Below are 62,584 nucleotides of genomic sequence, written 5' to 3' on the forward strand. Positions count from 1 at the left end.
TTGCACTTCTGAGCAGCCAGTTAGTAATGTACGGTGGAGAGATCCTCTCTTTCAAATCCCAGGGCTCCAGGCCATGCAATGCTAGTATTGCATTTTCAATTAGCTTCTGAGTGAATGCTTGGCATATGCAGAAGTGAACTGGTACACAATTAGCTTATTGTTCCTTTCAGCTTTGTGCTGAGAGGATCTGAAAGACTGAAGAAGAGAGAGGAGAAAAAATAGCCAAGCCAGCGGCATCTCTGTGGATGTGGAATAAGGGCACTGCTCGGCTCACACAGATCCACTTGCTAAGTCAGGAATTACAGCTGTTACTGAGGAGCACGCGGCGCGGCTCTCGGGAGGGTGCCGAGGGAGCCGCAAACCAGGCTCTGCTCTCAGGCACTCCAAGCTCTGCTCTCACCCACCTCACGCCAGCACTGCCATGGAGCCCAACAGCCCCAAAAAGATCCAGTTTGCTGTGCCGCTGTTTCAGAGCCAAATAGATCCCGAAGCAGCTGAGCAGGTAAGGACGATGAGTTTCTTTGGTTTATTTTTGAGGGAATGGGGTGGATGGAGGCAAGAGAGGGTGTTAACAGGTAATATGACCTAAAATCTTTCCTAACTTATGTTAGTATGACTACAGACTAAATGCTCTGGAGGTCATTGCGATGTCTGGATAGATGCAAAGAGAGGTGGATATGTGCTCCGAGCAGAATAAGCTTTCTTTGCCTCAGGGAGGTTTGCCCAGTGTACATTTGGTGTACATTTTCTGTAACTGGACTTGTTCTCTAATGCATACCTTCCACCTGAATATGCATTCTCAGTCATCTAAAGAACATTGTTTTTACGTAAACCAAAACATGAAGTTGATAATAGGTACCTAATAGGTATATTGCACAGTCCGGTTAGAAGACAGCTTGCCATTCATTTTACCATGAGAAAATGAGTTACATTTTGCATACAGACATGCCTTCAGTTATCTCCTGTATTTCACATGATTATTGCGGTCTTCTTTATGTCATTGTTAATGTGTTTTAAACACATGTGTTTATTTGAAATATGTACGTGTAAGTGTAGGAATGTGCCTGGATGTAGAATCATGTATGCATGAAACTAATATGTGTACTATTTACGTTTTGAATCACATATACAGATAGATGTAAAATATATATAGCAATACAGCAGTCTGTGTAGGAAAAGATGCCTGGTATTCTGAACAGCTATGCACAGATGTACATAAAGAAGGACACACACAGGCTTAGAAGAAATACTGGATAAGTCATAATTAGGTCACCCAGTATATTTCTCTCAGTGCAAGTCCTTCCTGACACTCACTTCTATTTTGGTAAGTCTCTTTTTAGTTGATACCAGGGGAATATTATAACCTTGACAGTTCTGTGTTAGTAGCCATAAAATCATTTGCACTTCTAGGACAGGTATCTTGTTTCTTGAATGTTTGGATGTTGTGTCTCTTAAAAGGCAGCTGTTTGCTGGAAAATGATGTGTGAGAGACCACTGAATGAAGAAGTGCTAGAAGGGTGCAGGAGAGAACTGCTGCAGGTCTTCATTTTGTCCATAGGTGTTTCTGAGCTATAAAATGTCTGTGCTTATGGTAAAGTCCTGCAGTTAATTCAAATAAGATGTGATCTGACATATTTCTGAACCCTGTGAAAATCTTAGGATTTGGATTTTGCTGCATTCCCATGGCTTTTGAAATGCTACGCCCCAAATTTTGACCAGTGTTTAAAGGCAAGCTTTTTTTTTTTTTTTTTTGGTGTTGAGAGATTAATTCCAAGAGCCAGGGGCATGTGAGGAAATTAAACTAGCAAATGCTGCTGCCAGCTACATTTGCTCTAATCTGGAAAAACCCTATTAAGCCCAGTGATGTAATTTTCCATTTACCCCTTTGAAAGCAAAATTTGAACCCAGCTCACTACAGATGTTGGCTCAGCAACTGAAAAAGAACAAACATACTGACATTGTGCATTTGTGTGAGGTTCGTTTCTAGCTTAAATACTCCTGATCACTCTCCTAAATTCAATAGAATGTCGATATAGCCTGAAGGTTTTAATGTAGCAACTTTCAATGTAAGAATGTCCATTACAGGAGAGTAGTCCAACATCATGTTGTTCAGCCAGTGTTAATGGAACAAAAAAAACAAATGAACTTTGAATAAGAAGAATTGCGTACAATCCTTATTCGGGATCATATATTCGTAGGTAAATATCTGTGGTACAGTGCTCTTTGGAAACATTATTTTGAAAGTCTTTTCTTCAGTTGAAGAATGATAATACCGACTCTGGCCACGATTTAGAAATCTGGATTCATCAGAAGACTTATGTCCAATATCAACTCTTGTTTATGCTTACAAAACACTTATTTTAATAATTACTTATAAAAGTTACACCACAAGTAGGTATTTGAATATATAAGCTCACCAGCTACTGCGGTTATTTTCATGCAGTGAAGTTAAATGTCAGTATTTTGAGAAACACATCAGTAATACACATCCAAAAACTTATTCAAGGTGTCTGCAAATCACAGAGGTATTTTGGAGGGCTCTCTGCCGTGCTTTGGCTTTCCATGCACAAGCAGCACGACCCCAATTGCTGTCAGTCCAGAAGAGCAGTGAGAAAGACAGTGAGGTTTTTTGAATGTTTGTAGTTGTTGTTATTGCTGTTTTTAACTTGATCTGATTCAGTCTCAGAAGGACATGGTGTTTGCTTTGCTCTGAGTGTGGGGTGGTTGGTGGTCCCTGATGGCTGCTCTTGTTTTCTGCATGTTACAGATCAGGAAGAGAAGGCCTACGCCAGCATCGCTGGTCATCATGAATGAGCACGTGCCCCCAGGTAAGTGCCAGCATACCATCTAAACTATTGAATTTGTATACTCAGTTCTCTGCAAATTGGTTTTTTTTAACTACATGATTTTAAAAATTCATCGTTATTTTCATAGCACTAAATATCACACAGTGGATCCTAGAATTATTTGGAGTGAAACCCATGAATCTTTGTGAATGTTGGCTTCTATATGGTGTCAGTATTTTAAGGATTTTAAACTTTGTAATTTTCTGCAGTATGCATAATGGTAAACAGGACTTTTCTTTCCCTTGGTGGATGCCATGGAGGTCCATGCAGTTGATTTTTCAGTCTCTAGAGATGCTAGCATGGCTCCAAGGCTAATTCAACAAAGGAAATTGCTTTGTAGAGCAGGTTGTTCTCCAGTTTTCTGATGAAGCATGTGATGTCTGTTCTCGCTATTCTTTTTCAAATATGAAAAATAATGTCTTCATCTGAGACTCTTCCCAGAAGTTTCTCTGTGAGGTGGGGCAATATGAGGTTGCAACGTCCTTTCTCAGATAAATGTGATTTTAAAAAAATTAGTCAGTGATAAGCTGGTCAGTAAGCATTATAAATAACGAAACTGCAAAAATGAATTTCAAGAAAAAAATCTTCAAGACGTAGTCCATTTAAAACACATTACTTCATATCCAGCTTTTCTTTCATGTAGCTCTCTGAAACATTATTTTCCTGCCTTATCACTTCATATCCTGATTTTTTTTAAAAAAAGATAGCTTGGGCTTTTTCTCACTGATATATGTCATAGATCCTTACTGTATGCACTAGCATCTCAGTGAAATTAAACCATCTTAGCTCTATTGGGATCTCCACTTACTGCTTCATGCTGATGGTCTCCTATTCTGATTGAGAGATAATACGGGTAGCTGAATTCCTGAGAACTGTGCAGAAGGAAGCATTTAGAGCACCCTGCTCTTCTGGTTGTGATCACTGCAGCATAGCCCAGGTTGGGGATGTTCAAATGTGTCATATGGCTAACACTGTTTTTTGAAACTGCAAGTGACCTGTATGTTTTTAAAGACTATTGCTTATCCTAGTTCAGAGAGTAGCAAGTTTCAGTGCCCAAGTCTCAGGCATTTCAGCTCTCAATTATGAAAGATCTGTCTCGGATCAACTTTCCTTACAATTAATGGGATCTATGATGCCTGTGTTGCTAGGACTTCATTTAAAGCAAACTCACCTTGGCTGTTAATCTCTTTTGCAACTTACTTTGTACGCTTTGTACTGTCATATTTCCTTTTATAAACAGATACTTGATACCGTACCAAATCAAAATCAGACAGAGAATAAGAACTCTTTTTAATTTGCAGGAAATATTAGTGTAAACAAAGTGGTGCATATCTGTTATCTCCTTTCCTTCAATGTTCATAATAAACCTTTAAATAAATCATTTTTATTATCAGTTAGGATTGCTGCAAGTGTCAGTCAACTTCCATGAAAACACAAGAGTTCATGTTCACCCTCTTCACTTGCATATATTTATTCATTTATATATTATCCTCTTACAAGGCATTGGGCACTAATATCAATGAAGGTATTATATGGTTAAATCTTGTTTTATTGCTTTTTAAATTTTTTCTACATAGTCAGAAAAAAATAGAAGCTTTGTAAGTACTTCATTTTCCTATACCACACCATGTGGTTTGTGCATGAGCACGTGTGTACATGTTTCCAAATGGTATGCTTGATGTGGGCAAGAGTTTTGAAAGGAAGGTGCACATGCAGCTATGTAAACTCATGGAATACGAGATCTGCACTGCTAATTTAGAGAGACAGACAATAGCTCTACAATGAAAGTATGAATAGTAAGTAAACTCATTAGGGGCATGGTCTTGAAAGATGTGGGGCAACTTCCAAAATAACTGTATACCTTCATCTTTCAGAGGAGTCAGCAAGTCCTTGCTGACCTTGCCACCTTGCTGATTAAACCCCAACCGCTAGCCTGCTACTGGGTTTTGAATCAAGTTCAATGGTCTAATGAATAATGATTCATCCTCAAAAATGGTTAATTCCTCTCTGCATATTTTTATAGTCAATAAAATAATAACAATAGTAAGACCACTACCTTGACACTGCCATAAGTTTCCTTAGAAGCACGACTCCCTGAATCAATAAGGAAACTGAGCAGCAGAAAATGTAAGTGATATTGTCAAAGCCAACAATTAAATTAGAGCTGGGCTAAACTAAAATCCAGTCTCCTGAATTTTACGCACTGAAGTACTTCAATTCCCTCATTAGAACAAACAGTGAAAGATATACTTCCAAGGGCTTCAAATGTGTGTTCCAGTGCAATTCTGAATGTTTAGATACACTCACAAAGTTTACTCAAATTATCTAAACTTCTTTTATTTTATAAAACAGAGAGAGACATTTTCTAAGAAACAGACTTTTCTATATTCTTGTTTTGCATCTGCTCTTGATTGCAGCATGAAAAAAGCAGCATTTTTGTGGTATTCTGGTGTTCTGGATCCAGAGCCATCTGGAAACCAGAAGAGAGTAAAACGTATTTGGAACTATAATAAATGCAGTTTGAGCCATATAGAGATCTCAGAGTTATTTTCTTGTAAGACTTCTCATCCATCCCTAGTGTCTACAACAGATTTGACAGGAATCTGTCTTCATGGATGTAGATAAGGGCCATTTTGCCATAAAGTGAAGATGGAGTGGCTACTGAGGACAAGTCATTTTAAGCAGATGGCAGCTACTCCCAAAACTGTAAGAGTCTGCTTGGCTTTCTTGCTTCCTAGGAATCTGGAAGGGCCAGACCACACTGGAAAGACAGGTGGTAAATGTGACTGCAGAGGCTAATAGTCAGCCCAGAGTATTGTTGCATTGATTGGTGTATCTTTTCCTGCTCACTCTGGTTGAAATCATATATGACAATTGCAAAGTTAGCAGAAGAGAAATCTGAATAGCAGCAGCATTGATAATTATTGCCGTGGACATAGTGGGTTTGTGAAGCAACAAAACGATGGAAAAAAGCTTTTTCTCAGAGATCTTTTCCAGTCTTAATGATGATCCTATGATCGTATGACCTGAGCAGAAAAGCTAGCACTAGAAGAATTAAGACTCAAATTATGAAGTTACTTACCCCTATTGTGATTCAGTTGCCACATAATGAGCTGTATTTTCTGAGAACCTGATGTTTGATCTCATAATATCTAGTTGATTTTAATTTTATTTGAAATTGCAAGACCTGTTTACTATCTGTGAGAGCAAAGATGAATGTTAGTGGGCAGAACTAGAGAAATGTTCTGCATCTCTTTCTATGCAGGGTATCTGTATGGGCTACTGGGGTAACCCAGTGATATCCTGCTATAGCCACAGTTGCTTATCCCCATGCTTTAAAAAAGCGACACAAGCATGTGCATAGTTTTAAAAGCACATTTACCTGCAGAAGAGCTTACATTACCCTGCAGAAGAGCTTACTCCAAAAATTGCTAAAGCTTCCTGCTTCCTTTCTCTTGGAATACCATTGGAGCCAAGAGAAAATAAAATTTTCTACCTTGAAAGCAATCATTTCTGCGCTGCTGTAGTATATTCACAACCTCCTGTATCCCTACCAAGTGTAGGAGAATAGATATGAAAATCAATTCTTGTTATCTGAAATACAAGTCTAGCCATGCTTTAAACCAGCAGTGTCACACTGCAGCCACTCAAGGGAAAGCTGGTAATGTTGTGGAGCAGTGGCAGCTGAGGAAGGAAAACATGTCAGACCATGGGTCAGGTTTAATGCCATTAGTGCTTACTTTGCTAGGAAAACACTGTCAACATTCTTGCATGGGCTGGCTTTGTCACAGAGCCAAGGCAACATCAAATAGTTCTGGCTGTCAGGACCTGCTCTAGTTGTGTCAGAGTGCTTGGTCTTCTTGAAGGATTGGAATATAGGTAAACATCAAGATAAACTTCTGCAATTTTGAATTTTCTTTGTGTTTGCTATTTCTATCTCTTTTCTACTCAGTTGCATGTTTTGGCATCCTTCCCCATAATGTAAACATTATGTGGTGTTTGGAAATAAAAAAACAGAGCAGTGTATATTGTAATTCTCCAGAGATGCCTTTTCATACTGTGTGAATTGAATTTCAAGGAAGAAAAGGTAACTCAATGCATCTGAGTTTTCTGAAGTCTGGAAATTCTAATCTGTAGGTAAGAAAGCTGTATTCATCCCCACTAAGGCTTGCAGCCTGTGTTTGGGTTTCAGCAGCCTTCTGTGGCTGCATCTCTGGAGCTCTGATGGGATGCCCCAGGGGTGGCATCAGTGTTTAGTTCAGCAGCAAACCATAGTCGGATGGCTGGTAGGATGAAAATTGGTTCTTATATCTGCTGCAATTCCATGACCACCCAAAACAGTTTTTTTTTTAATGTTAAATTTGTTGTCTACCATTTGTTAGCTTTTGCTTCTAAGTAGATTAATGTGTTTTTTTTCGTGTCTAATGGTTATGTTTTCTTCTAAGACGAAAGACACTTGCTGAGTAGGAGAAGATTTTCTGGGCAATAGCAAACCAACCCTGCAGCCCTTTCTCAGGCAAAACTCTCTCTGAAACTTGAGTCTGCAGAGAATTCTTGGTCTCACAGTTCATGAAAATTGATATGTTTTTCAAAAGCATGAGATCCTGGTAGGACACATTGCTTACTTTGGTTCAGGAAGTAGAAAGTGAGCAAGCCAAAGAACAGCTGTTTTCAATTGCAAATTTGGGCTTCAAATGTGGTAATAAAAAAAACTGTCATTAACTTTTTTTGGTCTAACTACTCATCCTTTCTATATGCTAAATTTGAATACCATTTATGCATACTGTTTTTATTGCAGTCTAGGACTTCATGGAGGTATGGCAATAAGCAACGACCTCAGGATTGGAACAGCTCTATGCACATTATTACTGGCACAGAGATGCTCAGAGATCAGGCTCTTTTGGTCAGGGTCATGCATACCTTTGTGTTCTTCAAGCCAGCGCTGTGAAGGGCCAGCTGACACAGTGAGACAATGAAATACTGAGAGTAAACACTGAATGAGAGCTTCTAGGTGACAGAGGGATTCCTGAGCTGGAAAGGAAATGTCAGTGCTTGAAAAAGCCTGCTGTTTGCAGGCTGATGTGAGACTGCAGATGTTCAGTGGCAAACTGCATCCTGTTGTCTTGCCCACTGTACCCAGATGCTCCTTTGTTTGGGTTGGTTTGCATTTACTCCATAGTTCAGGATCACAGAGTCCCAGAGGCAAGTCACAGCATTAGTTCCTCACACATACGCTGCATGAGTAAGGACTCTGTGATGTGACCTGAGAAAATAAAAGTTCACAGAGTTAAAATAAGTAAATACATAAATAAATAAGAACAGGAAACTGTGCTTGAGTTGTTTTTAATGCCACACAGAAAAAACATCTCATGGGTTCCAAACAGAAGCAATGAAGCTTCTTTTTTTTTTTTTTATTTTATGGGGAAAAAAAAAAAAGCTTAGCTGAAAAATCTTTCAAAGGCAGACACTCCCACACTGGCATGGGCAGGAGGCATGCTCTGCTTTCATGAGAAGGTGAGGATTTTATATCAGCCAAAGGAGCTGTCGTGCTGCCTGCAGTATGGTGCAGATTGCATGCTGAGGAGCAGATTCTGATTTGGCTGGGAGGAACTGTGAGATGCTCTGTCTGAACTGGAGGTTATCACAGAGGTACACAGATGCATTTTTGCTGGTTTGTTTTGAGGTTGTGACCATATTGGTTCACAAATATAAACATTTCTGGGGAACAATTTACTTGTTGTGTAAAACATATAGTCAGGAACAGTGTGAAATCAGTGCTGTTCTAAACGATGCAAGTTTAGACAAGTAAGCTACATGTTTTGAGGATGGAAAAGAGCTCATAGTTTTAGGCCTTCTGTTGTTCCAAACTGGTTGACTTCAGGTGACCACCAGGCCAATTTAGCTAACACAGTGAGGACCTCAGGTCAGTCTTCACTCTTCCTTTGGCTCTTGGAGTCATTCCTCCTAATAACATATTGTGCCTGTAAGGGTTATGGCAAGTAAAGCAGCCTTTGGATTGCTTTAATTTACATGGAGTAACTACTATGGTAGAGATATACAATGACTACAAAGTGTTACAATGCTTCCTCTTTAGGTATACCATGCAGTCCTCAGCTGTGCAGCACAGGATGAGTCTCTGCCACTGGCAGCTAAAAGCTTAAATCCCAGCCCACAATGCTGGATTCATTCTGCTGGGCTGAAGTGAGGGAGTTTGCAGTCAAACTGAGACAAGTTCCTGCCTTTCCTCCCCAAAAAGGTGAAGCACAGGATAAAAGCAAGGTTTGAAAACAATCTGGGTTGTGGAAAGGATGGAGTCTGACTGCAGAGAGGTGGTGAAAGTTGAACATTTACAGCCAGAACTTGGATTTCAGACCTAGATGGGAGTATGGGGCAGCTGAGGTGACAGAAGGCTCAGTCTTAATTTGGGCAGAATTCCATTTATCCATTTCTCTTGTTCCATCCTCAAATAGCCAGCAGGTGAATTTACTTTCTTTGTTATTTATCTGTGCAGCTGTGCTGCTTATGCACACTATGATGCTGCTTGTTTCTCCTGCTCTCCACCTCCTGTTGGTTTTGCATTTGAGGGGTCAATGTCCATGTAGATATCTGAAAGAGGAGGAGATATTTTTAGACCTGAACCTTGTACTATTCATCTGTTTTCCTTGTTACTTATATAACCATAGAAACAGCCTTCTTCCATCTCAGGAGATTATTTGCAAATAATTTTTAACATATATGGTTTCATGTTATATTGCCAGCTCCTTAATCATTCAGTGTCATTACTGATATGCTGTAGGACAGTTTAGGACAGTTTGCCTCTGTTGTCATCTGCACTGTGTATTGACATGACAACAAGATGTGCCACTGGTTGGGAATAGCAGTGTGGGGAATGATGGTGTTGTGAGAAAGTCACTTTGAGAGCTTCCAGCTTTTTAATATTTGTAATGCTTAGGAACCCTAACAGCCTTGTTCTGCATCAAATACTTTTATACTTCATTCAGCATATTTTGATGAGAAATGACAATAGAATGCTGTGTTTCCTATTTACAAAATGAAATATCTAAGTATATTTAATGACTTCTTATAGTCAAAGTGCTTAAGCTATCTCTAGGACAGCTATGTGGCTCTACAATTATTATTAAATGTTGGTGGCATTCAGATAACTTTTTTTTTAAACAAAACGGATTCAGTTTAGTCTGTTGCAAAACATACTGTTAGTATTTTGAGGGTGCCTTTTTAATAGTAAAAAAAAAATAGCGATAAATTGAAGTGAAATATGTTCAAAAAATGAGACAAAATTGCTTGAATGAGAATATAAAATGTTATGCTTTAAGACAGCCTAAATTATAATTCAACCATTTGATAATACTAATACTTTCTCTTTAAACATAGGGTAGAAACTAAAATCCATTAATACATGTTTCAGCCCTGCTGAGGAGATAAAGCACCACACAGTTTGCCTGACCTCTACTATTTATTACTTAATGCAGCACTCATTTACCATGGTGACGTATGCAGAATAAATAGATAATGCAGACAGATGAGAGAGAATCCAGCTTTTAGCACTAACCTCATTATGTTCGGAATACTGGGGAGGGAGTTGCACTTAAAGTATCAATCGCCTCATTTAGTGAGCTTCCAGAGGGGAAAAAAGAAAGCTAACTATTTATGTGAAGTAACCAAAGGTAAAGGCTCACGTCAAAACTCACCAAAAGTAGGAATCTGGACTGAAAGCTAGTAAAGAGTGTAAGGAAAAAGCTGCTACCAGTCAGGGAGCTTCTCATCAACTGCACAAGGCTGGACTGCTGAAAACTAGAGTGTATGGGAAGTGCAGAGCTTGGCTTCCCTTTCCTTAGGCAGGAGCTGGCTGTGTCACCAGCGATTAGGAGCAGCCTAATCTTTTACAGCCATCAAAGCAGCTGTAGAGTAGAATTATATTCTATGTTTACTGTTTTTCTCTACTCCTCCTCAAAACCCTAGTCCTATGTCTGTATTTAAAATCATCACTTGTAATATTTTTCTTAATATCTTTGCTGGAGGATCAGGATAATATGATAGCAGAGTAAAGTGCAGTTACATGCTGTCTATCTTTGCCTTTTCCCTGGGATACCTGGACACATGTACTGCAGAGTGTGAATGCCTTGGCCTTTTTTTTTTTTTATCTTGAAGATCAAACCATGCTTATAGAAGTCCATTAGCAGCACTGAGTGCACAAGAGTGCATTTTGAAGGCAGTATTTTCCACATTTCCGTATCCTTCATTCTGACAGCACATCAGAAGAGTCGCACCAAGCAGTGCAAGAGCTTTGTTGGGCCAGATGGAAAGTTCAGGAAAGCAGTAAGCTCTGCTGCATCCTCCAGTGCTGTTTATCCACGTACAGAGATGCCCAACAGACTAAACATTTCAGCAGGGTCTCAGCTCAGAGAAGACAAGCTTGTGGTGATAGTGTTCTTTGAAGTCTTTGAAGCCCTCTGCCTTAGCAGTTCTCTGGCAGTGGCAAAAGCCAAAGACGTACCTGAACATTTTCCCGCTCTTTTTCTGACCACCGCCAAGCAGCCCCCACACACCTGCAGTTCGTGCTCTGCCTTCTCCCTGTCGTGCTGGGATCCACAAGAGCTGGCTGAGACAGGCAAAGGACAGGAGAGCAAGCAGGACCAGCTGATCTCACATTCTTCAGTGCTGTTTTATAGCCTTTTCTTTTGAGTGGAATTATATTGAAGAACTAAAAAGTGACAGAGTGGAGGAAGGTGGAGAGAAAAGGCAAGAATGTTCTTTTTAAAGAATTGGGATCCAGATGTTTTGGTGCAGATCGACATGAATTTTTTACTTTCTGCTTTTGAAATAAGGTAAGTAGACAGAAGAGCTGCAGTTGTTCAGAAATGTGCTTTCATGCTTCCCAAAATGCTGATATTAGTGGATTACTTGGGCCTTAATGTGTATAGCATATCCTGTCGGAGGGTGTGGAACAATTAGTTCCACATGAATCACAGTGCTGTTCTGCTGATTGTGACAGTTCAAAGACGTAGAACACAAGAGACAGGGTACTTTTGCTCTGGTATTCCGTGAGGTTAGTAGAAATTCTGCTAAATGTCTTTGAAAATTACAGGCTAACTTACTCCAAGTTAACAAATAATCACCCTGTCATTTCCATCCTGTCTAGCCATGTTCATAGTGAGAATGAGATTCTGGAACCTCATTTTGTTGACTCTTTGAAAACTTCCAGATAGGAAAACAAAAAATGAATCTACAAAACTGACTTTTGCATATTCTTCTTGTAAAATGATGATAAACCCCAAGCAGCACTATTAATAGTAGTTAACTTGGTTTGAACATAAACTGACACATGTATTGTGAAGGGCTTTATGCATGTGCAGTCTCATCATAGGAAAGCAGAGCACTTGGCAAGGAGTAGTTTAAGACACGTTTTTACTGAAATCCTTGAGATACTATTCCAAAAAGGAAGGAAACTGCAAAGGCAGCAATAATAATTGGTGGCTAAGGAAGAGTTTTCTTTTGTGTTTGTTTTCTTCTCCCCTGACAAATGTCACTTTCCACAGTGTACAATACACAACTGTTCAGCTAGGAATTTTTTTTCTTTTATGGTTTTACAAGTTATCACAGCAAAGAAATGTTTGAATCTTTTAGTTTTGGCTGTTGGTGATGGCTTTTATCTTAGAGCTTAGAATGCTCTTACAGCTCACAGTGGAGTACTTGGCAGCTGCTCACAGATGAAGGTCCAGCTGCTGCCACTTCTACAAAAAGGTTGCCATCAGTGGATCAGTTCTGAGACATTTTCCATTGCAATTGATTCCTCTATATGAAGCTACTAGGAAATAGTTTACATGCATACCAGGGGATCCACTACTATTGAATTTCTGTTAGTTATGGACTTTTCTTTATGAGCTTTGCCTCAGATGAATTTAGATCTTCAACCTCTTTTCTGTCTCATTTGAACACAGACTGAACATAAAACAAGCAAGCAGCCAGGAAGTAACATGTTATTGATATTATTAGTTTTTGCTAGTGAATTCATAACTCATTACCTCAAGGTACTTAACCATTTGTATTTGAAAATGTTTGATGAACATGCTAAATCATTTCACAGATTGATACTTTGGCTTGAGCATTTGAATCAATGGGCAAACTACTTGGAGTGTGAATGTGCTTTGGTAACATCTGGTAAAACATAAGCCACCATTTGCAAATATTTAACATTTTGACAGTATGTTTTGCTTGGATATAGTAGTTTCAGAGGGAAGTTTCTGCTCTTTGACCCTGTTTCTCTGAGTATTTGCCAGCAGTCACTGAACAGCTCTGGCCTTCCTCAGGCCTCTCAAAGCAGTCTTCGTCTTCACTTCTCACTTAGTGCCTTCATGTAAATCTTTTCTTTCACTGTTATGCTCCAGGCTAGGTATGGTTATTCTTTGCATTTGGAAATTGTCCTTACCCCATACAGAAAAGATGCAATCTCTCTTGACATCCGCTTTTGTGTCAGAATAGTCCTGGTGTCAATATAACCTTAGCATTAGGTAAGTTCTCCATCTCATTCAGAAAATTATGAGACTATGTCAATTTTCCAGTCCTTGTCCCTTGCCTTGTTCCATCTCTCTGTTTTTCCAAGGCCATCTTGTACTTCACTTTGACCTTCCAGCATCTCCCAGCACCCAGAAATGCTAGCTGTCAGATTCTCCTCCCACTGCAATGACGCTGTTTCCTGGAGTCACCAGAGCTCATGCCAGAAAATCAGCATCACCCTGATTTGCATATATTTGTTCCACAAAGAAAGGAGATTTTCTTACCTACGTTTTTCAATCTACAAGAGTGTTAAATTGTCCTAAAAGAATGCCCATAAAAGAGAGGTGTGTATAGGTCATCACGTGTCTTCTTAGTATCACTTTTTACACGTTTGAGACTTGAGTTTACAACCAGCCTCTAGGTCCATAGGCCAAGTATTTTAAATTCTGCATTGCAAGCACACCAGTTTGCTTCAGTTTGACTGTTATTTTTCTTTAGTTAAATGAATTAATCTGAGTCTTCAAAGATGTGACTATCAACTTGACTGTCATTATTTAGTTTGGATATTGAATAACAGTTCAACAGGAAGCCAGTAGGCTGAAGTTCTTTCCATGTGGTAGTAACTTGGAAATGGTTAATTAAATAATAGAGTGGTTTGTTTGTTTGTTTTTTGTTTTGTTTGTTTTTTTCCAAACTCATGCTATAAATCTTGGATAAAATCTTGACTTCGAAGTCAATGGTAGAACTTCCTGTCGCTTATGACTTACTGAAGTCAGCAGTAAAATCTTTTTTTTTGTGTTTCATATCTCGTAAATTCTCTTTTGTTTTGCTGATACAGACCTCAGATTTGACCTAGTATCTGCACTGTGCAGCCTTCAACATGGTTTGAAGTTCAGAGCTGGAATTGTTATATCTGGAGCACTGCTCACTTCCCATCAAGCCTAGTTAAAGTAGGCATTGAAGGTACTCCCCTTTTTGAAGAGGGCCGGTGTGTAATAGGTGCAGATGACAAATAACAAAGATTTGGGATTAAACTTACCTCTGTTTTGCTATAAATGGGAAAAAATATTTTGTACTTAACTAGATGATATTGTCTCGGAAGCAATTAATTTATGGAGCTCTGACGCCAGGTATGGGCTGCCCCTGACTTGGTACTTCTGGACACAGTGATACCTCGAGGTTCTGCTGGGGAGGTCTGCCAGCCTTAAAGCCACAGAGTCCACACCGGTCAGCTACAAATTATATGGAAAACTTATTTCAGAATAATTCCCTCAAAAACAGTGAGATATTTATCTTGGGATGAGAAAATGTATTATTTAAGAGACCAAAAGGAAAAAAAAAAATAAGTTTTTGACTTTCTTCCTTTTGATTCCATTTATTTAGCCAGTTGTTCTTTGAGAGCCCTCTCAATTGACTTCACCCAAGAGAAGACTGTAGTGCTTAGAAAGCAACTCCAGGAAAGTAGCTCCAAGCCTAGCACTGATGGGAAGCTAACTCAGTTATTCCATCAGTCATTAGTTATTCAAAGAGAACCTCTCTCTCTGGAAAGAACTGCCAAGCCTAGAAGTGTCCCCAAATGTGCTTGATGAGGAGCTTCTGGCCAGGAAGCTCTCCTCCAGCATTCCTTACTCACTGGGCTCATCACAGAGCAGGGCCAGAGAAGATGCCTCATGAGCACAGAAGTGCAAGCCTTGTGCTATAAGGAACTTCTGCATGGAGAGACTTTCTCAAGCCAGATTTTTCCACAAAGCCTGCTTTGTCTTCTAGTAAAATCACAACAGAACTAGTCAGTAAAGTAATCAAAAGTATAAAACAAATACAAACAGCAAAACATACTCACATATTACAAGGTGCACAGCACAAGGAATGTGGCTGTGCTTTGCTTAGTGTATGATCACAAGCATTCAAGAAGGCAGAAAGGCCAATTCAGTTGCTCTTTATTCATCACTATTCATTATTATTAATTATTAATTATAAAGGAGAAGGCAAATAATGAATTTTGTATTATTTTCCAATGTATATACATATTTTTTGAATTTATATTTAAGAGGTTTGGGCCATCGTAGGGAGGGGAGAACAGAAGGCTGACAGCATAATGCTTAAGAGGAATGATTTTTTGCTGCTTGTTATTAACAGTTGACAGCCGCTCTCTGTAAGGCTTGGAACAGATTCATCACTGTTATATTCTAGTTTAATGCCAGTGAAACTAGACTGATTTCCATGTGTCTGGCATGAAACTGGAACAAGAAGCTGGTAAGCAGGCAGTATAATTCCCTTCTGAGATCTGTGTGATGTGAACAATACATTTAGTTTCACGTTTGAGGTTTGTAATGTCTCCATTTACTTCCAAATGAGATTACAATATCAGAATGTACATTTTAAAGCAATTTTTATCTGTGTGATTTATGGAAGAGTTTTATTCCATGCTCTTATGGCTGTGCAGTTGTAGGTAGGTCCTTGGATGCTGTCTCTGTGGTGCACAGTGATGCAGACACTGGGCCAGATGCTGTTGTACTGGTAGAAATATGATCATTCTCTTCATTTAAGAGTTGGCTGCAAGCAACATTAGGAAGCATTTGGACTAAGTAAGTAGATTTCTGTCTGTGCTCAGTACTAGCAATGTCATCTTGAATATTGACAGTGGGAAATACAAGTTATTCAAACGTTAATTATACCAATTTATCTGGAAAGAAAATACAGCGTGTTGAAACAGCTGATTTGTCTGGCCCGTGGTATTCTAGTGAACTCTGGAAGTCCGGTTACAGTCTGGGGCTCTAGATAAACTTGGGCAATGCTGAGCCAGCTTAGTGTAGGAGTCAGTGTGAGCAAATACACTTGAGCTGAATGAAATAGCTAACTGAGCCCTGGCAAACTCCTGCCAGGGCTCTCTGTGAGCTCAAAACCAACCACAGCTGCCTTCTTACTCTATTTCACATGCATATTTTTGACCAGCTTGTTCTCTCTAGTTCCATCAGTTCAATCATTCTCTGTCCCCTCCGCCAGGACAACATTTCTGTACTGTGTCAGTACGTGGCACGTGGAAGCCATCCACCACAGTGTTCTCAGAGGCAGGTAGCAGTACCCCTAGGTGCTGTCAGGGTAGCTCAGGATCTTCCACAGGATGCGTGCCTGTGCTGCGGGCACCTTACAGAACAACCTTGCAAAAGCTTGTGTTTGCAGCAAACTCCTCTTTCCCCTGTTCTTATTAATATTTCCTCTACAAATCTCTCTATTTGTGTTCCCTAAAGGTAATTTAAATGGTGATTACTGTGTGAAATGCAGCAGAACTATAACGAACACACTCTCCTGTCAGCACTTGACTGAGGAGGGGGAAGACCCTCTAGCTATGTTTATCGCAGTAGCTGCTATACTGGATTTTAATGAGATGTTTTTGCAATGAGAAGATTTTCAGAAACACATACTCATGCCAGGAGGGCTTACCAGGATATTTTTTTTGTAATTAAATGTAATTATGTTCATACTCATAGTCAATTTTTCATTGATAGATATAGACAAATAGAAACCAACAAGTAAAAGTCAATTAGCTACGCAAGCATTTTTTTATTGCCTTACTGGACTTTTTTCTATCTCCTACCTCAGTGGTTAAAAAGCTATGAAATTCTAGCTTATCCAGCAATGTGCGGTTAGTGTTCTGCCAGAAGCAGAGCATGAAATATTTTTTGATTTTATTTTGTCTTCTGTAGGAAAGGAAAAGTAGTTTTGATAGTAGGAAAAAAAAAAAAAAAAAAGACCACAAAATAACATTACGACAAACGGTTTCTAAGTCTGATTTCAATGAAGTTGTTTTACAAATACCAGTGGCAAATACAAGCTGTGTTTTTTATTTGAAGCTCCTCGGCTCTGTTTTTCTAGTGAAAATTCCAAACTCTCTACATGGAACTTTCTCCAACAATTATACTACCCTTTTGCTGAGTTTCTCTTGTGTAAAAGCCAGTTTCTGACCTGCTTTTTTCCTCCAGGGCCTGACTGAAACCCTATAGAAGAGGCTTTTATTTGCTCTTGCCATTGGGAAAGAGAGAGGTGTACTTAGCTGGATGAGTGTTTGCTGGATGACTCCACTGCAGATTCCATGGGTGATGTCAGTGGCGAAGTCTTTCAATATACGTCACCTCTTGCCCTGCATGGCTGCTGCAAGTGCATTAACATTGTCCAGTGGGAAACAAGAGGCAGATTTTGATCTGTGAAACAACCATTACGTTTCCCCCAGCATGACCTCGCCATTTAAATCATAATGGAGACTTAGGGGAAAAGTGATAAGCCGCTTCTGGTGGGCATTATTCTGCAGGTAGCCAGCATTCATAGGCTCAAATCCTGTCTGACCTCAGAGAACAGCGTCTTATTTCTGGCTTTGTATAAAGATACCCTTGGAGTAGTTCAGCTTATTCTTCCAGCTTGGTTGGATGACTGTGCTAATTAATGTTAAAATGAGCTAAACTAACATGAGTGTGTGGGAGACAAATCCCCACTTTGCAGCCATTTGGGTACGTACAAATGAGTTCTCAGCTCTTCTCATATGATTTAAAATACCACTTGAATAACAAAAACATTTAAAAAAAATCAAATCAGAAATGATTTGAGTATTAGATTCCTGTTAGCTAATTAGGCCAAGAGTCAAACTGGAAAAATGCCATGTGTTCAGATTTGTAGTATAATAGGGCAGCACTGCATGCTGTAAGCACTGTTATGATCTGTGAGAAGAAAATGGAGAAGCGTTAAATGGTCGTCTTCCTTCTCTGGCCCCAAAAATGAGAACTTGGAGAGAGAAGTTATCTACCAAGAATTTAACATAAGGCAGAAATACCTCTCCAATTGAACATATATTCTCTGTAATTGCCTGGTTATAAACATGACAAGAATGTTTTTCATTCTTTATAAATAGGAGTTTTTTATGAGTAGAATCCTGACCATACAACGGTCAGGTCACTGAGAACTGAAGGAAAGTGAGAATTCAGGAGTTTCATTCCCTTTTGTGAATCAATTCTGCTTCAGATCATTTCCTCACTCTTCTCAAGGGGACTTCAGGATCTAAGAATTTAGTAAAGAAATTCAGTTTTTCTAATTGCCACTGGATTTGGCAGGGGTCTAAAGCTGGGAATTATCTGTCTTGTTGGGTTTCAGTTTGGTGGATGCATTGCAGCAGCTGACCCATTGTGTTCCTTCTTACCTTGTACCATCCATTCCCATCATAAATTTTGTTGTCTCAGAGATATCTCCTTATGCCAGAACTGATCTTTTTTGGTGAGAACATCAATTTGGACATGAAATGACTCTCTTATGGACACTATTATTAAGAACACACTTTCACAACATTATTTGAACCGCTTTCAAGGCAAAAAGGATTACAATGGAAAAACATTGTTTATATCCAAGCAAGACTAATCACTCAAATATAAATGCAGTCCTCCGGTTAAGTCAGTATGGCTCAAGGTATTTCCTTGGGCAGAGATCTTTTAATCAAGCTCCAGTGCACACTGCACTACTGCTCTGTTCTCACTAAATATCTCCTCTAACTTCTGCTACAGCCCACTACCTGTCTTTCATCACTACCACAGCTACACAAAAAAGCAGCACTTGCTTGCTTGCTTTCTTTTCCTTTCTCCCTTTCTTTTCATCTTTCCACTTTCCTCTACAGAGAGAATTTTTATTTTCTTTTCCCTGTGTTGATCTATGGCAAGCAGTGATCTCAGCTTCACCTCTCTTTGAAGATCTATATACTTTGTTGAGTTTTTCTATCAAAATGCCTTTCAAAAATAAGCATGCAATGTTCTTTCTGTGCTCAAACATCTACCAAAATGTACTGTTGACCAAAAGATATCTCCAGCTGTCTCTGCCTTTCTTTTGATCTCAAAATACATACAAAACACCTCACACCTGCTGCTTCAGGTTTGTCTCCTTTGGTCATTCCAGCTTTTTTCTGGATTTGAAAAACTGTTGGTGTATTTTTGTAAGTCATTCTTGAATTTCTGCATTGTTTGTTGCTATTTATTGGCTCTCATTGCCCTGTGGATATCAATGATTTCTGTAACTTGACAGGACAGGTTTTGATCAAAAAGCCGACATTATTTAAGGGCTGCTGGATGAAAGGAAAGGATGGAAATTTTCTGGTTCTCATAAATTCAGTGTTGCTTCACTAAGAGGAATAGTTAAAGTGCAAGCCCAAAGGGTTAGAGAAATGCAAATCCTTGGGGAGAAGACCTGAAACCCAACAAAGCTGCTGTCTGCAGCGAGACTGACTCCTTATGCAAGTCTCAAGCTGGGTTTTCCACAAATTCTTTGAATCCGAACAAGCCTAGTGTTTCAAGAAGGAATGGGACATAATTTATTCTTAATTGTTCTCTGTTTGAAGTTTTCAATTTATTTCATTTTCAGCCTCTAAACTAAGTCCAGGAACTTGAGGTAAAAATTCTGGTGTTGAGTATTTGAAGCCTGTGTCTCTCTGTCATGCTTCTAATAAGAAACATTGCAAGGACTTAAATAATCAGCCATTTAGCCAGGATATCTTCATGATCCAAAGTGCTTTAAAAGGCTACAAGGTTCTGCTATACTTATTTACAGGTAGGGAATTCAAGGAAGAGATTAGTCAGCTTCAAGGTCATGCAAATGTCAATGGCAGGAACTGGCCTCCTGATTGTCTTGTCTAATTCCGTAGCTGTGGGACCACACTGAAGTAATCAGTGCTGTTTTGAACCACATTTTTCAACCTTGAGTATAAATCAAATGAAGGTCTCTTGTATAAAGCCTATGTGAAATCCATACTTCAAGAAAGATCAGTAAATCAATTAATGTTTGCAAGATACATGTGCTTGAGGGTAAGGAACGCAGTAGGAAATGCAATTAGTCTGCCTGGACTGGTTCTTCCCCTGACAAAAAATCACATTACAGGCAGCTGATACCTAGATACAAAGTTGGATGAAGCGATGGTACACAGAACTGATTCATCCTCCGAATCTGTCACACATCAGTAGAAATTGGACAATTATATCTGCAAGTAGTGGTGCAGTTAGATTGTTGTCTATGTTTTTAATGGCTCTTTATTTTAGAGCTTGTAACTACAGTGCATCAAAGATCCTGAATGATCTTTGTGGAATGGTTGGAAAGTTTTCATTGGAAGAGACTCTGATCATTAACCGCATCAATACAACGCTAGAAAAATAATTTTGTCTCGTGGACAAGCTGATTTTAGAGCAATGGTTAGGAAAATTTGCAGCTTCTCCGCTTCACGTTATTTGACTTAATTGTTCAGATAAGTTTCCAGAATGTTTATTCTTAATTGTTCAGATAAGTTTCCAGAATGTTTATTTTCATCAGGAATCTCTATTATTGACTGTTTCTGTCACACCTATTCTCCAAAACAAATTAAGGCAAAAAAGTAAGTGATATCAGGAAATATTTCACAGCCTTTTCTAAGACTACAGTAGTGGTGTCCTTAAACTTTTCAGATGAAAGATGAGACTTCATTGCACTTCGGTTTGCTGATTTTGAATGTTACTGTTACTCTTGAGTGTCATTACTAGCGTATTAACAGTCGAGTGAAGGGGAAGGTCTTGTTGGTGCTTACTGGAGCCCAGCAGAGCCCTGAGTGAGGCTGCTGCATGCCATTCTGCAGCCATAGCGCAATACTCGGGCACCACAAATCGCTTGGGCGTGGAGCCCTGCTGCCAGCCCAGCCAGACAAAAAATGGGAGTGAAGGGCTCCAGACACAATACAGTATTGTAAGGCCTCAGGTTTTCTGAGTGACGCAAAGGAGAAGCTGCAGATCAACGGAGTGTTTTCTTATTTACAGGAATGTTCTAGGGTGCTGGGCAGAGCTGCAAGACTTTGCACCAGGAAACGCTTTTGTACTAACTTTTCTATTTTGTATCTTTTCATTTTCTAGAAAAAGATGAGAAAAGAACAAACATCTCACAGGCAGAAGTAAGTGAAGTATTTTTTTCTTAAAATTCATTTACTGTTAGGATAGAACTACTGTTCAAACCCCTCCAAAATGTCCTGGTCCGTCACTGTAGTTGCCTACACTTACACGCTCACATGCCTCCAGCAGCACAGCCAACCCAAACCCAACTACTGTGTCCACCAGCTCTGCTTCCTCACCCTCCTGCCTCAAGCAGAGGGCTGCAGGCAGTTGTGGGGCTGCAGGCAGCTGTGGGGCTGCAAAAATCCCTTCTTGCTGTCCTTTGCCTAGCCCACAGTAGGCACAGGACTGAAGCTGTCTGCAGGAGAGCTGAGAACCGGCTCCTCCCCTCTCATCTTCCCTCCCACAGCTCCCGCAGTTCCTTCTCACTTTAGCCTCCACCAATTGCCCAGAGAATCCAGCAGAGCTCTAAAATAGCTGCAGGAGGTATTGATTGTTTCAGACTTGGATTCAAATGCAGACTTATCAGTGATTCACTGGGGTGAGGATCAGCAACCTATCACAGAGTGATTATAAATAGCCTTCTCTTTCCAAAAGACAATCTTTTATTTATAAATGTTATCACTCCATCCATTGTGATAAGGTAATAGGATTGGTGGCATTTGTGTGGCAGTGTTTTTCTTAAGAGCTGTCTCCAATAATCTTTGAAGAGATTAAAATTCACTGGTGATACACCAGAGGAAAAGTAGGAGGCAGCATCATTATAAGCAAATAAAACTAAAATTGATGAGAGCAAGTAAAGCTTGCTCAGGCACAGCTTTTTTTTTACATTTTTCTTGGGAATGTGGTATGTCTTCCAAACCTAGCCATGTGTGAGATATTATGTGATTTTATTATCCTCTGTATATGGAGATATTCCATGTTGGTACATACGCCAGTTGAACTTTTGCAGAAATTGCACTGCCTTAGCACTGGAGTATGTTTCAGTTAGGTCTTGTTAGATATGCACTGATGTAATCATTTCACGTGTAATTTTAATGCTGTCATTTTGGAATAATTCATCTTTTGTGCATAGGTGTGACTTTGGGGTCAAAAAGTTATATTATCTCTAAAGATATCCCTTAAAACAGGACTAGCTGAGGGCTGAGTGGTTGGTGGAATTGTTTGAGGAGTATTATAATACATTGAAAAATTGCAGGGGGAGGGTTTTTTCGTTTGTTAGAATGCGTGTAGTAATAATTTCATTATTACCTTACATATGGAGTCATTCTTTATGCATATACTTTATACTGATTAGTTGGAATATTCGTTAAAGTAAATCTTGCGTTATTTTAATATATGTATGTATTTGCCTTCTTAGAGTCAGTTACATAGACTATTAAAAACACAGACTGCCCTAACTTTGTGCATAACAGCATCTTTTACAGTTAAGGGTAATTTTCAGTGGTGCCTGGGAGCTATTAAAGTTGTTCATTAAGCATATTTTGTCCATTTAAATTTTCCCTGTGTTCACAAAAGCACAGGAGCTGGCATCAGACTTCACACGATATCATTTCCACAGATGCTTCTCATTGCTCCTGAACTGGGAGCAACGCAGAGCGCTGCAGTCTATCCCAAACCTGCCTATCATTGCTGCCTGTATGTATGGCTTTCAATCCAGCCCTACTGGGGCCATAAGGAACTACCACTTAGTCTGAAAAGCACCCAGGGTAATTCTGAGTGTGAAATAAGTTTTTGCATTGGGCAAGCAACCTCAGAGAGTTTTCAGGTAGAGAGGGAAGAGCTGTGCAGCGCGACCCCGAGCTGCTAAGCACAAGAAAGTTCTCTGCCCGTGTTTTACCATCTGTCTCTATTTTCAATCCCCAGTGCCAGAGTTCATCGCCAAAGCAGCGGAAGCAGAGCGTGTACACCCCACCTGCTCTCAAAGGTACTGTCCAGGTACTGTCCCTGCCCTGGGAGCACCCTGGTCCCATGCAGCTCTGTGCCCCTGTGCACAGGGAACACCCAGCACAAGCCATAGTTCCGTGTTCTCCCAAGCAGAGCGTGGGGCTGTGAGAAGTTGTTGCTTATGTGTCTCTGGTCTCTCACATGGGAATGGTTGTCTTCCTGATACTGGGCTGCAATTGGCCTCAGGGCAGTGTAACAACAGTGGGAAATCTGTTTAAAGGCCTTGTTTCTTCAGTGACTTGCTCATGCTTCCAGTAGGCAAGATCTGTGGGGACTCACCAGCTGCTTACACCGTCACTTGTCTGTACAGGACATAGCCAAGTGTCTCCTGGTAGATTATGAATATCTTCAATTTCTATTCTTTCTTCTCAGCACAACCTGACAAAATACAGGAAGTCAAGTATTTGTAGAGTGGATCACAACCACAATTGTTAGGTAGTTTACCATAACAGCCAGCTCTACTAATATCTAATATCTCATTCAGTAGCTTTAGTTCTCCAGCACTTAGCAACACTGAACACATCACCTAGGTACTGCTACCTGTCGAAACTGGCTAAAGTTTGTTTACTGGATATTAGAAATAATCTTCTTATAGTAAGTTTTAATAATTGGTGACAGAAAGTTTTGAGTGGGCAGCAATAGCTCTTATTGATGCCATTGCTGCATTATTCCCCCGTGTAAGTCTAAATTAAACAGTGTGTAAATGAAGAGATCTGAAACAGGTCCTCATGGTCCTAAGACTACATCCTACTCAGCATTACCCCTGCTCAGGTCTGGGGAAGTTCCTGGCAAAGTTTGCTACTATATAAACTTAATTCCCAAGGAAGAGACTTTCTAGAAGAAAAGAGCTTACAGATGATCAGAAATAGCTTGTGAACAGAAGAATGAAAAGTGTAAAATGCTTATCCTGTACACCTTAACTCCCTAACCGGTGTGATATTCCCAGAAGCACAGGTAGGCACCTGGAAATTGATAACTGCATTGTAAACAGGCTGGATTGCCCTTAATTTAACATATTGGAAATGTCATAAACATAAACCTTTTTGTTAAAAAAAAAGTATCCTGAAACAGAAAATTCATTATTCCTTCCTCTTCATTGCTATGAAAACATTCATGTTATTTTGTTTAGACTGAGACTAGGGGGCACATGTAGCAATCCAAAATACACAATGCTATGAAAAGCATGACTGTGAAACAGAATTTTTAAAAGCTCTTTAATGATTTAAATAATTCTATTTTTATAGGTTATTTGGTTTTTCTCCCCAGTGCTTTCAGAATAGCAGGCTTCTTGATTTCTCAGTATTCCCTCAGCTTTGCATGTGTTTTCCCCCTGAGCTGTTTCTCCCTCTGTACTTATAGTGTATGTGTCAATCTACAGTAGAGCATGAGATTCTAGGTGATGAATATTTTTTGGTACAATACCAGGACAATAGTTCTTGTTACATTAACTATGCAAATACATTAAAATATTTGAAATTTAAAAAGTAAATGAAGATGCAGCACTGGTGTACATGTCATAGTGATAGATGGAGAGCATTCTTAGCTTAATGTGAGCATACTTTCCCACTCTGCCATAGAAACGATCTGAACTGAAAGACAATGCTATTATTTGTCTAATACTGCTTCCAAATGCTTTGGTTCCATCCTTAATATGGCTTGCACTGTCTTTGGTGGGTTTGCAGTTGTTGTAGCAAGCTGTAGCAAAGCCATGTGTATACAGAGCCAGTGCCTGGTTAGAGTGCAACAGGTAAGTTCTTATTCCTATGTACATGTGTGTGTGCTTTGGTTCCTGCTTTGATTTTTCAGGAAAAAAACCCACACAGCATCTCTGCAGACATAGCAAACAGCTGACTCATCTCACAGCATTGCTCTTTTTACTGGAATAATGTGCTTGAAAAATCAATGTGAGAGCTATTGATTTAGGTGGTAATCTGGAGAGAAGATCAGACAGCAAACCAGATAACCGCTCAGTGCAGAGTTCTTTCTAGTATTGTATTACCACGTCTGATGGATGGCAAAGAGGTTTCTTTATTCTGCTTTCAAAAATATTTTTTTTGCTAATGCTGCTACCCTAGTTTTTATTAACTCCACAGCCTTACACAGTATGCAATGATGGAAAAAGTCAGCATCCGAAGATTGAACCCAATTCATAATATTTTCAGTATATTATGATTTACCTCATGTACATTGTCAGCACCTCTTACCTGAGGATAGTAATGATAACTAATGACAGACTGAACATAAGGAAGGCTGAAACTTTTTTCTGTGTTTGAGGGCTGCTCTAACATCATAGACTAAACTCTCAACTCTACTAAGCTTATACCATCTCAGATCAGTGATAGGTTCATCCCATGTACTTAATCTAGTAACTTTTTTCTACTGTTTTCTGAGTTCACCATCTCTGTTTTGTCTTTCTTCATCCCCCCTTTCTTCCCTGTCTCTTGAGTTTTTATATGGGAGCTTCAAATGCCCCCTTACTTCCCTAATTTCCAATGTGCTAATGTGTTTAGCTTGAATCCCTATCACTTTCTCCTTCCATTTTAAGCTCCTCTTCATGTACGGAAGCTGACTTTGTATCTCCTGACAAAGAACACCGTAAAAACAACCAGGGAAAATATGTCCATTCGAAGAGTTATCAGTTGTATCCAAAGCAATTTATTTTTTCAGTCAGTTCTCATTTCTTAAGGTTGGTTTATCCTAGTACTGATCTGCTTATTGTTCTTTATGATAAAATTAGTAAGAATCCTTTGGTAATTTTCCTCGGTATCAAAGCAGGTGCCCAGCTTTTTAAACATGTCCATTCATCCACAAATTGGTATACTTAAAGAAATCTCCATTATTCTGGTTGGAGAGTATGAGGAGCCCTTGGGAGCTGTGCCTTTTCCCCTTATGATCTCCAGAGAAGTCTGAAATGAAATAACCCCCCCAGGCAGAGAGTTGCAGCTCAGACTGTGCTTATCCCTGGTAAAGGTACTTCCTTGGCACCTCATCACCGCCTGAAAATTAGAAGAGCACATTTGAGGCTCAGAGTTACAGTGGCAGCTTTCAGTCTAAAGACATGCTTTGTACCAAAGCAGTTTTCCTACTACCTAGATATCATGTTTTGTTTCAGCTCATTCTTGAAAGGAAACACGTACTGGAGTGACAGGAAACAAGGTTTACAAAGACAAACAGAAGACAGTCTGAGCTGTTCCCAAATCTGCATTGCTCCCCAGAGGTCACAAGTCTCCACATTATCTACCAGCCCCTCTGCTATTAATACTAACATCTATTTAAATACCACCAAGGTCTTCCCTTGAGAAGCAAGCACTCATTCCTGAGTGGTTTGAAGACTTCATTAGTAGTGATCCTACTGGTGTGGGTGTGCTAGAGGTCAGGGAAAGAGGAAACCTTCCCTCATCTGAGTTCACCCTGCAGGAGGTTGTTGGGGCCAGCATCAAGATCCTACTACTCCCAGTGGGCTTTGAAGAAAGCTCTTGCTGCTTTCTGTGTTCACTGGACCACCTTTGCAATTAGCTGCCATTAGATCATAATTAAAGTCCTTCCCTCCTGAAGTGGAATCTTTTACTATGTTTTCCCTCTACCCACTGGGAGAACACATCCCCTCTTAATGTTTTTTCTTTGCATGAAGGCCAAGATTTTTTCTTTGACTAGTCCTAGCAACAACACTTGAAATGGGATGAAGTACAAGTTGTTATAATCCTAAAGAACATTTAAAAACATCTTTTAGTTTGATTCATTAAAACATCCAGGACTCAGTGGCTGTTCCCAGGGTGTTCAGACCCAGGGATTTGAAACATGCATAATTCTAGTATTTAGAGTGATGGCTGATATTAAATGAGCTCTTTCTAGTTTCTGTCATGAATTTCAGATGCCGTGCTTGTTTAGTACCTGCTTGTTCTCCAAAGGAAACAAAATGTAGAATAAATTATTAAAATCATGATGTCCCTCCTGAAATATGTAATTTATTAGAAGCAATTAGTACAGTATGTGGCCCTCATCCAAATTTGTAACCCCTTAGGCCAGCTTGATGATGTCTGATGCATCTCATTACTTTGTAAGTGAAGGTTAACAAGAACACAGATAGAGTCTGGAGACATAAAGGACTGTTGTTACTGTGATAGGCACTGAGTTCAAAGCTCATGAGAATTATCACAGAGCAAAAATCTGAGGCTAAATTTATTTCAAGTGGCAGAGGAGTGACGTTTGTGAGTCTAAAGCAGTCATTACAGAAAACTGTATTGTTTTATGGCCTGTCTTCTTATATGGCAAACTCTAACTAGGTTCTGTCATTAACTAAATTCATTAGGGCGAAAACAAGAAATAGAATGCTAAAAAAAAAAGAAAAATACTATGTCTTTGTGTCATTTGTGCTTCATAAATTGTCTTAAATTTAATTTTTTAGAAAATTAATGTTAGCCACAATCTTTTACACATCTTGTACCATTTTCTGAACATCGAGATAGGTTTGTCAAAATTCACAGCCTAAGCTGGTGCTGCTCGTATGCTTTTCTTATGTAAGTCACTTTGGCTCGGACTTTTATATCTTTGTTTTTGCAGTGAGCTAAGGGGCTGAGATAAATTCCGAGTAGTTGGCTGGGACTGGTCCACAATGAAGGCTTCAAGCTGCACCAGAGGTGATTTAGGCTGGACGTTAGGAAATACTACTTTTCTGAAACAGTGATCAGGCACTGGAATGGGCTGCCCAGGGAGGTGGCGGAGTCACCGAACCTGGAGATGTTCAAAGAACATTTGGATTTTGTATTGAGGGACATGGTCTAGTGAGTACTATTGGTCATAGGTGGATGGTTGGACTGGATGATCTTGAAGGTCTTTTCCAACCTTGGTGGTTCTGTGAAGGCGCAGGCCAGAACCTGAAGTGATCATCAAAGATGGGGCCAGACCCTCTTCTCAGACCCCAGCATAGATGCAGTATGGTGCACATTCTTCAATCCCTTCCCTCTAGGTAGAAGATCTGTCTCAATAGTTGTTTCCTGGGTAATAGAAGAGGGCAACAATCTGCGTCATTATTTGCGTGCGTTGCTCCTGTTTGTCAATGTGTTGTGATGTGGTATAGCACCATCAGTTTTTTTGTTGTTTCAGGAGTGGAAGTCCCACAACTGCCAGGGCTTCCTGAAGCACTGGGTAAAGAAAATTCATTCTGCAATCTTGTACAATTACATTTTTTTTCTTTTTCATAGCCAAGTCACAAAAGAGAAGTGTAGCTTTTGTTTCAAGAAAAATTTTATTTTTAGCTACTCTTATCCATATCTTAGTCACAAAAGCACCTTGAGGCGAGCACATCACTTAATATAGCATGGCCTTGGACAGACTTCCTGGCTTCATTTCATCTGATGTATCAGACCTAGTTGGGGGTATTTCTGAAATTCCCGTGTATGTACCACTGTAAGAAAGAGGTGGGATGTGCGTCTTTGCTGTTCTTTCTCAGGATGCTACCTTCTACTGCTTGGTCTCTTCCTCGCTCTCCCTATGCCTCTCTCCTGCTTCACACTTGCACACTAGTATGGTAATAGATACAATTTTAAAAAAATGAGCTAATTAGTGAATCTCTGACTTAGTGACTGGGATGCATTAGATTGCCACCACCTCAGGTTCAACTGACTGCCACCAAAAGTTGGCAGACGCTGCTGTAGTCTGTGTTTAATTCCTTACTGCTGGCAGCACTGAATACGTTTCATTTCACACAGCTGGCAACTTCTAATTCAAAATGGCTGTGGCCCTGTCTGCAGTAAATACCACATTACCTTTAGCGAGACTGAGGTGTTCAGTAGAGATTAAGCTTGACATCTGCTGTACTTGAAAATGGGGCATTTGTGCTACAGCTTGTCATCTGCCACTGGTACCTGGCATGTGAAAAAGAAAAGGTTGTACTGAGCACTAATATCAGCCCCCAGATCACCATGTGTGGTTTAAGGCCTGATCCAATGCCGGTGAAAGTCAGGAGGAATATTTCCACTGACTTCATTCAGTTCAGCATGATGTTCCTGTACCTGACCGTTCATTCTAACCTTCATGGAATGAATGTTAAACTGGCCTCATTCTAAGGGCAGACCCTTTTGGCCTTGATTTCGTGATGGAATGATAAGCTTACTAATGTCTTTGAAACAGCATTTCTGGCTTGGAGATAGTATTATTGAGTACTGTCATACCAAAGATAGAACAGTGTAAACATCATGGTACCAATTGCTTCTAAGCAGTAACAGAAGACATTAAGAAGTAAATCTTTAAAGAGACAAGTACATAAAATATTGCAGAAAGAGAATGTGAAAGACTTAGTACTTATTTTCAAATAAAAAGTAGAAAGCCCAGGAAGAGCAATGATTTGTTCTGGTTACTTTATATCATGAGGCGTATTTGTAGTTTAATTCCAAAGATTTTGGCAGGGCTTTGCTGAAAAAGCTTTTGAAGAAAAGACAATATTTCTATCTGAGAAGATGCTAGGTTTCTGTGAAGCCAGTCATCTGGCAGGGCATTAGATTTTCTTTACTGGCTGTAGCCATATGTTCTGGGTTGGAGGTTAACAGCCAAGCCCCAAGACAGACACTGACTCCAGTAGGCCCTGTTGTAATAAATAATTGCCCCTTTGTTCTTCTCAAGCACCAAAATCCCTGAGTTTGATCCTAAACAAGGAGACCAAGTGAACCAGCAGGGCTCCTGTGCAGTGCTTGACCCCTCCTTGGCATCTGGACAGAAGCTGCAGGACTCTGTATACAGGCTGGATGGTTTTGGCAGATGCTCACCATCCCCAGCACTGTGTGGTTTGTCAGCCTGCTGGGCAGAGCAGATCTCTCCTTCTGGGGGAGGTGGCTCATGTGCTGGTAGCTGTGGGTGCAAAGGTGGGAACAGCTTGATCAGGAGGTGAGGAATCAATACAAATACCTCCCTAAGGAGGGCTTTTGCGAAGAGCCTCCATGGGATGCAGGCTCACCTCTTGCCTAATTAAACAAAAATCCTCCCCTGCATTTTCATCTGATTTCTTATCTCTAAGTAGTACCTTCATGTCTCTTAATGTCTCCTGGGAGCCTTGAAATATGCTCTTCCAGGGCAGTAACTTAGCCTTTGCTCTTTTAGTTTCTACCACCAGGTTTTATTCTGACCTGAGTAGAAGTCCAAGCAGTGCACTATTTTCTTGATATCTCTGTGTCTGAGCAACATGGTCCTTAGTTCTGTGGGTAGGCCAAAATAAGGCTGAGATTTGCTTCTTTTCTCAATTGCCATCTGTCTTGGGTTCCTTGTAATGGGGATGTTGCCTGAGTTTTATGACTCGATTTTTGATCTTTTTTGGAGTGAATGCTTAATAGTCTGAATTTAATGAAAAGTGAAAAATTCTCTAAAGATGGCCATGTGGTTCTCCTCCCCTCCATAATTTCTCCTTTCCCTCACCCCTTGGGATGCAACGTTGCCTGGTTTGGCAGGAACAGAGAGTTCCCAAAACCCTCCACCAGAGCTTTGGCATGGAGACAAGAACATGAGCAGCCTGAAGATTTCAACCACATCCTTTTCAGCCCATGGCTAGGCCTGAAAACTCAAATGAATTATGTGTGTGAATGTGACCAGAGAAAAAAAAAAAAGAAAAAGAAAAAAAAACAGGAAATACTGCAGCAAACATATGGATCTGAAAAGGGATTCATTTTCCTGTGAGCTGCATGGGCCAAAAGGAAGTTGTTTAAAGAGTTCTAAGTGGTTTTAGCTGGTAATTATTCCTGAAACAAGATTTTTCAGGGTTTTTTTCAGCCCTCACCCAACCCGTGAACCAATGTTATCCCACACATCTTTTATACCTGGAGGAGACTGTCAGCAGGCTCTGAGCAATCTGCAGAGTAGTTGCTTTCAAGGATACCTTTAAAAGGACTTGTGGGATTTAATGACCACTCAGAAGAGGAAAACAAACAAGAAAAACACCTAAGAAGTTTGCTGTGATCTTCTCAGCCTAGAAACACCCGGTGCTCATAGGGCAGATTTCCTTGCAGAGCCAAAGGTAGGCAGCACATTGCTCCTTTCCTTTCGGGAATGAGGAGAATCGGTATAAATTCTCTTCCCCTGCTTCCTGATCCCCGAGAAAGCAGAATTGCTGAGCAGGCAGTCACGGGGATTTTTGGCATTAAAGCTCCCTCTGGCGCCATGTAGGTGTATTTTCTTACGGCTAGAATTGTGACGGAGATTTTTTTCTAAATAGTTGTGTTGAAATTTGGGGGAAATTGGCAAGAAAGGTTATAAATGAACTAGAGGAATTATGTCAAAGTCCACCTATGGCTTACATTTCTCATCTAAAATCTGTTAGGTTATCACTGCATTTCACCTGTGTGTTTTCCCCCAATCCTGCAGTGCTCAGAGCTCCATTTTCCCTTCAATCTCGCTCTTGGTAAGATCAAAAGTAAGAACAGTGTTGAAACTCACTTTTACAGAATCTATGAGTCTGAAATGAACGTGTCTAATCATGTAGAGGTGTGTCTGCCATTTTTGCACATTGGCTGTATTTTCCACAATGAAACTAAGAAAACTGATATTCTTTCTCCTATATTATTATTTTCACTTTCCAGAAGAATTGAGAGCAATGCTTGTTTCCAGTCTCTGACTATTAATTTAAGTGCCAGATCGTGTGTTTCCAGGATGTAATTACATTCTGGTTGTACTGGATGCTGGCTCTGGGGTATTTTGATGCCTTAGGCAAACCAGGAGATGTAGGTTTCTCACAAGCTCGAGTCATTCACGCAATGAAGAGCCACTAAAGATTTTGCCCCTGATGTTTTGCTGCCAATGGCAACTGCAAAGTGAGACCAGCTGTATCTGTGGCAATGCAAATCATTTCTGGTAGCTGCATTCCATGTTCAATATCTGATTTCTTAGTATTTGTTTTAAATTTGTTTTAGGAATAAGAATTTGGTGGACTTTCAGTTGTCAGAAAGCTGTGCTATCCCTGCTTCTACAGGGCAGCCTGGTGAGTCTCAAAAGTATTCACATAGTCTCAGACTGGATTGGGATGTCAAACTGTTAGAAATGATAAGTTCACACTCTTTAGTGTGTTTTTAGCTGCAGCTTTTAAGAGAGCCAACTATTTATGAGTTAGGAGCATGGATTCTTTAAAAAAACCTATCTGAACACTGGGAGCAATGGTAAGATATCTATTACCATCCACTTCCTACTTCTGTTTAGTTACTTTTCAGACTACAGTTGCAGTTTTATGTTAAGTATATCTATGCCTTAAGTAACAATGTTAGACACAGTTCCCTTCGTGACACTTCTCTGCTTTAAAAAAATGAGGAGCTAGTATGTGATGTGAGAACAGGAGTCAAAGGACTCAAACTGAAGTGGATGAAATTCAATTTAACATACTTTTTCGGTTGTTTTTGCTGTAAGAGCAGTCAAACAGTGAAACAGGTTGCCTAGAAAGCTTGCCGTTTCCTTCCCTGAAGATATTCTAAACCTGACCTGACAAGGTCATGGACAACATGGTTGGGTTTGGGGGTCCCTTGAGGAACCACTCCAGCCTCACCAGTTCTGTGATTCAATAGCTGTCTTATTTGCTGTTTCTGAAATGCAGTTATTTCACAGTATGGCAATGGCAAGCATATTAAAAACTTGATCTTGCAGCTGCTCACACCAGAATTTCACCTTTGTTTTGATGGATGACACCTTTTGTAGTGTTACGTTTCCTACTTCTACAACAGCACTCTCTAAACATCAGTTTCCTTGGTAAATACAGTGAAAAAATGTCTCAGAATAAAAAATTAGTGCAGGCTGCGAGCTCCAAAACTGTAGCATGGGAAAGACCTCTTTAGTAACCAGGGTGTTAAAAGAGAAGAGGGACTGGACTGGCTCTGATCTCTCAGAAGAGCTCTGGTGCTCTTCGATGTTTGTTGTATCTCGCTTTGTTGAATTTGCTTCGGTTAGCATGAAATGTCTGCTGCCTGGGGCTACAGGAAAGACCCGAGCCTTGCCATCTGAAGCAGATCCCAGCTGTTTGAGGACATCTGAGCAGCTCGCAGACAATGATGTGGTGAAAATGGAGCAGGCTCATTCTTCCCAACAGATTCCATTTTGGTTGTAAGCACTGCAGCTACTATAGCTGTAACACAAAAAAAAAAAAAAAAAAAAAAAAAAAAAAAAGGAATTGCCTGCTATTTATATGTCACCCATGAAGGAGCTACGATGGGGATAATTTAATGTAAGCACAGACTTATCAATCACTTGTTCAATCATTGCAACGTTCTTGTCATTTTGAAGGAGGTTGTGAGATACTTAAACCAACAAGAGAGCTCATTGCAAAGTTTACAATATTACTGATGTCAGTTTATATGGATGCCAAAACTCTATCTCCTTTGTCATCATAAGAAGATTCACAATGAAGAGTGTAATTACAACTCAGTAGGGGATTCATCCATAGCATATTCATTCATAGCAAATTAATGGAGAAGCTTATAGACTTCTGACAGAAACCAAGCAGACCGGATTAATTAAAAGTGAAAGCCACACAGAATATGGAATTATGGCAGTGAAAGACGGAGTTACATATTCTGCTGACCAGCAGAGTTGTTGGTCCTGTTGTTGGTTAACAAGTACAACTCACTGGGAAGCTTTCTATCTGCACTCTAAAAATCTCAGGCTTCAAAGCGCTCAGCATGAGATTCAGGTCTGCCACTAACAAACCTCGTGCTTCTTCTGATCCAGACCAAGCAAAGAAATGACGTCCACAAAAAGAACGTCAAAAATAGAAAACACGGATCCAGAAGACAAACAACACAGAGCAGCTGGGGGGTTGGGGTCCTCTGCCAAGACTTGGGATGGAGCAGAGGAAGCTGTGAAGCACCAGGAACTGCTCAGCCCTTACATGCGGAACTCCATTCATCCCACTGTGGGCTCAGCCTCCTGCTCTGGAGCTCAGCAGCTCCCTGTCTCTGCCAGGGATTCTCTCCTCTCAGGATGTGGCAGTCATTTTTTCTCCTCTGTTTAGGTTTCTTGACCTCAGAAAAATCCCTGTATTGGCCAAAAAATATGAAAAAATAGAGCCATAGTGTAATTCTTCAGGAAAAGAGGAGCAGCTGGATAATTCTGTCAGTTGACACTGAAGTCAGATAAGAATGTCTAAAGGAAACTGAAATACAGCTGCTCAGAAAAGTCTCATAGAGGTGTGGAGATCAAAATGCTTCATAAAGCATTTTCAGTAATATCTTCAGTACACAAATCTCTGAGTGTTTAAGTTAATTTCGCTTGTGCTTTCATCTCAGATAAAAAGTTAATTACTTTTCCTATAGCATGCCTACATTTTCATGTTAAAAAGAACTAGGCAAAGCTGAGTGTTTGTTTTTACACCGCTAATATAAAATGTTTTGGCAGTATCTTTTTATTTTTATTTTTCTTCTCATAAAGGAAATTTTTTACTTTCAGGGTTTTATTCCTAATCTCAGGCAAGCAACAATTGCAAAGCTCTGAACAAATGCAAATATTCAGCTGTTGAAGTCTGCTGCTGTCATTTTTATAAGTGCTTTGTCTTGACTCCGTTCCACTTAAGCTGTCAGTCATGTAGTTACCCTGGGTATGCTACAGGATGCCAAGTGGAGAATCAAACTCTGGGAGTTTCTATGTTGGCTAAGTGAGGGCTCGGAAGCAATGTTGTTCCTCTCAAAAGTATGCAAAGGTCAGTGGGCATCTGTGCAGTCTCCATCCAGAGTGTCACAGGACATCCCATAGGGTTGTTCTTTGTGGTGCTGCAGCTGTGAGCAGGAACAAGAGAGTGACCTAGGAAATGGAGAGAAAGTGAGGATGTTGTCAGTGAGGTTACCTTTTACAAAGTGTTTCTTTACCATCAATGCGGAGGAGCATCACATATCTTCGCACTTAAAAATCCTCCAAAGATAATTCTGAATTGAGTAAAAATGTTTGTTGAGCAGCAAGACCAATACTTATGAGAGCGTGATGATGCTGGCCCTTGTGTCGGAGAATAAACATTTCCAGTGATCCATTCTAGCAAAAAGGGCTAGAATCGAAGTGTTGGTGATTTTGCCTCTAATCTGTGACTGGACCTAAATTTAATCACCTGTCCTTGTAAGAGAAGCCAGCCACAGCTGGTGCATCAAATCTGGATGTGGTCTCAGGTTTCATATCTCCCTAAGCCTACAGTAGTACTCAGTTCTGCAAATGTACATATGCCCCCTCATTCCTTGCATACAACTTCTTAAATCTTCCTTGCTGCAGTTAACAGAAAGCTACATGCAGTTAAATTTTGCAGAGAAGCTTACTGAGCAAATATTACCTGCCCAGTGGGGTGGGCATTGGAGCCATATTATAGTACCAGGGCAGTACAAACAGAGTTGATCAGCCTATTTATGGTTCAAGTTTTGACTATAGACATCCTCAGGATTAAAAGAACCTTCCTTGCCTTACGGAGAGACAACTAAGCATTGAGTTATTAGCTTTTATTTATGCAAGTCAGCTTTGATGGCCTGCAGCACCTTGGCTGTGGATGCTTCAGGACATGCGGGCTTCTTCAGCTGTCTCACCATGAGCATGCAGAGTGTGAGCAGACAGCTCTAAGCCTCTGTCTGAGCCGTGAAAAACTGGGATGAAAAGATGTAGCTGAAGAATTTCAGCTGTCCCTGCTGCAAGCCCTGGCAGCCCAGTGAGCCTGTCATTAAGCACGTGGGAACCATCTCGCCATGTTTTTCACCTTGAGCCGTCATTGAGGTATTTGACCCAGAGCCATCTTCCACATAATCAGCTGAGAAATGTTTTCTGGCTTTTCAGAGTGAACTAAGGGTGGGCTGGGGTTGCTGTAGTCTGAAACAGCCACGCAGCTGACTGCAGCAGCTTCCGCTTTCTGTTGGAACCCTTAGGACTGACTGATCCCTGCTAGCGAGGCAACCAGCAAAAGGAGATGATTATATCCCGGTCTGGAGCAACAAAAGCCTTAGTTTACTCTGTTGGCTACTGTAAGTAGAGGGTGCTGTCCCTTGATCACAGCTCAACTGACCCCTGTGTCCAGTGCTTGTTCTGGCCAGCTTGTTCTGCAGTATTGACCAAGCATTGCTGAGCTGAAGCAGATCCCTCATACTAGTGTGAAGGAGTCAGAGCTGCTTTAGGCAGCTTCTGGGAGAGGAAACTGAAGTAAAAAGTGAGGTGTGAGAGAATAAAATGGAAAACAGCTGGAATTTTGCAACATGAATTTGCTGCTCTCATACAGTCTTCATTGCCAGTGTAACACTGGGTCTTTTGACTGAAGAGAAAGCAGCACAAGTCCCCAAATTTGTCATTTAAGAGGCTCACCGTGGGAATTAAATATTGTATATCTGGAGTGAAGAGATGAGTTAGTAACAGCCATCGTGCATTTAGAAAATGAGGCAATCCTCATTGCTTGGTATTAGAAAGGTCATTCACAAATATTTATGAGGCCGTGGTGACCTTCTGGATATGCTGATGATCTGATCTACTCCAGGTGTGACCTACATAAACCGGTTAGATTTGCCAGTACTTCAGACAATTTGTTTTCATTTGATTATCTGTGTTTTTGAAAAAGATCCACGTTATTGAGAGAAAAAATAAAGTAAATATAAATGGGGATTGAATAGTATCTTGGTCTCATAAACGCATTAAACACATGATAACTTTTTCTTCTCCTCAGTCTGAGCTAAGGTATAAAATAACATAGCACACATTGTTTTTCTGATTTACAGCTTGCTAAAATGTCAGCTTAGTTTAAACTGCCACATTGGTCCTTCAAATTCTTGTCCTGAACTCTAAAGACCCACCATGTGTGCTAGCCTTCGAAGACTCCATCACACTAAGACAGCCACAGCCTGGCTTTGCTTTTCTTTGGATGATCTAAACAGGAGTTTGAGAATATCTATCTGTGTGTCACTTCTTCTCATTTCTCTAACTTTAAAATCAGACTAAATTTGCATTTATAGAACTGTACATACATTCATTGTAAATTAGCTATTATTTCTTTATAACTGGAGATAAGATCAATCACAAAAGCTGAACTTTCCTTTCCTGAAAAAAAAGAAGAGAATGTCCCAATGTTATCTGGAAGAGCAAGGCCAAGCCCTGCCAATAGGCTTGGCTGTGGTCACTTGTGGGAGTTGTCAAGGGCTGGGTCTGTATGTTTTGTTGCTGTAATTTCAGATTACTGTTCGATTTTCTTTGTACCATTGGTGGCTTTGAGACTACCTGTAAGAGAGTCTGCAGGGGGACATGCAATTGGGTGAGGGTGCCAGAGCTGCCAAAGAGTCTGGGTTGTTGCTCTTGTGGAGACAGGCATTGAGCACTTAATTTCCCTATATTCCTCAGTTTTATCTTGTCTTTGTTTTCACCAGTTGTAAACATCATCTTTTTGCAAATGGAGCTCACTCACAGAGTTCCTGCTTTCCCAAGGTGGACTTCTGGTACAGCTGCTTGTTTTCCTGCAGCAGTGCAGACCATGCCTGTGCTGGGAGGAGGCTGCTCCCTGAGACCTGCCAGCTCTCCTGGCTCTACATGGCTGCCTCCAACTGCAGCCTGCTTACCAGTACTGTGAGTAAGACCCAGATGTGTGGTGGAGGCTTTTTCTTTATGAAATGCATTTTTTGTTGTTGTTATTGTGCTGTAAGTTTTTTAATTATTATTTCAAAAATTTGTCTCAATTGAAAACAAAAGTATGACAAAAGAGCTTTAGTGAAGTCAAAATATTTTGGACTGATTGTTAAATTCAGAGCAATATGATCCACAAAACGACATTTCTCCCAATCCAGGGGATTGAATACATGATTTTTGTCTTGATATTCCCATTTTTGCTGAAGGAGCTAGTGCGTATTTCTTTTAGGATTGGCACAAAGCAGATGTTTTCATTTGGCTATCATCCTCTTTGTCCAGGTTTATTTGCTTGATAATTTCAAAATGATCTAAGTACTGAAAGTCTGAAGGTTAGCCTTCTTTGTCTGTGGCTCAGTTTCAGCTTCCACTCTTTTTCAAAAATTTGGATATTGGTTTTCAATAGGAAGAGGATAAGTTCTAAATCATAAAATTAAATAACCCTCCAAACTGCTGGGAATTCAGATTGCCAAGCTGATTTCAATCTGAAGTTTCATAAATGTCAACAGTGTTCCTTGGGCAATGAAGCAGAATGAAGGCAGAAGAGTTAAATAGGAAGAGGAACTGTCTTAATTATAAGAGATGGAGAACTACCTTAATTACCTTTTTTTTTTTTTTTTTTTTTTAAAGGAGAAATTTAATTCAGGAGCACTTGGTTGTTTCATATCTTAGCCTTTTAATCTGATGCTTTGGTCAGATGGATAGACTGTTGATTGAACAGCATAGATGTTATTATGTGACTGCAAAAATGCCAGGAAGTTGTCCCATTTGCACTCATAATTTATAAGTAATCTAGAAATATGCTTTGAGGCAGTGACTTCATCTAAAAAGAATTAACAGTTCAAAGTGTATTAGTGCACGTCTGCTGAATATGGCTTGGCATTAAGGGTTTCTTCATCAGCATTAATTGGATTAAATTACCTACAGTGAAATATGAACCCTTTGAGGAAAAGCAATTCTTGTGCTGGCTTCAGAAACATAAAGGAGTGTGGGAGGAAAGGGAGAAAAAAACAAATGTCAGTGTTTAGATAAGCTTTGTTTTAAAGCAGAATACAATGATTTTGAGCAACCTGTGAGTGTGTGATTGTTGTGGTGAGTGTGCAGTGAGAAGTTGAAGCTGTGTCTGGGGGCAGTGAGCAGCAGTGGGACTGGAAAGGCTTTGCTCTCAGGAGAGCAGAGTCCCAGCTGGAGCAGGGCTGGGGACCAGCAAGGAGATCTCTTAGACCCCACAAGCCACCCCCAAAGGAGAGCAGGGACAAGCATATGCATCTGCAGTTCTGTTTGCAGTTATTAATACTGTAAAGTTTACTGAAAAGTGGTTTATGCAAAATGAGTGACTTGATTATTTGAACTTGGATCTTCTGGACGTACAAGCAGTATCTTCTAAAATATCCTGTCTTTGGATTCCTGTGTTTTGTTTTGTTTTCTGTTTGTTGTTTGTTTGTTTTAATGAGTAAAATTTCTCTCTATATTTGTTGTTCATCCTTAATGCCTTGCTTCATCAATGAAGAGGGACAAACCCCAGACAACACTGTTCTGGTGCCTCTTTGATTGCCGTTTAGGAAAAGAGAGCTATGAACTCTGTTTCACATTGCAATGTGCAAGAAGAGCGAAAAGATGAAAAAGAAATATTTTTCTTTTTATTAAACCATCACCACCATAGCAACAGTACTAAGAACAGTTGGAGTGACCCGAGTAGTAAGTTTTTACTCGATCTCCAACCAGAATATAACCCTTTAGCAAACAGATATTGCTAGGCTAAGATGCTGGATATGAACAGATCTAATTTCTCAGCAGCTGGCTTAGAATGCAGTATTGACAGGAGTTCCATGGCCTATCTGTCAATTCATAACAACTTCCTTCATTGCATAGCTGTCTTATTTCATAACAATGCTTGCAAGATCAAATAATTCTGGCAACCTCCACCGCAACTTTTTTGAGGTTTGTGAATGACGGCTTTGTGAGTCTTCTGCATGCATTGGCCAGTGTAGGAAATGCTGCAAGTCTGTACATCCCAAAGATGCGTGGTATTCAGTGACTGGCAATGGGAAGGGCAGGATGTAGAAAGGAGGTTATGAAAAACAACTAACTAATAGTGAAAGTGGCCTGGTGAGTGAGAATTTCATCTTCAAAACGCTCCTTGATTCCCATTGATCCCTTCTGTTAAGCACTGGAATAGGCTCCCCAGGGAGGTGGTTGAGTCACCGTCCCTGAGTGTGTTTAAGAACCATTTGGATGTGGTGCTCAGTGACATGATTTAGCATGTTGTGTTGTTGGAGTTAGTGTAGTTAGTTTGGTTAGATTATGGTTGGACTTGATGATCTTTAAGGTCTTTTCCAACCTGAGCAATTCTGTGATTCTATGATCTGAAATACTGAATAATGCACATTAGACCAGTACAGTGATAAACAAAAGGAGATGAATTTGCCATACGTACATAGCATCATTTTGAAACGAATGTTCTTTTAACCTTTAGTTAAATGAAATCATATTAAATTATTTGTTTTACTGAAGGGCATTGCTAAAGAGACCAGCATGGTGGTAGCTGAGCACTCGAAGTGTTTCTTCACTTATCATCACAGTTACTTAATTGGATATGTGTTGATTATTGTAGGGCACACTTAACACGTACTGTGCTAGGAAGCATTAATTTATTTGCATGTTTTACATCTGAACAACTGTTTCCCAGGGAACTAAGTGCTGCTTGTATGCTTTTGAAAGAAAGGGAGCCCGGAGGCCAGGCTGAACCGAGCTTGTCTCCTGCTGGATGCAGGCTGCACTCCCCTTGTTAGAACTTCTATGAGATTCTGGTTTCAGCTGCTTGTAACTTCATTAAACTCGAATAACTGAAAATTCTCCAAGTGATGAATTTGGAAAAATCTTCCCATATTTTGGAGTGAACAAGGGCCTTCAGCATATCAGCCTCAGGCTCAGGCAGAATGATTCCTACACCTACTCTCTTAGCCTTTAAAACTCAAACCTTGCTTTATAGTGGCAATACTAATCTGATCTCTAAGAGAAAAGAAGCTGTTCTGTTCCTACAAAGTATGATAAATTTCCAAAGGGCCCGTATTCAAGGAAGAGAGTATTTCTGTTGGAAATACATCACAGTACTCTTTGAATGAAGAGTTTTTTGGGAAAGGGGGCCAGTATGGGCAATAAAAATATTTCCATGTATTTATTTATTTGTTTATTTCTTCCTTCATGGAAAAAATATGTCTGATATGAACTAACGTAAATTTTAACTATTCTATTTTCAGGGATAAAGCATCTGAAGAGTCAGAGTGATTCAGCGTTCCCAGAGGAGGAAGAGGGAATCGGTGAAAGAGAAGAGGAATGGGACCACTAAGCCACGCAAGTCTGCTTGGGGGCCAGGTACCGCGATGTGACACTGCGTGTGTGTCCCACTATTCACCACCACTTATGTTCCCACACAGCAGGGTGTGCCGGGGGCACACCTTGACTGGGCTTTATGGCCACCTGCAAATCCGTTCTTTGAGCCTTATACCCAGAGATAAAATGGTTGTTTTAACGTCACTCTTTCGTTTTCTATGACGTAGAAATGTCGTTGCAAACATGGTAGATCTGATGGCAGCACTGCCAAAGCTTAACTTCTGCGTGTGAGCTGTGTTCTAAGACCTGTTGTAAATAAATCCCATCTAAGAGCTACAAAATAAATAATATGTTCTTTAGACAAGACTGTATGTTGTACCGTGGGTTTGTCTAGCTTGTGGAGGAGTGTTTGTATAGAATGACCCCATCAGTTAAGGGCTGCTTTTACCAGTAATGTTAGAGTGACCTGCAGTAATGCAGACAGGAACAAAATAAGCAGAGGTGCCTCTTCTGTCCAATGGAGAAGTATGCAAAGATGTTCTTTGGTGTCTCCCAGATACACAACAGTTAAAATACTTTTCTGGCTTTAAGATTAACTGTACTGTTGTATTAGCTAAGTTTGATACAAAGACTTAACTTTCCACTGCCTTTAGTCAATCTCAGAGAGCTGAGGTAGCAAAAAAAACCCAAAAAACAAAACAAAACAAAAAAAAATCCCCGGGCATATGAAAACACAGAACCTTCTGTCTATGCCTTGCATGATGATTTCATTCACAGCTTGAGCTCTTCCATGCAGACTCGCCGAGAAAGGGATCTGTTAACAAGCGTTCCTTTGTAGTTGGGAGCCATCTTGTTGCCCTCCATCTGCACTGCAGTATCTGTCCTCTTTGTCACCATTATTGCAATCAGCTTCTGTGACTCTAGCTCTGTTCAGCTGCACAGGAAGAACTAAAAGGACTCTTCGGTTGGGCAGGAACAGCTACAGGGCTGAGGCCTTTTTGTGCTACAAACAAGGAAAGCAGGGAAGTGACCCTTCATAAAACATCTGAACAGGCCAAAGTCAAGACTGGAATGGTATCAAGAGGAGCTGGGCTCTGCTCCCAGCTTTGTCACGACTTTGATTTTGCACTGTGCCAGGCTCTTAACTTAACCCTGGCTGCAGCAGTAAAATGGTGACCAATATAGAGGCATTCTGTTACTGGCTGATAAAACAATTTGTATTAATTTTTGCTGGTTATTAGTACCCAGAGGCTCCACGTAAGAGGTATCTATGGGCCAAAGGAATAAAACATGCAGAAGTTGTAATAGACGATACAAACACAAGGCACTTTGGGACTTCAGCGTTTCAGAGGCAGCACAAAACACCTGATAAATATATAGAGAATTCATTACAAATAGCTTGTTTCAGGATCACTGTTGGACTGAAGGATGATTACACTTTATGAATTGGATTTATAAATTAGATTCCATTTGAACCAGATCTGAACGCATTGCAGAGCTGTTAATGCAGTGATGAGAGAACAAGAAGCCTGTTTAACAACCCTTATCTGGATGAAGCTCCATAGTTTGATAAGAGCCTCAGATAGCCACGCCTCAATTTGAATGCTTTTCTAAATGCAGATCTCTTATCACCTCCCTCATCTCTAAATATTCCAGCTGTGTTATATCATTTTAAAAGCCTGTTGCTTTCTAGCTGTCCTGACCCAGGGTTATGCACACAGCACGTCTAAGTGTAGGAACAGACTGATCATTTTTGATGAAGTGACAGGACTTGTTCCTCAGAAGATTCTGTGGGTCCACGTCACCATTTGCTGGTGTTAACCTCACCTAAAGGATAGGGATAGAACGCACATTTTTCTGTATGACAACAATTTTAAATCAAAGAATTAAGCAAACTGTCTGATCTTCCACCTGAGAGGTATACCATAAGGATGGCTACAAGGAAAGAGGGAATAAAACATCAGAGCCCAGAAAAACAGAAGAATACCCAGCTAAGTGCTTACCATGGAGCAGAGCTGTAGAACTGCCGTGACTTATCATTGAACCCCAGGACAGAAATGTCCAGGAAGACAGAAAATGTGATCACATGGCATGTGTGGGACAACGGGTGGATCAGGTACAGCTAGCATGGGTTCATGAAAGAAAGGTCTTGCTTGATCAACCTGATGTCCTATGATTGACCCATTTGGTAGATGAGGGAAAGGCTGCTCACATAGGTCTACGTAGAGTTCAGCAAAGCCTTTCACACTGTCTGCCACTGTGTTCTCCTAGAGAAACTGGCAGTCCATGGTTTGGACAGGTACACTTTTTGCTGGGTAAGGAACCAGCTGTGGTGGTGAGTGGAGATAAATCCAACTGGCAACTTGTCACAAGTGGTGTTCCTTATGAATCAATATTGGAGCCTGTCCTGTTTAATATCTTTATTGACAACCTGGATGAGGGGTTGGAGTGCACCCTCAGTAAATTTGCAGGTGACACCAAACTGTCAATCTGCCTGAGGGTAGGAAGGCCCTACAGAAGGATGTGGACAGGCTGGATCACTAGACTGAGAGCACAAAAGGTATGAGGAGAGGCTGAGGGAGCTGGGATTATTTGGTCTGGACAAGAGGAGGCTCGTGGAAGACATTATCGCTCTCTACAACTACCTGGAAAGAGTTTGTGGCAAGCTGGGGATTGGCTTCTTCTCTCTGGTAACAGCAATAGGATGAAGAGGAATGATCTTAAGTTGTGCTGGAGGATGGTCAGGTTGGATACTGGAAAGAATTTCTTAACAGAGAGCTTCTCCTACACTTTGGGTGCAATTGAAAGCTCTGGCTATCTCGCAGTACGATCAGCTTTATAGAGTCTTAAATAAACCATGCAGATCTTTTTGCAATGGTGCAAAATACTGTATGCAGTCAAAACGGACAACAGAGATAGCTTTGATCTGTTTCTAACAATGCAGAGAGACTGGCAAGGGGAAGGAAGAAAATTATTAAAATAAAGAGCACCCGGGCAATCCTTCACCTATGCTATAGGGATTCATTTCTTTAGAGTAGCAATTTTTTGAGTAGTTTTTGTAGTTTACTTTTAAATAGTCTAGAAAATTTAATATTGTTTAAAATCTGCTTTTCAAAACAAAACAGGATGTTGTTGGGCAATTTTCCTACGGAAATCTTTGTTCACCCTCCATCAATGTTGTTTCCATGTTATTATTACTCAGTTTGACCTGCCTGAGAAAAGTCAGATGGTGGCACTGCTGGAGAGCTGAGAACTGGAGTTGATGGATCAGGTAGAACACAGCAAGTTCCTTGAGCACCTTTCAAGATGCTAAATATTAACAATCACTATAAACATTTCTACTCTTTCACTTGCTCAGAAACACAGATGATTTCTGCATGCTTGTGGTGTGAGAGTTGACAAAAGAAAATTCAAGTAACACTTTTAGAGATGGATTGTATTAGCCCATTGTTCCGTGATTGAACTGATGGAGAAAGAAAGAAGAGGTTGAAAAAAAAAAAAAAGAAGGCAAGTAATGAATATAATTCTTTTTTAATGAGCAACTCTGATTTGTTGTTTTTCTTCTCATCTCTCATCATGTTCTTATGTTCTATGGCCTTTCTGTGCTGCTGTTCTTCCTTTCAAGATATTGCAGGAAGTGACATTTGCAGAATGATGGCTACAGCAAGATTTGAAAGAAAACTGTCTCTTTGGACTGATTTCAGCTTTTTCCCAGAATCCCACAGCTCATTAATGTACAGCAATTTAAAGGAGCTTTGTTATTGCATTTTACAGCCTTATTTCTTTTTTCTTGTGTTATACTTGTTATTCCATGACAGATTCTTCACTTTGATTTATTGAGACATTGTGCTAATAAGTTTGTTGGAAAAATTCCACGACTTGACTTACAGGATGGTATGTGTTGTTTATTCTCCAGGTGCAAAAGCAGATAATACTTAAGTAGATACAAAGTAAGAGCCAAGATTTAAAAGTCATTTCTAAAGTGTAATTTCCACTGAAGTCAGAGGAACTGTGTTCAAAAATGACCACAGGTTTTGGCTGACAGTGTCCTTTCTTTTGGAAAAGTATGGTGTGCTGTGTACAGAAAACTTCCTGTCATCCTACTGTCAGTTTAAGTACTAAATCTCTTGCAATATTTTAAGAACTACCCCAGTCTTCTCAAAGTGTTGTTAGTTGTCTGCAATGATGTGAACTGGAAAAGGCTCTGATTAGCTACTTTGCTAGACAAAAATTACCACTCATTATTCTGCTGCTGATGCTATTGAACCTATATCTACACATCTAGCACGACAGGGCTGGGCTGCTCTCTGGAGAAGGGGTATCTGTCTGCCCGGCCTGGGTAGGCTCCAGTGCTGTTGGGTGGGAAGGGACTGACGTGTGGCCCTGCATGTTCTAGGGCCTCCACTGTGCAAGTTTGGTGCCTGGTACCATGCAAATGAGTTCGGTGCAAGCCCAGCTCAATGCAGATTTCTCCTCTCCCCCCCATCGCCCCCCCTTTCTCACTCATCTCTCCCCCTCTATTCCCCCCCTCTCTACCTTCCTCTCTCCCACCTCTCCTCTCCTCTCTTCTCTTTTCCGCTGTGCAGCTTTCCTTTCCCCTTCCTCTTTCATTCTCTTTCTCTTACACAGGTGAGACAGAGGCTTTCTATGTGAGGTCTTATTGCTGAGGAACATGAGGTGATTGTACTTTCTGCTGGCAGGTTTGTAGAAGGCAGAGCTGCAGGTGGCACGTGAAACTCAGCACTAAGTTGGCCATGCACTGGATGGATAGCTGACACCTTCTCCACTGCTGGTTTCATAGGGATTACATCCTCTGTTTGTGTGTGTATGGCTGTTACCTTATTCCTTTCTCTCCTTTAGCTGCTCAGCACAATGGTGAGTTGCAATAGGAGTCTCAGCTGCTCTGTAAGTTCGTCACACATGCAATTACATTTGACCTTTCCACAGCGAGTGTGGCATTTGGCAATTGAGTTGATGTTCAGCATCTCTTGTGCTGTGTTCTCATTGCTCTCCCCAGTGAGACAGCAGGGCCATCCCCAGCAGCAGCACATTGGGCAGATATCAGGCAAGGCATCTGTGCCCCTTCACTGGGCCTCAGGCCGCTTGGTGACACGATGCTGGTCTCCAGACATAGTAGAGCTGGCTGATGGAGTCTGTGTGTGGTCATTGCCGACAGCAGGGGCATTTCTGCTATAGGCTTGGACGGTTCTGGTAGCTTCTAAAGTAGTCTGTGCTTTCTACAAATATATCCAGTGCTCCTGCTAGGAGAAACTGACTCTGTTTTAGTCTTGTAATGATGCATTTTCTTGGTATATACTGACCCTTAGTGGTGAGCTGAAATTACAATTGCGTTGCCACATTTCTAAATTTTTCTTTTCTCTTTGGCCCAACTGTTCAGAAAATGGCAGGGATCTTTGCTGTGCATCAGGACTGTCTAACTATTTAAATAGCCCCGTTGTCTTTGACAGACATAATGGGCATCCTAAAATAATGACGACAGGTGTTACTCGCTCTTCTGAAGGGAGGGCTGGGGAGCAGCAGTGTCGAAAGGTTATTCCAAAGTGCAAAACAAAAACCTTGGCATTGAGAAGCAATACTCTCCACATAATGAGAAACAAATAAGAACTCAGTATCTGGCACTAACGAACACCTCAAGCTAACAGTGGAGTGAGTATTAATTAGGTTTCCAAAATAGCATCTTTCTGAAAAGCAGCTGAGGTGTAATATTGCTCCTTATTAATCAAAGCAATGGGACAATGTGAACTCTGCAAAAAATAAATGGTTTGCAGATGGCTGTGTGCATCTTTAATAATCAGAAGAACACGAGTTAGAGCTTTAAATGCCAGAGAGTCTTTCCGCATCTTCTCCCTTTCAGAGAGCGATATTTGCAGTTTTCAAGGCAGTGAGGAAAGTGTGTTGGTTTCTTATTACATTTTCCCTGCAGCATAAATTCTATTGATGTGCTTCCCTAATCATGCTAATTATACTGCCATATGTTGCTCTCATCTTTCTTTTTCTCTCCTAATGGGACATAGATTCTCTCTTTTGAATATGTCATTTGTTTATTGCATTTATCAGGGGCTTTAACATTATATGGGACTTTTAATTGCTTTTTTAAACACTCTGCAGATTGAATATTAAAAACAGACATGAAGGTCAATTATAAATAATATTTAAATTGCTCATGTCATTTTTATTCTCTAATTTGCTGGGAATATCAACTCTGTAGCCCTGGTCTCATGCCCATTATTTGCTTGTGAACACACACATGTCCATCAGAACTACCTATGGCTGCAGTCTTAGCTCTGTCCTACTCCAAACCACCTTGCAACTAGCCGAATAGGAGTCTTCCTCATACAGAAATGCTGAAAAAAAATGCATCATCTATTAAGTCACAATGCTCACCATAAATTCACTGCCATTCATTCCAGTGAATTGGAGTGCCTCAAGAAATAGATGTAAATTTTCATTTTTGACTGGAAAGAATAACATAACTCTCAGAGGAGAGGGAAGAATCGAAGAAAGGGAAGAATAATTTCAATAGAAGAATTAAAAACAGCTAAAATTTCAGTAAGACAGCTGAAAACAGAGAAATTAACAATAGCTAATTACAAGTTCTCCAATAGGAATCAATCCTTACGTAAGAAGTGTTGGTAACAGACTTCCAACTATCTTTTTGAGGTTAGGCTTTGGGGTGTGGCATTTTTGATTGGCTGGTTGTTCTTTGGCTCACTGAGACTTTTTTGATTGTTTTGTGTTTGTTGTTGGTGTTTTTTTGCGAACTTTAATTTGCCTCAACAACTTAATTACTTAAATAACTGACAGTTTACTAAACACCAAAACTTGCTTCCCTTCCTCCTGACTGAAGAGCTGAGCTATACACCCTCCACTCTTGTTGGAGTAGTGCCTTTGCTGCTTTGTAAGAATGGGCTGGAGGAAAAGGACTTGCCCGAGCAGAAGGGAAGTGGGTTTTGCAGCACAGTGGTTGTTTTTTTTTTCCCTCTACACTTATTACTCTGTGAGTAGCCTCTTCATTCCCAAGGGAATGTTTAGAAGCTCAGAGTTCTGTAAAACTTCTAAATCTTTGTCCTGGTACATGGACAAGAGGTCTCTTGAGACCCACTAAATAATTGAATGACCAGGAAAGCAAAACTATCCCAGGGACATTGCCTAAACTTTTCTGAGAGATGACACTTTCTTTTCTTTACATTATTAAATGTCGTTTCTACTCAATTTTTAGAATTTTTTAGGTTTTGAAGGATTTGATTTTTCAAAAAACAATTTACAATTGGATACACTCCTCTCTAGACAAGATTTGTTTTAAACTATCATAATGTTAAGTCTTTTTAATTTGCTATTGAAGAACGTTAATATTATATTTTACTCTTTCTCATATGTAGTCAATTGAAAGCATCTAGTCTATACATTTCCACTAGGGAACTTGATTACTTTGTTAATTTGATGTCTTAGTAGCAGCTTGTTTGTCTTCTGGCTTACATGCAACAGATGAAAGTCACCCAAGCATATAGCTGAAGAGAGCTGAATGGAGCTGCAAAGAACTAGATATGGCAGAGTTATTCTTCATTTATTACTATCATGCACCTTGTTAGAGCATAATTCAAGTCAATAGGATTCTTTCCATTGATTTCCAGTTGTAGTAGGTTGAGGCCCTGCTCCACTGAACTTTGCTAATTAAGCCTGGACCATGCCATAGAGGTGCCTCTGAAAACAGAACCCATTCTGAAGAATCAGTGCTGGCCTGAATAGTACCAGCAATTTTAACAGTGCCAGCCCCTGGTAAAAAGATTTGGGAAACAATACTTTTTATTGGTTATGATTTCCTTCATATGATGGCTGACTGAGTAGTAAAGGTTAAAAAGGTAAAGCACACTGAGAGAAAGTATCATCAAGGGAGTCACAAGGATGCAAGTGAGTTGGTGCAGCATAGTGGCACAGCCATGGACAAAGCATGGAGTGACAGGCAGGAAAAGGGCACAGGAACAGCCAGCTGCGCTCTGCCACTTTTCAGAGACAACTGTATGCAAATAAGCAAATGCTTCAGTCAAGCAGATTTGTAACTAACACTCAGGAGCTTCATGATCTTTGCCCTCAAATCAAATTTATTTAAGAATATCATCATAGGAAATACGGACAAATACAGCAGAATAGAAACACACAGTTGTAGATTGCTTGTTGAAAATTAAATAAAAAAAATACTGGCTAGATCATAAACCATAACAATATTACATAATATATTTATCAGATATCTCAAGATAAAAGTACAAAATAAAAATTTTGAGGGCTAATCTAAAGCTACAGCTCCTCAGTGTGCTCAATGCAGGGGTACATGCCCATAATGCTGTGGGAGAGATGCAGATATAAACACCAGTTCTTATGGCCCCATGCAATGCTTTGGTAGTGCAGCCTTCTGGGGTTCAGAGAAAGTCCTGCCCAGGAGAGGCCCCCCACAGGAAGCTGCTCTGCCATCTGAGTGTGAATTCCATACAAGATCAAAGCCTTAACTGACACACAACGATTATGGTCTCCTCAGCCAAACTAAATTTTCCTCATCCAAACAACACACTAAGCTTTGGGTCATGTCTGGAAAAAAACCTTGCTAAGAATAAAGGAAGAAAGAAAGAGAGTTATCTGGCTTTAAAGGAAAACTAAGGACTCTTCTATTTCAGTAACACCTACCACAGTGATTAAGACTGTATAAAAATGAAGAAGTAGAATTATTTATACATTTCTGTATGAATGAAGAGTTGAGCAGGCACTGAGTGCCTTCTATGAGCTCAGGAGCTCCTCCTACCTTCTGAAGGACAACAGGACACCAAAAGCCCCACAGGATGCTCCCAGCGTTCTGCAAGTTCTGTTTGTATTTCCAGAAGAAGATTTTCGTATAGTATATCAATCACATAAAGAAAAAGTCAAGTTCAGCTATGGTAGAAGTCTGAAATTGAAAGTAAATACAAACATTAAATTTGGATGGCTCCAAAGTTTTGGTTTCAGGGAATGATAAATCACAATGCTGATGAATGCACTGTTACAGACAAAGACATAGCTGGCCTTATTTTTAAATATCTCTCTCAATTTTTGCACTTTTAAAATTTGGCCGGAACTGCAGATGCTCAACATATCTGAAATAAGATCCCTTGTTTGGAAAGAAAAGAGATAATACCAAAGATATCAGATCTTAAACAGGAAAGTTTTCTACTGTCACAGCATATGGCAATTTGCAATGAGGAAAAAAAAAGTGATATAAATGATGTCTCTTTTTTGGTGCAACAACAATAAGAAATATTTCATTATAAAGAAAAAAATGTGTCCAACATTCCCCATAATGGATTCAGAGGTGCACGGAGTGATCCAGGCTACTAAGGATTTGCTCGAACACTGCCATAATATATAAATTCTTAACTCTTAGCAAAAAATATCAATTGCATTATAACATATATGATACAATTTCGTTTGTTAACATTTCATTCTTCAGCTGCACTGTACAGAACTTTGTCCATGCCAAATACAAGCCCTGGACCAGATACACAAGACAATTTAAATGCACTTTTTACAACCTATATGCACAAACATTTCTTAAGTTAAAACTACACACTCTAACTGTGCATAGTGTGTATATGGCTTACATATTCAACGACAGAAATTCCACCTTTTGGCATGCCCTTATTCCAGGGCTCAGAGCTCATATTGTTCCCAGCTCGATTGCAATGATCTGCTGTCAGAAAGGAGACAGTCAAAGGAAGAGAGAAGCACGTGCCCCTACGTGTGGGGTGGCTGGTTTACTGTTCCTTCTTCAGCCAGGACAAAACGCATTCTCTGGAGGCTGAGCCTGTGGTACATGGGAGCTCTAATTAGGTTCCTGAAGCAGTGGATGAGCACCCAGGGCTCTGCAAAGCAGGGAGGAATGCTGCCCCACAAGCGTGCCTCTGTGTGGCCCATGGCGTACTGCAGTCTTGGTCATATTGAGGTAATACAGGATCCAAAAAATGGAACGCAGTGACCCAAGTTAACCAGGAGAGTAAAAGGTGAAGGGAGAGAGGAACGTTCCTTGTTGGCCGCAACAGAGGGAAGTGAGGTTGGGTGCAGGCTGCACGAGGTCCCATGAGGCTCAGCAGGAGCAGAGATGAACGTGGAGCCTCTTCTGGGCACAGCTGGGCTGCAGGGCTCATTCCAAGATATCCGGCAGAGGTAAGTGCCTGTGTGCTCCACTTGTGCTGCCTCTCAGAAAAAGATGCTCTGGTGTTTGAACAAAGCAAAGGGAGGACTTCGTCGGATCCATGCTGTCACCTTTTCATTTGAGCAAACTCATTATATAAGGCCTCAATATTACCTTCCAGTTCTGTCTGAGAGGCAACACTATGCGTTGCTGGAGGGCAGCAATTTTTGTGTATTTGTGTAGCAGCCTCATCTGCTTTTGAAATCATAAGCGCCAGCTTCGTAGTAGGGCTGACACCAGTGCTGACACCAGTGCTGACATGTGACAAACACTGTGGAGCTGAGTATGTTTGAATCATAATACTGGGTGATATTTCCAATACTGATTTGTTAAACACCATCTCCCTCCCTGTGGCAGACATGGGAAAGAGTCATTATTCATGCAGGATAGATAGTACAACTCTATGACTTCCTGCCCAGTCCACGTACTTACATTTCCAGATATTTTAAGGAAGCTAACAAGTAGAACTTTCATGTTGCATGCAGCATGGTTGCATGAACAAGTGTCTGTAACAGTATTTTGTTTTGGCTTTCCATTTCCATTAGATGCCAGTGGCAGTGACACGGAACAGCAATCCAGTGCAGATGATCTTTAACATGTTTTCACATGTCTCTTGGAAACAGCTGGTGTCAGTGATGCAACAAAGCAAGGTCCAACTTTGGCTGGAAAAATTATTTTGGCCAGTTGTAGAAAGCAGAATAGAAAAGGGAAAAGCAACAACAAATATGACAAAGTCTTGAGAGTTGTTCGGTGCGTTGAGTTCCCAGCTCAGGGTTTGATGTTTTACACTTTTGATCCTTCTGCCCAGTCTCCACTGAAACAAGATGATCTGAGAGTAAGTTGACAGACAACAGCCTCTGAGAGCATGGAGGTAGGAACAGTGTTCTTTTCTTCTGCAACAGAGTTCAAGTAAAAATTCATAAACAATATTGTTATACTATTACCACATATTTCTAGTATTCAGTATACTTGACTTGAGGATGTTTTATTGAATGGTTATTTTGTCTCACATTAAGAATTCAGATACACAGTATTGTTTTTCCCTTCCGTTATGATGAATTGACTTCAAAAGGGACATAAAAAGTGGGTTGCAACATGCTCCAGGCACAATGTTTTGTAATAAACCCACAACTAGGATAGAACAAAGAGAATAATAATAGCAATGAGCCAGTCTTTATGGTACAAAACTATCACCATTATAAGAAAGAAATGACAGAAATACCTGTCCTGCCAGAAACGTCAGAAGCTTTTAAGAAACAGTAAATCTAGTTGTGTACCAGTGCTTGATTCTGTTCCGTGGCTTTTACTATATCTTCTGTTTGCTTACAGTGTGTAGGCTCACCTGGAAGAAAGAAAAAATGTTATTAAGAACTTGAGTGAGGAAGTGAAAGAAATTTATAGCATCTGCAGAGCTCTAGACAGGCAGTAATGTCTTTCCCCTTTCTTTTACTAAGGTTACATTCACAGTTTTCTTTAACTGTTTTCTCAGCATAGAAAGTACTGGATTTAATTGACTAATTGCTGTGGTTTATCTAAAGTGCAAAAGATAGAGTGAAAGCAATAGACTACACCATGAGAGTGTTAATGAAGTGGGTTTTTTTAAAACTTCTAATTTATTGAAAAAATAACTAATCACCCTCAGCAGAGCTGTGCTGTTTAAATCCTCTTCAATGTAGGCAACCAAAATAGGCATAAATTGCTCTCAGAGAGTGGAAGATGCCAATGTCAAGTTTTGAAGATTCAATTAATTCAATCAGATAGGGAATGTGACACCTAGCAACACATGTAGATTTCAAAGTAGGTGACACAGTATAAATGTCAAACTTCCAATCATTACACAGAGCTCCTGTTTAAGCTGTTCCTTGAATAAGCACTGCTGGGAAAATTGTAAACTGATTAAGGATAGTAGACTTGGGGGGGAGTGCACCAAATTTCAGAGTTATATACCAACTATATGGCAAATGCTTAGCTTTAACTAATGGATGGAGTGATCCCACTAATACTGACTTAAAAAACGTGAAAAAGGAAAGCCACATAAGTATCAAAAGCAGAGAAAGCGAGTTGAGAGAAGGGGAAAAGTTTAGAAACAAAAATGCATATGGGGAAAATTTTTGAAAGACAAAAACAAACTATATAAGCAACTAGAAATGAAAGCAGGTGATGTGTGATTTGAAAGGGAAGCTTCAACTCACTGAAAGACTGTCTTTCATTGAGCTGAAGCTGAGGAAGAGGCTCAGAGTTTAGAAAGGAAAAAAAAAGAGTGCATGACAATGAACACAAGGAAAGAAAAAAAAAAATGAATAGCCTTGAATTTACCACAGTATTACAGTAAACAAACAATTTCATTACTGGATTTTGTGAGTGATTTCATTGCTGGGGTACTGCCCACTCTAACACAGCACTGTGCGTTTAACCTTCGTAAAAACTAACACTGAATCCTGAGCCACACTTCACTTTCCTCACAGAAGTGCATACACTTTGTAGCAACTTCCCAATAGTTGCTGAGGGCTTCTACCCCATCCTTTTTATTAGCACATCACCTGCTCCTTCAACATCTCCTTCCCTCTATCCTCATCCCAGTGCCTCCTTTGGGTTCCCACTGCCACCCATGTGCAGGGTGCACAATTAATGCTAACGAAGCACACAACCTCCACCCACAGCTGCTGAGCACCAATGGGATTGGCACCCAGGGCCACTGGCATTGCCACGACACAGGTACTACTTGATGCTGTCCACATTGCCATTAACTGAACTGGTGTGTTGTTGCTGTGAGCTTGTGCAGCTTTACCACAGGTTTCTGCTGAAGGCTCTGCATGCTCACTGTAACACACTGTGCCTGACAGTCCTCTACTGTCACCAGGGACGAATTTACCCATATTCTGCCTTACTGCAGATTTATTGTCCCCTTTTACATTCTGATACTAAGGATTAATGCGGCTATCATCATGAGCGAAAAGTTAAAGGCGTGCCAACTAGCCATTATAAATCATTGAAACACTAAGTTGTTTAATTAAACATAAGCAGTTTTTAAAATTAATGCTCCAATTAATAAATCACCCAGGAGAAAAGGAAAACCACCACTTAAATAAAATCATCTTATAACAGTTCACTTAATCTTGTCACATGCAATTAAATGATAGTGAGACTGAGGAAGAAGAGCAGTGCTGTGGAAGAAGAGGCATTCAGTCCTGGCCTGAGTTCCCCCAGCAGTTCTCTTTGCTCTGACTGGGACACAGGGAAACAGATCCTGGTATGATGGGTTGGTAAATAGCTGAGAAAGAGGAGTGATGCAAGGAGTGGAAAGCAGCACCTTTTCTCTTTGCCCCCCCCCCCCCCCCCAAGGCATGTTCATACTGTCCAGATAAATGTACAAAGAAAACTTAAAAGATGTGTATACTGCCTTTTACAGCTTGCAAGTGAAGCTGTTGAAAATACCTGCTCTTATTTTTACAAAGTGGCCTGACTGAGTCTGCTGGTCATCAACACAGGTGTAGAAGTGAGAAGCAGAGATGCAGTGCTGTGCAGGGAAAGATCCTCCTGGGCTAAACAGTGCTGCATCACATGCAGCTCTCCCTTCTGGTCATCTTGACCACAACTTGTTTGCAAAGGTGAGGAAAGGCACAAAAGTTATTTGCTCCTATCTGACGTTCATATGTTGACAGTAAGAAATGCCAGAGCCAACCCATAAGTTTTAGGTTGCTAAATAGAAAAGCACTCGTTGCACCATGTGGAGGAACAACAGATGAGAGAAGAAAAACAACATTTAAGATTAATTGTGGTTTCTGGGCAAGGCTGAATCTAGATTGAATACAGATATGTGGTGTCTTTTTCCCTTTAATTCTTCCGTTTCTCACATAGTGAGAAGTAAATTCCACCCAGGAAAACCAGCAGCAATTTGAGTTCTGATACACATTCAGCATATACAAAGGTCTCTCTGAGGTTCATTGTTTGCACCTCATAAGGGATTTTTATATGCCATTGATTTTTGAAAAATACATGCTAAGTGAAAAGTACTGTACTCTTGATGCTACTCATGAATGGCTGATTCTCCAATCCAGTAGAATTCAACAACTGCAGTATTAGACACCAACCTCCACACACACTGCAGCAAGAAAAACCATGCAAAACCATCAGTGTTATTGTTGTTGTCTAAATAAGCATGACAGTTCAAGGAAAGTCCTTCCACTTACAAGAATTACATTTCACTAACATAAAAGAAATATGAAACATTGTAACCTGACAATCCCCTTTGGTACTGGATATTGCCAGCTATTTCAATACTGAGCTCCTGCTTTGTTTCTCTTTTCTTTTGCTGCAACATGGTGGCACTATTGATGCAGAGGTACTTAAAGCTGCTGCTGAACCTCAGTTTTAATTCATTTTGTCTCAGAGAGCCAGGACCTGTGCTTTGTAGTAGGTCTGCTGCCCCAGCCTCTAGCAGTACGTTGGTTTAACTGCAGGTACAACAAGAGCCCACATGTATATACGTCAGTGAAATAGCAAAATGGCTGCCCTTCTGTCCTTAGAAAAGAGGGTCTGAAGAATATGATGACAGTCTTTCTGTAAGTCACTTTAAAAGACCAGAAAGTATTCAAAATAGTTTCCTACGGCATTTAAAGTTGGAGAAAATTGAGAAAATGCAAGAATGAAATGTTATTAAAGTATAAATCAAACAATTCAATGTAATAAAAACAGAACACAAATGGCATGGTGGCAGACCAATAAAACCCTGCAGCGGCAGAAAGCTCAGTGGAGATGGACAAGGGCAATGTAACATCAAATATCTTCAGATAAGTAAATCTGATATCAAACATTACACCCTCTGCAAAGAATACCTAAAGGAACACATTCAGTGAGTGGTCAGCTCAAACATTAATATGGAACAGAAACCAGTCAAAACATCAAGCTCTCCACTTCCCTGTGATTTCTCTCTACTGGAATACGAACACGAAGAAGGAGATGGCTAAGAGCAAATTCAACATACTGCAGAGGACAGACATTTCACAGAAATATCTATTATAAAAAAATGACAACAAAAGACCTACAAATATCAGATGCCTTTTAAAATCAAAATCAAATCAATGCCCTTTTTCTATGCATTGTAGCACTCAATTAAATATCTGCAACAGTGTAAATGAGAAAACAGCTCTTCAGCAAAAGGAGAAATCCAGCCTCATCTTGTCATTTTCTGGCTGGTGGAACTAGGAGTTATGAACGACAGAGTCCACAAAAGGTTCATGAAAGTAAAAAATATAATTTAGGCTTAAGTTGGTTGACCAAGGATGCACAAGTCCATTAGAAAGAATTTTAAAAAGTGCAAGATGTGAAGAACTGGGAACACAGATATTCTCTAAACAACAGTATCATTCCCTACAATGACTGCATTCATTAACGAACTACAGCTGAAACATAGCTTGGAAACTATTCATAAGAACTTGCTATAGCTGGGAATATGTTCTGTTAACAGCATGAGCAGCAGCCCCTACTTCTCACTCTCACCAGGAGGAAAAGGCATGGCTTATAGAACAGGGCAGTCTGAAGAAAAATCCTTCCTTTTTAGAAACAAAATTCTTCTGTTTCCAAAGATCTTATGCAGATGATTACATTTTTCTGGTACAGATGTTAAGTTTCTGTAGAGAAACGTACATTATTATACCAAAACTTTTTGTGGCTATCAGCTATAACATCTGCTATGGCTCAGGTGTAAGCTGAGGGATCCCACTAAGTGCCAGCACACAGCTCAACTGCTGAAGCTACCTTGAAAAATAATACACCAGTTCTCCTACTGTGTAATTGATAACTTGAGGCATTTTGTCTACAGATTTATCACTCCTTCTTCCACAACTTTCTATCATCCCACAGCTTAGATACTGTTGCCTCTTTAGTGATACAAAGGGCGAGTGATATACCTGTAAAAGCTCTGGTTTTTCATTCAGGACATTACCAAAACAATTTGTTTCCATAAAAATGACAGCTACAGCACAAATGTCTTCATTGCAGCTTGAAAGACAACAGACACAGTTTTTTCCTATTGTACTCTACACTCAGTAGATGGGAAACTTTTCTAGAGCACATAAATTTCAAAATGAGCATTAATAGAAAAAAAAAAAAAAAGGTACAAAAAAATACATATCAAAGACAAAAATGTCAACTGCTAAGATGTATGGGAACTGCTGAGTCACAGCCTGAATCATTGATTGAGCATCTGGGGAAAGGACCTGGTCAGCTCTGAGTTGCACAGGTGAAGGCAATTCAGCTGTGTGAATCCCTCCTTGGTGAAGATTTCCCCTCTGAACTTGGAATCTTCTGATACGGGTGAGCAATTTTCTTCCTTTCCTTTACAGCACCTTTCAGTTGTGTTGGTCTTTCCATCACCACACCTTTGTTGTAATGCCTTTCCCATTGTATTGATCTGTCCAATTGCTACACTACACAACTTCAAATGCTGTGGAATTAATTTTTGTGTAAATGTTTTGATTTAGAACCCTAAATTAACCATCTGTTATTGCTGATGGGGAAAAAAAAAAATCTGTCAACAAAAGCATGGGAGCACTGAAATGCAAATGGTGAATGTTGGACTCCAGAATGAATAAGTGGGAGTTCTCCATAAAAGGAAGTGCTCAGAAATATGCCAAGTCATATACTTGTGTCTAGTCTAAGTCTTATAAGCATTTAACATCGCTGCTCACACGTTGCCATACTTCTGGCACAGTACTGCAAGGCTCACTGTTAGCTCAGCATTAATGAACTTAGTGTTATAATTGGAAGAGAGGGAAACAATACTATTATACCTTGATTATTCCTATTACCCTAATATCTCAAACATACTCTAACAATAAACTATTCGGACCATATGAAGATACTATAAAAATGCACACTGATTTCTCTTACTTCCATAAAACCTATTCATATTGCTTGGGCATCTTGAACTGATAATGTCATATAATAAACATATACCAAATCATAACCACCTTGTGGTAAAAATACATGCATTCTCAAAAAAAAAAAAAAAAAATTCTGACATCATACGAACTTTTTGGTTTTCTGCCTGTCCAGCAGATTACAATCAGGAGACTGATCTTTCTTGAGAGGATGATGCAGTCCCATGCCTACTACTGCTAGCAAATCACATCTATGTAAATTGATCAGTGTTAATTCCAAATTCACATTATACAGAAATGGTTTACAACACCACAGTCATATGAAGTGCCTCAGTTAAGGGTTTGCATTTTAATTGCACAACAGGAATTACCTATAATAAGAGCAAAAGTTAAATACTTTTAACTTTTTTTGTTAATTTTGGAAGTTTACCTGATTCTTCACTAACAAAGGGCTATTTAACTGCAAACACATCATTAAGTTTCTTTAAAATCATTCTTCTGTTCAACTAAAAGTTTTGGTATTTTATGTAAAGCACTTTCTACTAGATACCAAATAACTAATATATGAAGATGATATCTGCTTATATCAAATGTCTTTAATTAAAGGGTTTAGGACACTTTTGCTTCTACGCACTCCTGAAGAAACTCTCTTACAACACTTTGTTTTAATATTTTACCACTGTCGAAGTTAGACAGGGAGATACCAGACACTGCTGCAGCTTCACCCTGGACAGCTTCATTAGATTGACTGGTGCTTTGTCATGAAGTATTACCATTCAGTGGGTCTGTATTCTGTGTTTCTTGCTGGGCATCGGTGAGATCTTTCTGGTTCGGATCAGAGTTAGTGCATTTTTCTGAGTTGGATTCATCACTCAGAGCAGTGTTGGAAGTGACTACTTGTAGGACGATGGGTCTGGGAGGACAGGCTGTACCATCACTTCCCTGACTACTCTCATTTTGTCTGCTTCTTGTCTCTTCCTGTAACTGTGCATCTGTGGAATTTCTGCTCTGGTCTTTTTTCTGTTCATCAACATTTTTCACAAGTTCTTCTATAAAGAGGGAACAAAACATGCGAATTAGATATGAAGGATATGCCACAGTTGTTTGATTTCAGAGTAGTGACTGAGTTGAACACTGTGAGCATAAACTTTCTACACAAGGACAGGTGCACTGATGAGTTAAATATAGTTCAGATCCTGATTATGCTATTGCAACTGAACCATAGCAGTCTACTTTCTGGTCTGACCTCTAACATGTACTTCTTTATCTGGAGGTAATATGAGCAGCAGCAACAAATACACTGTATGCTAAAGGGTGGGAACAGGAGAGCCTCATGCTGAAGCACCAGCTTGCCATAATACAACTGGAAGAAGCAGAGCTCACCAGTTCTGTAATGGAGAGGGGACATGGAGAGAAGCACCATTCCAGGAAGAGGGAGGCATCGGCTCTGAAGGGAAGCCCTGAAGGCCGTTTGTCCCTCAGGCTGGAAAAACCCAGCAGGGCAACTCATAGCTTAAGCCGAAACACATTTCAGAGGTCTATATGCATGCAATCCATTTCTGTTGCCTCCTTGGCTAGCAGAACATACAGAATGGGAAAGGAAAAAATACGACAAAAAATTGTGCTTCAGAGGTCAGCAGCAACAGGACCAAAAAAAGGTTCACAGAAAGCTGTACTGCATGCTCCATTGCAGAGACTCTGCAATGAAAAGTACAAATGAAATGGCCAGAGTGAAAGGAGACAGAAAATAAAGCAGTACAGGGAGGTCATACAAAGACAAACCAAGAAGATGAAGAAAACAGAGAATGGAAAAGTCACATAGGGTGAACAGTCTGATTAAAAATAACTTATATTACACTTCCTGGCATCTTATTAAAAAAAAAAAAAAAAAAAAAAAAACAAAAAACAAAAAAAAAAACCACCAAGAAATTCTAAATTTGAGAAGTTTGGTGGTAGAACCATTAACCTTGTTATTAGAATCCATTTCGTAAATTCAGATTTCAGAATCTGTATACTATTATAAAAAATACAAATTCCTCCAATTTAAAATGTGCAAGCATTGCAGACTGAACAATACTTAAAGAAGTGTTTGGGATAAAGACATTGAGAAATAGGAATACGTAGCTTAAAGCAAATCTGATGTTTAAGCCAGATATGTTCATCACAGCATCTGTCACTTTAGGTATAACCTACTGGGGCTGTTTAGTCTGGGGAAAAGGAGGCTGTGGGGAGACCTTATTGCTCTCTTCCAATATCTGAAGGGTGCTTACAGTGAGAGGAGGATTGGTCTCTTCTCACTGGTGACAGGATGAGGGGAAATGGCCGTAAGTTGCACCAGGGTAAGTTTAGGTTGGATATCAGGAAAAAGTACTTTACAGAAAGGGTTGCTAAGTATTTGAATAGGCTCCCCAGGGAGGTGGTAGAATCAGCATCCCTGGATGTGTTTAAAAAGTGTTTGGATGTGGTGCTCAAGGACATGATTTAGTGGAAGGTTGTTAGTTAGGGTAGTATGGTTAGGTCACCGTTGGACTTTATGATCTTTAAGGTCTTTTCCAACCTGAGCAATTCTATTCTACATACCTAAGGCTTTTGTCCCAAGAAACTGATTTACAAGCTATATTTGCTCCCATATGGCAGAGCTACAATAATCTTTCCTTAACTTTATAAGAAACACAAGGAAATTTCATAACACAATTTTGGATGTTCAGTTGCATCAGTAAGCTGAGGAAAGGAAAGCTAAAATATAATTACATACACATACAGAAAAGGAAAGTGTGAAAAATGTAAGTTAAAATAATACTTATATAAAAATATGTTAAAATTGTTTATATATCAATTTATTTAGGCTTTCTTGGAGATGTTTATTTTCTGTGCTCAGCATAAGCAAAAACTTCAGTAGGGTTTTCCTAAAGGTTTCTTTCAAGTGCCTTTGACTGTACCTTGACCTGTCTCTAGGATACTGATTTATCTAACAACGTTACTGATTTGTTGTTAGAACTGTAGTATTAACTTAGCTCACATAAGTTAATGAGAGTTGGAACATAAGTATTCAGCAAATTATAGAAGAGGCTCAGACAATGAGAGAATTACTAAGATTCATGTGAGGCACTGCTGAGTTGATGCCACTGGTGTGAGAAAAGCAGACTGGCAGGAAGGCTGGACAGGAGCAGAGCAGAGCCTCTGGCTCCATCTGACCAATTTGGGCAGGGGACTTCACCCCACACTGCACTTCTAGGAAAAGCAACTTCCTGCTCCTCTATGGGCACACCTTGCTATGGCCAACCAGGGATGGAAATGGGGCATGATAAATGAATGAGATAACCTAGCATTTGCAAGTTTAATAAAGTTAGATAGCAGATCTGTCCAAAGCTGGTTAGAACACATCTGCTTATGACTTGTTATAAGCACTATATTCGTTTAAGTCAACATTGTGGCCAGCAAGTATTATTTGCTCTCATTCAGATAAAGGCAGGCAGTGAACTCAGAGCAGACATTAACATTGTTACACTTCTTGCTCTCTCTGTTTCAATCCTGGAAAAGTGCCTGGAGCCAGCATTATTTACACATTCTCAACGGTTTGGTTTTCTTTACAAGAATCCAAGTGCAATCATCAAAATTTCTTAGTGTTCGTCTGTAAAACATTGCCTCTCCTAAAAGATGTGTTAGCAGTCAGTCTCGCCCTTCTTTTTGGTACTTCTGTTCCAACTCCTGAACTCCTGCCATAAACCACTGTCCTTCATGAGAAGAAACAAGGTCATTTGATAAGTAAGCACCACACAAGTGGTGTGTTTCATTTTGTGTGTTTAGGCTGGCAAAGTAATTTCCATGCTTTGTTTGGAAATCTGTCAGGAGCTGTGATCTAACAGCCAGCTTCTAGAATAGCTGAAACATTCCACTACTCAGTAGTCCTACATTTTGAGAGTTTTGTAGTTGTTTTTGTTTCATCTTCAGTGGTTGACACAACAAGCACTATTCTACCCTTTCCAGCAAATACTACTCTTCTTTCATTAAGTCACTTTCTATTTTTGGCTTAATAAGCATGTGTAGAAGTGGGTTTTTTAAATCACAGGCCCTCCTTGGATTGTTTTACAGTTCTAGGGGAAGAGCAGTGTTGATAACACACTGATGTTTATAGCTGCTGCTAAGCGCTGCTATTCAGAACCAGTTCTCAAAGAAAGGCCCAAGCAGCTGGGAGGGAACAGAATTAGGACAGCTGACACAAACTGTCCAGACGGATATTCCATACCATGTGCCACTGTGTGGAAGGAGTTCTGAAGGAGGTGGGAGTTCGTCTCATTCTCTTCCACTGCTCAGGGGGCTGGGCAGGCATCAGTCAGGGAGTGGCAAGCAATTCCTTGTGCATCACTTTTT

The 62,584-nt window shown here is 40.1% G+C and overlaps 2 protein-coding genes across 11 annotated transcripts in view; one reads left to right on the top strand and one right to left on the bottom strand.

Annotated features, from left to right (window-relative positions):
• The first annotated feature begins 273 nt into the window (after positions 1-273).
• On the top strand, positions 274-41,464 carry PPP1R1C (protein phosphatase 1 regulatory inhibitor subunit 1C). Its single transcript, XM_042874915.1, has 5 exons — positions 274-502; positions 2,768-2,828; positions 21,260-21,297; positions 23,102-23,162; positions 41,026-41,464. Exons 1-5 carry the CDS (start codon positions 422-424, stop codon positions 41,112-41,114), a joined length of 330 nt encoding a protein of 109 aa, XP_042730849.1. The 5' UTR covers positions 274-421; the 3' UTR covers positions 41,115-41,464.
• A 7,731-nt stretch (positions 41,465-49,195) lies between these two features.
• PDE1A (phosphodiesterase 1A) overlaps positions 49,196-62,584 on the bottom strand; it is a 200,853-nt gene continuing 187,464 nt past the window's right edge. For 6 of the 10 annotated variants that reach the window (XM_042874543.1, XM_042874544.1, XM_042874542.1 and 3 more), the window contains 3 exons: positions 58,987-59,262; positions 52,610-52,674; positions 49,196-52,225 (listed from right to left, as the gene is read on the bottom strand). In XM_042874543.1, the coding sequence (XP_042730477.1) occupies positions 52,004-52,225; positions 52,610-52,674; positions 58,987-59,262 (563 nt within the window). In that variant the 3' untranslated portion in view covers positions 49,196-52,003. Of the gene's footprint in view, positions 52,226-52,554; positions 52,675-58,986; positions 59,263-62,584 lie in introns of all 10 variants that reach the window. The other 4 variants (XR_006179598.1, XM_042874548.1, XM_042874549.1 and 1 more) reach the window with 4 other exon arrangements.

Source organism: Lagopus leucura, unplaced genomic scaffold (genome assembly GCF_019238085.1).
Source record: "Lagopus leucura isolate 7727_CA_CO unplaced genomic scaffold, USGS_WTPT01 Super-Scaffold_100012, whole genome shotgun sequence".
NCBI classification, from domain to species: Eukaryota; Metazoa; Chordata; class Aves; order Galliformes; family Phasianidae; genus Lagopus; species Lagopus leucura.

Coding starts and splice junctions, on each gene's coding strand:
- PPP1R1C (XM_042874915.1), top strand. CDS start 422: ATGGAGCCCAACAGCCCCAAAAAGATCCAGTTTGCTGTGCCGCTGTTT. Junction 503..2,767: donor ATCCCGAAGCAGCTGAGCAG/GTAAGGACGATG, acceptor TGCATGTTACAG/ATCAGGAAGAGAAGGCCTAC. Junction 23,163..41,025: donor CACCCCACCTGCTCTCAAAG/GTACTGTCCAGG, acceptor TTCTATTTTCAG/GGATAAAGCATCTGAAGAGT.